The 60,948-nt window shown below is 38.4% G+C and overlaps 8 protein-coding genes across 11 annotated transcripts; 5 read left to right on the forward strand and 3 right to left on the reverse strand.

Annotated features, from left to right (window-relative positions):
* Nucleotides 1-8,130: 8,130 nt before the first annotated feature.
* Nucleotides 8,131-26,596, forward strand: LOC137955930 (kinesin-like protein KIN-7K, chloroplastic). Of its 2 annotated transcripts, none has more exons than XM_068803157.1 (23): nt 8,131-8,878; nt 8,967-9,064; nt 11,647-11,736; nt 13,904-13,956; nt 14,680-14,745; nt 14,826-14,879; nt 15,185-15,244; nt 15,493-15,571; nt 17,331-17,398; nt 19,203-19,265; nt 19,454-19,558; nt 20,459-20,563; nt 20,649-20,756; nt 20,826-20,972; nt 21,173-21,355; nt 21,564-21,722; nt 24,228-24,443; nt 24,667-24,807; nt 24,904-25,020; nt 25,139-25,189; nt 25,523-25,570; nt 25,662-25,841; nt 25,981-26,596. In XM_068803157.1, the coding sequence occupies exons 1-23, from the start codon at nt 8,625-8,627 to the stop codon at nt 26,521-26,523; spliced, it is 2,988 nt and encodes a 995-aa protein (XP_068659258.1). In that variant the 5' UTR covers nt 8,131-8,624; the 3' UTR covers nt 26,524-26,596. The 2 variants fall into 2 exon arrangements, with proteins under 2 accessions (XP_068659258.1, XP_068659259.1); XM_068803158.1 differs by having other exon boundaries at nt 8,791-8,878; nt 11,588-11,736.
* A 1,237-nt stretch (nt 26,597-27,833) lies between these two features.
* On the forward strand, nt 27,834-28,464 carry LOC137955932 (uncharacterized). The gene has a single exon (XM_068803160.1). The coding sequence runs from the start codon at nt 27,890-27,892 to the stop codon at nt 28,259-28,261; it is 372 nt and encodes a 123-aa protein (XP_068659261.1). The 5' UTR covers nt 27,834-27,889; the 3' UTR covers nt 28,262-28,464.
* Nucleotides 28,465-30,143: 1,679 nt separating this feature from the next.
* On the forward strand, nt 30,144-30,503 carry LOC137956422 (uncharacterized). The gene has a single exon (XM_068803910.1). It carries the CDS (start codon nt 30,144-30,146, stop codon nt 30,501-30,503), a length of 360 nt encoding a protein of 119 aa, XP_068660011.1.
* Nucleotides 30,504-31,978: 1,475 nt separating this feature from the next.
* Nucleotides 31,979-33,855, reverse strand: LOC137955931 (AAA-ATPase At4g25835-like). Its single transcript, XM_068803159.1, has one exon. It carries the CDS (start codon nt 33,679-33,681, stop codon nt 32,161-32,163), a length of 1,521 nt encoding a protein of 506 aa, XP_068659260.1. The 5' UTR covers nt 33,682-33,855; the 3' UTR covers nt 31,979-32,160.
* A 1,571-nt stretch (nt 33,856-35,426) lies between these two features.
* Nucleotides 35,427-36,196, forward strand: LOC137957164 (uncharacterized). Its single transcript, XM_068804897.1, has 2 exons — nt 35,427-35,794; nt 35,926-36,196. The coding sequence occupies exons 1-2, from the start codon at nt 35,675-35,677 to the stop codon at nt 36,013-36,015; spliced, it is 210 nt and encodes a 69-aa protein (XP_068660998.1). The 5' UTR covers nt 35,427-35,674; the 3' UTR covers nt 36,016-36,196.
* Nucleotides 36,197-37,170: 974 nt separating this feature from the next.
* On the forward strand, nt 37,171-37,813 carry LOC137957060 (uncharacterized). Its single transcript, XM_068804760.1, has one exon. The coding sequence runs from the start codon at nt 37,247-37,249 to the stop codon at nt 37,664-37,666; it is 420 nt and encodes a 139-aa protein (XP_068660861.1). The 5' UTR covers nt 37,171-37,246; the 3' UTR covers nt 37,667-37,813.
* A 617-nt stretch (nt 37,814-38,430) lies between these two features.
* LOC137955541 (DNA (cytosine-5)-methyltransferase CMT3-like) lies at nt 38,431-50,086 on the reverse strand. Its single transcript, XM_068802532.1, has 21 exons — nt 49,730-50,086; nt 49,592-49,614; nt 49,398-49,494; nt 47,751-47,858; nt 47,550-47,666; nt 47,376-47,475; nt 47,069-47,289; nt 45,748-45,813; nt 45,407-45,649; nt 43,636-43,694; nt 43,457-43,523; nt 42,982-43,311; nt 42,421-42,489; nt 42,261-42,347; nt 40,901-40,988; nt 40,630-40,751; nt 40,430-40,534; nt 40,302-40,345; nt 39,653-39,722; nt 39,470-39,573; nt 38,431-38,795 (listed from the first exon to the last, which is right to left on the reverse strand). Exons 1-21 carry the CDS (start codon nt 49,985-49,987, stop codon nt 38,612-38,614), a joined length of 2,562 nt encoding a protein of 853 aa, XP_068658633.1. The 5' UTR covers nt 49,988-50,086; the 3' UTR covers nt 38,431-38,611.
* Nucleotides 50,087-50,738: 652 nt separating this feature from the next.
* On the reverse strand, nt 50,739-60,456 carry LOC137955859 (uncharacterized). Of its 3 annotated transcripts, none has more exons than XM_068803036.1 (9): nt 60,002-60,456; nt 59,111-59,276; nt 58,908-59,032; nt 58,555-58,814; nt 56,278-56,419; nt 55,175-55,546; nt 54,948-55,079; nt 53,377-53,505; nt 50,739-53,281 (listed from the first exon to the last, which is right to left on the reverse strand). In XM_068803036.1, exons 1-9 carry the CDS (start codon nt 60,131-60,133, stop codon nt 50,990-50,992), a joined length of 3,750 nt encoding a protein of 1,249 aa, XP_068659137.1. In that variant the 5' UTR covers nt 60,134-60,456; the 3' UTR covers nt 50,739-50,989. The 3 variants fall into 3 exon arrangements, with proteins under 3 accessions (XP_068659137.1, XP_068659138.1, XP_068659136.1); XM_068803037.1 differs by having other exon boundaries at nt 50,739-51,489; nt 51,853-53,281; nt 58,908-59,276; XM_068803035.1 differs by having other exon boundaries at nt 58,908-59,276.
* Nucleotides 60,457-60,948: the final 492 nt, after the last annotated feature.

Here is a 60,948-nt window from a genome sequence, read left to right on the forward strand (position 1 = left end):
TGGATATTTGTGCTGAGATATTGTTTGGTGATGCCATGAGAACAAGGTTCTAAGGCGGTTCGAAGAAAAGATTAACAACAAGTAACGAGAAAATTCAAAACAAGTTCTTTTTTGTAGAATGAGCGAGTTAAGGAGATTCACTATTTGATCCAAATAACTAGCCTTTCATATGTGCCATTATAAATATACAATGGGGAGATTTCAGACCGTAATAAATAAAAGCAACGACAATGGGTCTCTTAGTCTAATTCCTCTTGAACTTTTGAAGCATCCTTTGGCTACCCTATTAATAAGAACGGAAAAATAAGATGAAGAAAGTCTGCTATGAATCCAATGATACCATCTAGTACCAAATCCTATTTTAGCATTACTTCATCTAAGAAAACCCAAATACCTTTATCAAATGCTTTCTCTAAATCCAATTTAAAAATGAGCTTTCACACTCTAGACTTATAAAATTATGAACTTCACGTTTGTTGATTGTCAGGGCTCCATGGATTTTGCTCATGGAGAAAAAGAAAGAGGGACTCATTGGGAGAAAATAGGAGGAAAAAGAATTTATGGACTTATGTCCTAACCCTCCCCCTGAAGCCCAATTTATAGATTGATAAAACTACAATATTACAATCATGTTCCTAGAACTTAAACTAATTACATCAATGTCATTTCTATGAGACGACTCTTTATTTACCATCCTGCCATCACTATATGGGCCTTCTCCTTGATATGTGGGCCTTGAACTCATTTTCCACATCTCTTGGATGTGTAGGCCTTCCTTGATCTTATGAGCTTGAGCACATCTTCTAACACACTTGGATGTGTGGGTCTTCCTTGGTTATGCGGGCTTGGGCCCATCTTCCAATACTCCCCCTCAAGCTGGGGGTGAGAGACCATCATGAATATCCAACTTTCTGCAAATGGTGTATAGGATCTTCCTATATACATTGGTAGTCCACCATGTCTTCCAACACTCCCCCTCAAGCTGGTGGTCTCTTCCAAGAGGCTTAACTGGCATAATGTAAGTGAGAGTGAAATTACTCCTAACCGTAAAACATCATACTCTAGTCAAATAACTCATGCTGGATGTTGGGCACACTCCTATGTTTTATAGGTAGTGGATCTATAGGCATTGCTCAAAAGTGTATTAAAACCCCTTCATCACCGTTTCCCTCCATTGGACATCAACTTTCAAATGGTATGAGTAATAAATGCCAATTACGGGGGATAATGGGTAATTACCCGAAAGATAATATTCGGGGGCCACAATGTGTTTTCTTCTTCATCAAAATAACCAATGGTGACAATAATATGCAACCGAGAAGTCTTTCTTCAATGATAATGTCTCGGCCAAAGAGACATAATAGCAACTACTAAAATGGGCCTGGGCCCATATAACACAAATCAAATAATCCTTAAAAATGACCCATAAGATAATCCATTACGAATCCATCACTAATTAAGGAAGCTGCACTAAATAATATGCTGGAACCAAGTAATAAGCTGCCAATACCTCAAAATAATAATCTAGCCGGAGACAAGGAACCGAGTTGAGTCGAGTCAAATAGTAGACCAACATAGTCTAGTCAGCGGAAGAAATATGTATAGAACTCGGGACCTGAACCTATATAACCGAGGTATAAAACAAGTGGGCTGAGTCAAGTTGACTCGGACCGAGTTGGCCCGGGCTAACTTTGCAAAATAAAAACAATTAACCCTAGAGAGAGCTCAAGTTAATCCGAGTGGAACCAAAACACTCAAGTCCAAGTCCACTCTGCAGAGGCCGGTCTAAGACTCAGGCAAAACCTGCACTAATTAAAATCAATTGCTTCCTAACTTATGAAGGTCTTTTAATTGAGAAAAATACCATCGTCTTTCCCGCGGTCGAATAGAGTGGGACAACAGAAAAAAACCAAGGAGAGCGGAAACATAACCTTGACAGAACGAATTCTCAGCATAAACAGAACCTCGGCAAGCAATTGGCAACAATAGTGGAGAAAAGATCTCACTACGTTGGAAATATGACGAACTAGACTGGAAATACTATGTTGTTTAATTAGAAAGACGAGAAAGGAATGACGAGATCTTTAAACATCAATGCAACAACAACAACGAAGATCAATCCGAGGAAGCTAGTGAAGGCAATTTTGAAATCAGAAAGTCGTCGTCCTCCCGAAGTAGCAACCAAGCTGGCTTTGAGATAGATTTTTCGAAAAACAAAGATCATGGAGAAGTAAAAAAAATTGCCGGATTACTTGCAATCACCTAGATACAACAACAACGGAGTTGTATGCTCAAAGCCTTTTTTGTAATGCCGTCGAAGTTCGACCCCTCTCTGGTCATTGATGAATTCGTTTGCGTCCCACCCTTCTCAGCATTTCATCTCCATTGATCCTTAACCAGTGGAGTTGGTAGTCATACACCTCTGTTTGTTAATCTTTGTCAACATCTAGTCAAACCGCAACATTCGCAACCAACCCAGTTGAGGAAGACGAGATTCGTTCCGTATCAAAACTTTAAGTTCACAACAATGAAACATCGTTCCAATATTTTTGTCCGCAATCAGACACTTCCAGCCTAATAAGTTATTCAATATCCAATGACCCGACACAAGCCACGCCAAAACCGTTGTCACACTAAATAAAACCAGCATTCCACAAATCTGGGTGAAAGATTTAGAACAACAATGCGGCACAATAGGATCAACCAATCCAAATTGGGACTTAATGTAGGTGATGTACGGGGAGAGGCAGAAATAGAAAATGCAGCTGAAACAGTAATGATTGTTGTAACTAGTAGAGAGAAGGATGTGAACAGATAGAATATGATAAAAAAAAGAGCAAGAACTAATAATAGAGATCAATAGGGCACGAGAGCAGTCGATAGTGAGTGTTGCTAACGATAATTCCAGACTTCTTTCCTTTTCTTTTGCATAGTTAAGTGACATGATGGCCAAAAAATTGGTCACCAAGATGGCCATGACCATGAGAGCCAAGGAAGCAGGTTCAAGCAAGAACATGAGATTCTGTGCAGGCTCCATTACTTTTCAGTCGCTGATCTTGGATGTGAGAAGACCAAGCTATAAGGGCGATAAGAACAACAACCTTTTGAACTAAGGAAAGATGGGTACCTCAATCTATCATCCACGAATCGATTGAGAGATGTTTGAAATCGGGGAGAAAAGACTAAGATCCTTAAGCGTTTCTATGAAAAATGTAGGGCTTGAATAAAACTATTTAGGACTCAAACGAAGGAGACTTTTCTCTCTCTTCCACCGCCAAATAAACAACACTGTGTAATGCTAGGCAGTGGGAGAAAATGAGCAACAAAATTAAAAAACGAAGTACAAAACTATGAAAAAAAGAAAGCATCAATATGAGAAAAGAAAAATAATGGCTTTTTTGAATCTTGAAAACCATAGTTGTGAGTCCTGAAGTCAACGCTTTGATACCATGTTGATATTTTCGGACTCCATGGATTTAGCTCATGGAGAAAAAGAAAGAAGGACTCATTGGGAGAAAACAAGAGGAAAAAGAGGTTATGGACTTACATCCTAATCCTCCCCTTGAACCTTAATTTATAAATTGATAAAACTACGATATTATAATATGCCCCTAGAATTTAAACTAATTACATCAATGTCAATCTCTATGAGATGACTATTTATTTACCATCTTACCATCACTATATGGGTATATGGGCCTTCTCCCTGATCGATGGGCCTTGAGCCCATCTTCCACATCTCTTGGATGTGTGAGTCTTCCTTGGTCTTGTGGGCTTGAGCCCATCTTCTAACACACTTGGATGTGTGGCCCTTCCTTAGTCGTGTGAACTTGGGCCCATCTTCCAACAATGTCCCTTTATAAAAGCACTTTGATGTGTGTAGATGGTAGTTCCCAAAAAAATTCTTTTTGAGACAATAGGGCAAAAGCCATGCAATAATTTTGTTAGGACTAGATAGTAAACCAATGGACTAAATTCTCTAGGGGTGGTTGCCCCATCTTTCTTAGAAATTAAAATATTGAATGTGACTCCTATAGCCTTACTTGTTATCTTATTATCATAGAAATCATAAAACATTTGGATTATAAATGCCTAGCTTTATCTATAGAATTCCGCAACAAAACCATCAGGGGCCTCTTATCACCTAGGAAGTGATGTGCATAACCCATGTATTACACCACTTTTCGTTGGTGAAACTTGGACTCGATACCCTATTAGAAACCCACTCGTTTGGCCACTGATCCAAATACACAATCAACGACCTTCAGTACTATATCAAATAAATATATAATTTGAATTATCGTATTGAAATTATTTTATTATATTTTTTTTATATATATAAGATTTTAGAACAAAGATTTATATACTTTTAGGTTTCACAGTTAGTGTGACAACTAGGATGCTTATGTGATTAAAAAAACATGGTATTAATATAGATAATCAATATTAAATCCGGAATTTTTCTCATTTACAAGAAGTATCATTTGTGAAGATTTGTAACTAGCCAAGGTGAAGTGTGTTAATAATTAGGACAGCTATCATAGTTGAAAATCATTATTGTAATAATAATACATATAGCTTCCATGTCACTTATTCTTATCATAATCGATTGATTCCACACTCCTCTCACTCTTGGCCTATCTTTATTGCTCCAACAAGGACCATCTACCAATTCTAATCAATTGCTTTAGGGTCATGGAACTATGTTAATTTATTAAGGCTATCCTTGGAATAGGATACCCTATCCTCAACAACAATAATGATTTATTAAAATGTCCGTCCACCTTATCAACTGCTATACATTGATGATGATTTCGAACATATAAATAGTTGATCAATTAGATTTTGTGTCACTTCCTTCGAAAAATATTTTTGACCAATTTGAAACCATTGTTGGATATAATTTATGTTATGAATTATCTTTTATTTAGATAAATTTTATCAATATGATCCTACTTTAACTTGCTTTTATTTCTTTTCGATCTTTCTCCGACAGTTGAATTTGATTCACTTATTCTAGTTTATACCAAATTTAACAAACTTTTTTTACAAAGCTTAATTGAATTTGAAAGAAAGACGTCTTAGATTCCGACGTATGTAGGGAATCATATTATTATATTTTAAAATACATCTATATTGGTATTATATTCTTGTGTTTGTGATTGATTGGAGATGTGTATGGGATTAGGTTTAACTGATAAGCTACTAGTTATCCATTAGCTTATTTGAATTTATTACTCAACACCTTATATTAAATTTAATTTGATACATTTTGATTTTGATACATTACCTAAGTGAAAAAGATCTTTAGTATTATATGAGATACTTGAAATAAATAATTCAAGGTTGGGTGGCACATCTCAACTATGTTGTAAATTGCCAAATAACCCACTATTTAGCCAGGTGGACCAGGGTTTAAGTGTGGGTGGGTGAAAGAGTAGGATCAAACTTGCCCCAATTTGATTACTTCTCCCCAAACTCAACCCAAATTTGGGTTCCAAACATGGGAAACTGGACCCAACTTGGTTGCCAAGTCAATTACTAGTATACTTGTATACTTGTTCTCACATTATTACAAAACAAGAATACAAACTTACCACTGAAAAAAAAAAAAACTTAATTTATAAAGTATTCCTAACAAATGTATCTTGTATGTAATTCCAATAAATACTCGATACAAAATTGGGATAGAGACCGTTCGATCAAGCGAAAACGTTGATCAATTGTCCCCTTTTAATTTCAGGGTTTAGGTATTTTTGATCCTCTTTCACTTTTCATCACTTCCTCCGTCATCAAGAAAATAATTGATTAGTTAAGACAAGAATAATGTGTTTAGGGTTTAAAATTTAGGGTTCAAATGAAAATAATGCAAATAAACTCACTTGAGTTGGGTGGAGACCTGATTCTCTTGAAAGGTGAGTGGAGTCGAGTGTAGACAAACATTCTTTTCTCTCTCCTTGGTATTTGCAGGAGAGGGGCATCTCTCATGGAAGAAGACTTTGGACTTTGCTTTGTTTTCTTATATGTTTTTAGGCACCAAAAGGACATAGGATTCCAAAATGTGAGAGGACAAGAAGAATCCAAGACAGTTAGTTGAGTGGTTAGGAGGGACCTCCTCTTTTTTAATGGATTGGATATAAAACATTAAATATAGATGCTTTTATCACCCATAGCTTTTGGCAATGCCTTGTTAACCATGATTTTTCTTTGGTGTTTTGTTTAATCTCTCTCTCTCTCTCTCTCCAGATTCATATAAAATTGTTACATGTGGTTCATAAGTTGTCGTGACATACTTTGTTGGATAGATAATGATGCATAACTTTTACAAATTTGGCATGTACAACTTGCCATTAATGATATGTCACTAGTGGCACATGAAATGTTACTAGCTAGTACAACTACAAATGGTAATAGGTTAAATTTAGAATAAATTATTAAATTTTAAAACTCTAACCGGTTAATGGATAAATCGGTTTGAGTTTAGTGTGGGTTAGCTAAACAAGATGACTTAAATTAGATTCACAAATTGGGTTATTTTCTATAATTTCAATAAAACAAAACTTTTCAATTAATTAACTTCAAATACACTGACCACTTCTAAAACAAAACTTTTCGATTAATTAAATTATGACTTTGGAATTCAATGTTTTACTTTGTGAAGTTTGCTTTGGGTTAAATGAATCAAATTTGAATATTATTTTCAATCAATTATTTTCAACCTAATTCTTAAAAAACTCTTAACTTAATAAACTATACTTAAGGGTAGTTCTAATATAATTGAATCATATTGACAAAAACATTCATTTTATTTTATTTTTTTATTTTTTAAACATAGGAATCTGACTATAGTATTTTGAGAATCTAATTAGTATATTCTACTAGATATTGGCCAAGTGTCACTTTTACTCTAATTGATGATCATTTGCTTCCATACACATTGGATTCCTCTCCACCCTAACCAAAAGGGGCCCCAAGTCCCAATCAAAGGACTAAATAAAAATAAAAAAACAATTAGATAAATTATTTTATTTCTATAACTTACCGTAATTAACGTGACACCCCGCCTAAAATTATAAGGTGGCTTAGGTGGTTCATGGTGTACTAAGCTAGTTGAGACGTTTCATTTTAATCAGATAAATAAAATGAACCATAATAAAAATACTTAAAAATTAAAAGTATTTTTATAGAATATAATTATATAAAAATATTACAACAATATCACTTTAATGTATAAAAAAACCATTGGAAAATATTCTAGAATTAAATAAATACAACATACGCTAAAAAAATTAAACTGGGTAGGTAATTGCTATTTGGGTATAAAATCATCTTTATTTGTTTTATTTTTAATAAATAATAAATGAGTAATCATGTAAATATGCCCAAATACCTAATTGGATAAATCATATGTTTTTTTTATATTTAATAAACTTTAAATGAAAATCTATAAGTAAAAATTAGTGGCCCTAAAAAGGTCCTCCAACACATTCCTATAGAGCATTTCATCAACTTTATTCTGTCTATGCAACTTTGTCATTCATTGCATGCAAAAAACCGTTTTTGTTCCAGCGCAGTTTGATGATTTACCCATGTCTGGCCCTGGAACCCGTGAACGGTTAAGCCAGGTAGTTTGCGTGTTCTCTATACTCGCTGATCAGTACCACTATCTTACCCTCGGCAAGAAAAAACACGGCATCAACAGGTTTTAGGGGATGGGGACGAGGTTACAAATATAACCATGTGACAGGTTTTATAAGAACGGGTTCTTAGAGCAGGTTTGTGGGATGGGTCGGTTTCTTTTTACTTGACCCGATATAACCCGACCAAACAGGGTTAATTTTTTTTAATTTTGTTGTTATTATTTTTTTTGGAATATCTTGAAGAAGCCGCGGAGCATTAAATTTCGTCCTATTCGGTATCTCCAACGTCAAACGCGTTAACTGGAATAACGTAATTTCCTGTACACGTGTCGATCTTTTATTTGTTCAGTGATACTGGTTATCGTGACGTCATAAGGCCACTTCTGCGCGCCAAACGCGAAAATGATAAAACTAAAAAACAATTAAAATAAAAAATAAAAAAACTGAAGAGCAGAGGTCAGAGGCTAATTTTCAGAAGCCAGGTATTAGACTCGTTTTCTCTTCCTCTGAAAATGGACTAAAAATGCAGCTCACTTTTCGGTCTGGCATTTCTTCCAAGACACGGCTAAAACCCTAAAAGCTCGCCTTCTGTCCAGATTTCGCTTTTTGATGATGTCTTACGTTGATGCTCCTTAAAAGCACGGAATTCTCAACGGTGCTGCCGCAAATCTCCGACACGCATTTTGGGAATGCGATTAGGGGATGCTCGGTTTGGCGAAAGGATTTCTGGACGTTTGGTTTTTTCGTTTTTTTTTTTTTCGGTGAATTTCAGTTCTTGTGAAGTTCTGCATGCCATGAATTGTACTTCGGACGATGATTTTTGTTTTGTACGTGTTTCTGATGTTATGGTCATGTTCTTCTGAATTGTCTCGCGGTCATTTTGAGCTTGGTTTCTGGTTGGAATAATTAAGCTTCTGAGAAGCCTCGGTGAAATTGTTTGTGAAGATTCCGAAATTTCGTGTCGAGAAGTAGAAACTATCTTCCATGGCCATGAGAATTACTCCGAAGTCTAAGAAGTTGTCTTCACCTGGCACGAAGCCTCTCAATTCTCCTTCTTCATCCAATACGTCCTCATCAAGGTCGAGACAGTTCCCCGAGGCCGCAATTGATATTCCTAACTCGCCGGCTTCTTCGTCGACCAAAAGCAGACCTCAGTATTTTCCGTTCGACAATGCGTCATTGGATTGCGAAAGGTTTAAGGAGAATGTCACGGTTACCGTTCGATTCCGTCCTCTCAGGTTTGGTTCTGCATCATTATTATCAATATATCTTTGAGTAATACGTTTAATTAGCGTCTAGATCTGACTTTTGTGGCTTAACCAACAGTCCACGTGAAATCCGGCAAGGAGATGAAGTTGCATGGTATGCAGACGGGGATACTATTGTAAGGAACGAACACAATCAGTCAATCGCATATGCTTACGGTATGTGGTGACGATATTTCACATTTTATTTGTTTATTTGTTTGTTTGTTTTACTTTACATATAGGATAATATATTTCATATGCTCTGTCTCTCTCATTTCTAACTCATCCACGAACGTGATAATTTCATTATAGTCGGTTATATGCTACTGAATTTTATGAATGTATCAATTCATCATTTAGTCGACAAAGTGATGATGCCATTCTCTAAAAGTTGTTTTACACAAGGAAACGGCTGCCTGGGGAGAGGGGAGGCAGAGGTCCAAATATTTTGTAGAAATAACTTATACTGGCTGAAGCATTTTTTTTCCTCTCGAGTGTCGAGAATTGCATTTTCATTTTATTTTGAATCTGAAGCCTGTATCTAGCTTGCACATGCATGTCAATAAGGAGCTTCTGGCAATGTATCTGCTAAAATAACAATACATCTTGCCCTTTGGAGATTATTTGTCTAGTTGAATGCTGATTCAAGCTGTTGCGAAGTTCTGAGTTTAGTTGTTTTTTTATTGCAAAAGTTTTGAGACTTCAATGTTACTTTACCACTATATACTATGCCTTTCTCATGAACAGGTTAGCTTTTCTCTGAGAGTATTTGTTATGTGTACTTATATTGTTTTAAACACAATGAATTCATTCAGGTGGTTACTTAGGTATGTCATCAGTCCCTTCCTATTTGGCACGGCCTTAAATAATCAACAGAATGCAGGGCCCCCTTTTGTTTGTTTGTTGTTTTGTTTTGGGTGATACATAAAATACTAATTTATGGAAGTGCAGAGTTTATTGGATTTAGTTGGCAGGTAACAGTCCAAAAAGGAAAATTTTTTAACACAATAGGCTTGTTCTTGTGGTGCAATTATTTTTTACTCCTGGAATTAAGAAGGTTTATTCTTTTTATTCCTGCTCGGGCATTGACTTCTTCACTTTCCATGCACTATTTCTTAAATATATCTTGTAAATGATGAAAATGCTTTAATAAAACTCCATCGAACCCCAATGGACTTGGATTACCAATAGATGAAACATTGAAATTTAGCTTGATGATACTGGGATCCGGGGGACACCAGGCCTCAATACCTCGGGGAGGGGGTGGGGGGGTGGGTGTTGAAGTGGGAGAGGCACGAGACTTGGTATCAGCAGCATCTGACAAAGTTGGCTCCAATATCTTGGAAGAGAGGAAGAGAACCAAGCCAAGCAACCACTTGTGAGAGAGCATTTCCCGCGACCTTCTACCAAGGGGAAGAAGATGTCTAGAAAATCCTTTGGTTTCTCTCGTTCCAGATAATCAGGGAACAATGACAAGGCAAGACTGGGACATGATTCAGCCAAAGGTGGGGAGCTTGAGACCGACCCCAACTTGCATGAGCCTTGTGAAGTTTCTAGGCAAACAATTGAGATCTCAAACTGGCCGAGGAAGAAGCACCAAATGTGCCAAGAAAAATGGCAATGGACCAGGAGGTGGTCAATTAATTCATCCGAGCAACAGCAGAGCGGGCGGGTGCTGCAAGGGGTATAGGAGCCATGGCGAATGAGGTTGTCTCTCATGAGAATTTTTCCTTAGAGAGCGCTCCAAAGAAAAAATTTAGCTTTAGGCGGACCTCATAGCTTCCACAAAATTGTAACCAATGGATTTGAAGTGGTGAGATCAACTGAGTTGCAGAGCACGAAGAGACAGTGAACATCTCATGGGCATCAGGGCACCAGATGATTCTATCAGCATGGTAAGGCCTGATGCTTTCAGTGCTTAGAAGGCCATTAAGTTGCTTGCTTCAATAGCCTCCAGGTTGTTAAGGTCTTGCCGGAAATAATGGCTCCAGTCAATCCATGAAGAAAGCCATTTGAGATAAATTGAGATAGTGGCACATTTTAAAGTCTGGCAAGGTTTAAGAGGAGTGAGTGGTGGTCCTTGAGAGGAGTGTTTAGAGACCATGTGCCAATCCGGGAGCATATTTTCGAGCCATCCCCAGGGAAGCATCTGATGCGAGAGGAGAAATGAGAGGACCTTTTGTAATGTTTTTCCATATGGGTGTTAGGTGAGTTGGAATTAGTAATTTTGTATTGATCCAAGGTAATTTTTTTAGTCCCTGTTTTCTCTTCGTTTTGAAAAAGCCAATTCTATGTTTGTACAAAACTATCTTTTCATATGTTATAGAGAGGAAACGGTGGTTCCTTGACAATCTTTCATATGTTACAAAGAGGAAACAGTGGTTCTTTGACAAACATCATCATGGACCAAAAGATTGCAGTTTCCTAATTCCAAGACTGAAGTAAAACCTTTAGTTTTGGAGTGCTGAAATAAAATCTAGCTGTTATGCAGAACAGCTTTGAAAAAAATCAGGGATTAGTTAAAATTATTCAAAATTGGTCTGACCCAAAGTAGATTACTGGATCTGTACTGTAGGCTATGCAGCATGCCACTGCCCCTCTGCTGATGGTTGTTTTATTGTTGTGCACCTGTTCAATCATACTCATTCTTCATATACTTTTTTCCTCTAATGAAAGCTATTCTTTATCATTCTCCTTCAGCAGGAAATTGGCTTTTGCAGTTTCAGTTCTGATTATATTTTGGCCTATGATGCTTATAGATCGAGTTTTTGGCCCAACAACCACAACGCGTCATGTATATGATGTAGCTGCTCAGCATGTTGTTAGTGGTGCAATGGAGGGAATCAATGGTAATGTCTTTTGGTCTTCTTCTTCTTCTTCTTATTTTTTAATTGGTGTCATTAGCAGTTATAATAGAAGCATGTGGTCATAATTGAGTTTTTCAAGAAAAAAACTATTTTGAATAGAGAATTTTGGGAATGATTTATGCTCTATAGTAAATGAAATCGGTGAACTAAGCTTCACTTGCTTAATTGTTATGGACATGTTGCAACTTTGTCCACTCTTCATTGTTGTTTGTGGTTCAACTCCTTGGCCTTCCAAAATTAAAAGTGTGAAAGGCATAAAGATAGAGGATCTCTTTTATTTTATATATATTTCTTGTTGAGAAAATATATCTCATTTTTTCTAATATTGTTCTAGTTAAAACCAAAAATTTTCTGTAACGTTAGCTTCTTATCAATCAGCATTACAGCCAGGCGCATTTCTCCTCTTTCAGTAGAGGATATAGCAATTTCCCTTGGATTTATCAGTCTAAGCAGGAAACAATATACCTTAACCTTATTGATTATTCTTTGATTCAGAGGTTCATCCCATCTCAATTGAAAAATCATATACTTTTTCAGGAGAAAATCAAGTTCTGCCTCCTTGCTTTTAGATTTCCTTTTCTTTTTGTGTTTTTCATTTTTTATGAGTGTTTCGGCTTCCGCATTACTGTTTGAAGAGAGTGAGACGGCACAAGGATAAAAAGACAGCAGTTGACAGAGTCTAGGTACTGCAGGTCCTTGGATTATTCACCCCTGTTCCATTAGAATAATGTTTTTTATTGAAGAGAAAGGGGAAATGAAAGCTTTCAAAGGGAAGAAAAAGGGGAGAAACATGAGGTAGCAATGCAATGTATCTAGGAATTATGTATATCTATTGCAGTTTGTGTTTTGCACTTTTTGTGTCTCATGTAGATTATCTGGTCTGATGTCATTTCAAGGAGAAAAAGAAAGGTGCATTTCTTTCAGAATGGTTTTCATACTTCAAAGAATGAGCAATACTCATGTGGGAATCAAGAGGATGTGCTTATTGCAGTGTGCACTTTGTTGCTTTGGTAAAGGGACATGAGGATGGATGAGGAGACTAGAATGTATAAGATAGCTGCAAGAATCTATCCTATTATTTTAACAAAAAGAACCTACCATTAATTTTTTTTTTTGAGGGCAATGAAAATGGGAACCCACCGCTATTGCTGTGAGGGAAGTTCATATATTCTGTAGTGGAGCACGAGAACCATTCTGGTATATGCTGAAATCTTAAACAAGCCTTTTGTGGTACATCTGAGTGATTGCTTTGTTGTGTGATTAGATATGCTGTCCTTTAAAACTGATTAGAATAAGAAGTACTACAAGAACTCTTCAGAGAAAAAGAAAAGAGGCACTACAAGTAAAGGTGCACATGTTATGCCAAATTAACCACAAAAATCAATGTTTTCTAAATTGGACAGGTCAATGGACTCGAAAAATGGCTGGTTCTGGTAGAATCAGTTTAACCAGTGGTTGAATTGGTGATGGCATAAATCATATTTAAACTGTATTATAATTTTATGTATTACCATTTCTAAAAAATGATTTGGATGTCTTATATTGAAAACATAAAACCAATAAAAGTAGACAGCTGTACCTCCGCTTGTCTGGATAGAGGGGAGGGAGGAGAAGGGTGTTGCCCCTCTCGTCTACCTGTATTTGCGTAGGTGAAGGAGGCTCCCCCCTTTCCCCAGTAGTGTTGAATCGGGAGGGTGGGACCCTCTCTCCTTTGTATGGAAAGAAGAGGGAAGAGAGGGTCCCTTTCCCTCTATTTGCTGTTGGAAAACGGACAGAAAGCCCCTCTCCTCCTTGTCAAAAACAGTGGGGAGAGGGATACCACCCATTTGACCCCCTCTACTTCTTCATGGGCCTGGGGATCTCTCACCTCCCTTGCACAGAATGACGGGGGAAGGGCAAGTTTGACTGACTAGGCTAATTTGGAGGTTCAGTGGGTGAACCGTTTAATGCCGGTCAGGGTTCCTGTAGAACCAGTTCAATTGCCTGGCCTAGTATGGTTTTGACAACATTGTTATAAGTGTAAGGTAGTTTCTTCTATTTTTAAGAGATAAAAGTATTTGTTTTTTTGCTTATGCCAGTTACACAAAGCACTTTATTTTGAAGAAAGGATGTGTGTTTTTCTTAAATGTTCATTTGAAATTTTCCACAGGCACAATATTTGCTTATGGTGTGACTAGCAGTGGAAAGACACATACCATGCACGTGAGTTTTCTTACTCAATACTCATATTCTTTTTTTGCTTGCATTAGAAAAAAGAGTTTTATCTAATGAAGTGTGTTATTCAATTCTAATTGTACTTCATTGCTCTCTAAAAAACTCTTTATCTACCATTTAAAAGAATTTTCGGGAAAATGACTCAATCTACCTTGTTGAGTCTTCAATTCTTCCTGGCAGCCTTTTCTCCATGTTTCCTTCATTCCAAATTCTCATATACTCAGTCCACTTTTGAGACTCTTTTAAAATACACATTGTTGTCCATATTTTGACTGTATTCGATTTTTCATTCTACTGGTGTTCTTTATTTTTTGTTTTTGGTTGGTTAGTGTTCCTTGATATGTATCCAAGGTCAATTGAGGCTGCATTTGGTTCTTTGTCTGCCTTTTTTTTTTTTATGAAGAGCAAGCATATTCCTTTTTTTTGAAATGTCAGTATCTTGCATATTCCTGTGAATGGAAGACTACTCCTTCAGGTCTTCATGCAAAACAGGTCTTATTGGGACTTGTAAATGGCTTCTGTGCTAGCAAGTGCTAACCTCCAAATGCAAGTGAAATCATCTCATGGGCAGATTTATGATTCTGCTCTATTGTCTAAATTCCTGTGTATGTAACAAAGTAATGTGCATAATTCTGTTAAACCTTTACAGTGTCCCTGGACATGATTGATAATTTTGTTTTTGTATAGTAACTTGCATTTTACAAATGGCAGGGGGATCAGAGATCACCAGGGATTATACCCTTGGCTGTGAAGGATGCATTCTGTATTATACAGGAGGTAGAGTGGGTGAATATGTTAGTTTTTTATTATTTTTGTATTTTCCACATATCCTGATAACTGAAAATATGATGCTTCAGACACCAAGTCGTGAGTTTCTTCTTCGAGTATCATATTTAGAGATATATAATGAGGTTAGTTTCTCCTTTTCATTCTCAAATAATCATTTGTTAAGTCAAACATTGTTTTTGTTTCTGAATTCTGATCACATGTGTACCCGTAACCTTGACATGTATATATCATAGCATTATTCACAGATTTCACATAAAATCAATTTGCAGTTTATTTTTTTTGCTGAACTTTCTATCTTTGTTGGGCATGAAAGCCACCTGACTTTAGTCATCATCATGTTTTTTGCTTGTGTCTTAGATTTCCTTGTGAATGCCTTTATTCGTAATTGTATCCTTCTTATTATCTTTTTACTTCAATATTGTTTCAGGTTGTGAATGATTTGCTTAATCCTACTGGCCAGAATCTAAGAATTAGAGAGGATAATCAGGTACTCATGTTACATTTGCTAAAACCTTAATGCATTTGAATATAAACTCTTTTCTGTTAAGAATGATATAGCTCAATTGTTTACTTATTTTATACTTAATTTATGTAATAAATTCCTCTTTGAATTAGTTCTTGAGTTAGGGCATGTCGCATATTGTGGTTTTTTTTCTTTTGTGGGATTTCTCGTTGTCTTCCTTTGCCTAAATAGGGGAGAATCATCTATGTTCTAACTATTATAGTTGTTGGTAGGGAACATTTGTTGAAGGCATAAAGGAGGAGATTGTGTTGTCTCCTGCCCATGCTTTATCCCTGATTGCAGCTGGTGAAGGTACAATTATGAACAATTTTTTATTTTTTCCTCTGTGTATCCTCAATGAAGTGTTCTCTGTAATTCTCATTTTGGAATTAATATCCCATTTGGACATTCCAAGATCAGCCTATATTTAACTGATTCTAAAGGTACTCTCATGCCAACACTTTGCAGTGCGAAACTCCATTTCTGATTCTGTTCGGACTCTTTTTTGTTTTTCAGTGGTCCTTCCCTGTCTGTTGTCTTCTGTTTCCTTTATTGAAATCCCGTTGAGTAAAAAAAAGTAGAAAATCTTGCATGATGTCTCATCATTGAAGAAGTGTTCCCAACATCTTGTTAGAGGTGAACCAGAAAGGTTGATATCTTCTGTTTAACCAATTTGTTTTCCTACTACTCTCCTTTGTATTCTTTGTCCTTTTCTTTGGAAAGCTTTGTATTCTTTACCCTTTTTCTTGATATATTCATAGTTTTTCAATAGCATATGAAATTATTCTCTGTATATCTTTTGACTGTATTGGTGAAGTTCTAGAGTCAAAATAGGATAAGAGGTTTGAGACCCTAATGATATCAAACGATCTTACTGTTTTTTGGAAGTTAATAAGTAAATGACTTTAAAGAAGTCTTTTAACTCCTCTTTGAATATATTAAGTAATGTTTCACGAAATGATAGGGAAAAAGATTATATTTACCTTTTCAAAAAAATGTATTAAGAGAGAATTCTCAGAGGAGAAAAGGTAAAATAAAACAAAAAAAGGTACAACCAGTCGAATATAGCCAATGGAATGTCAATACCAAATTTTCTACTATAAAAAGTTCAATTTTTTCAGCACAAATGAAGGAGATATTATCATACTAATGGAGGTCTCTTTGTCTTTTTATATGTCAAAGTTAGATTAACTTACAGAATTAGCAGTAGAGGCATGTAGGTTTTGGTGATATTACTGGGAATGTAGGTATTAGTTGAAGCCCAGGTCTGTTGAAAACTATGGTATGTTATTGGGGTATGTGCACAATTAACTATGGGGGTAATAAGCACTGTATGTGCATTGTGCACTTAGAGTATGGTTTTTTAGTTTGGTGCACTAAATTACTGATCTTTTCAATTTGGTATGTTATGTAAATAATGGTGTTTCATTAATAATTACTCTGGGGATTGGGCCTTTGGTTCAAAACCAGCATGGGGGCTTTCTAGTGCATCGTCTTGGGTTCAAGTTGCACAAGGGTGAGGGGTTCAATTTTTTTATTTTTTTTTAATAGAGATAACTCTACTAATCGAAGGGGGATTTTTGGTTAATTACATAGAAATGAATATTTATTTCTCTTATCTTTGTCCCTTTTGTATTTTCTTGAACATGTTTGCATTTTTTGTCATCATGGTCTTTTTTTGTTATCAAGTATTGTATTGGTATACCTTTGAAATCTGATACAATGTGCTCAATATGCAACATGTGTCGGGTTGTACCTGGCTGTATCATCTTTCAAGGCTGTATCGACACCTTTGAAATCTGACACTATCATCTGACGCACAATATGTGTCAGTGGTGCGGGGTGCCCTGTTTTGTATTCATGAATGTATGGAGTGGATTAAAGGTCTTTGGTCATTTCGGAATGACTGTGCATGTAATTGTTTTTTGTATTTGTGTCTTTTGTTCTAGAGATATGAATGGTAAAGGACTCATTCACTGATGATCTCACCTGTTTAATTCATTTGAGTCATTACAAAGTGATCAATCATAAATGAGTAGCCTCTGACATAGGAACTTTCACCTGATTACAGCGCACCGACATGTGGGCTCCAACAATTTCAATTTGACGAGCAGCAGAAGCCACACAATATTCACTTTGGTATTTGTTTCTGCTAGTTTTTTTTTTTTTTTTTAACAATGGATTCTGTGTATGCTGTCTGTGAGTGTTCTCACATATCATTTTTAAGGGAATACTACAAGTAAAAGATGGACACATTTGAGGTGCTCGCACATGCATGCTTGCATGTAGCTGAACCGTTTGTGTTCTTTCTTTTGCAGGGGTCATGGTTTTAAATATTAAAGTCTTAAGCAATAAAGTTCTAATTTTCTAACAAGAATTTTGTTGCTTCTCATTCCAATATTGAAAAAAAAAAAAAAAAGAATATGCAAACTACACTTGTTCATTGCCAAGTGTAATCTTGGACTTGATGTGTCAATTTTTTTTATTGGAAGCCCTCTCTCTCTGCTTTTTTGTATGTCCAATATCTCTTCTTCTATTTCCACTCTTTTGATGTGATATCCTGCCAACCAATTATTGTCAGACCATGCAAGTAAAATATTTTAGTTGCTGGTACATGTTTCGTTGGAAAAGCTTTTTTTTTTTTTTTTTTTTTTTGGGATTCTTTCTCTCCCTGCAACTTTCTTCTCCTATTTCTACACTGATGTGATATCCTGGCAATCAATTATTGTCAAACCATGCAAGTAAACTATTTTAGTTACTGGTACATGTTTAGTTGGTAATGCTCAAAAAAGAGTTTATTGTTGAATAGGTTCAATGGATTTTTTATGCGGGACGAGGTGTGATTTGAATTGTCGTATGGAAATATCAGTTAATTGCTGGAATTAGAAAGAGAAAGGAAGAAAATAGAGAGAAAGAAAGAAGAATTGGGAATGAGAAATAGGAGAATTGAGAAGAAGAATTTAGAAGAAGAAGAATAGAGAAAAATAGAGAAGAAAGAAGAAGGGGAAGAAGAAGAAGAAAGGGGAAGGAGAGAGGGACAGACCAGAAACAGGGAGATTTTAATAATTCAACATCTTGTTACAATATATAACGGAAGTTTAATTTTAAAATTCAAAATAGATAAGACCACTATCTGATCAAATCTAATAAAATAAGGAAAGAGAAACTAAAAATAAAAACGAATTATAAAAATAATTTGAACCATAATTGGTGGGTGGCATACTGATGTCCCCACCAGTTTTTATGAAGCAATCTTCAACCATACTTACATAAGCAAGAACTTATCTTGTCAGAGCCGAATTCCCCTTCCAATGTTTTTATCAGCCTTTCTGTTACATATATATATTTAATATATCTTACGTCAATTATTCTCTCTGGCTTAGTTTCATGTATTTTTTATTTTTTGAATTTTTGCGTAATTTGAAACACTATATCAAAAGGTTCAGGTATGAGACTGCACTGGTGACATCACATCAAAGGCTCAGCTTCATTCTAAAGTTTCAAAAGCAATTATTCAACCTCCCTATCAATCTGAGATATTTTCTTGTGCCCCAGCTCTCCTCCCTTCACAAGCAATTTTTGTTTCTCAAAACAAATCTTGAAAAAAAAAGTACTTGCAAAGGTGCCTAGTCCTCTAAGATTGGGTCCCCTTGTTGGGGTGACCAAAGTTTGTAATATACTCTCATTTGCAAGGAAAGAATGTCAAATTTATAGTGCTGAGGCCAGCACCTTTTTCTCTGTTGAATCAGGCATTGTCAGGCTTCTGTTTTGAAAGCTTTCCTATTGTTATATTTTTGTTCAATTACATGTTCCAGTTTATTTCTTTTTGAAAAGCTACATGTTTTAACTTTAAACCAGAATATTCCAATCTATGTCGACATCTTACTGCTTTTTGATAATTTAGTGATGACTTTGTACTTTTCTCTTGAACTCCATATGGCAGACTATTGAGAGCAGTCCTTGTGGTGAGAACAGTGAAGGGGAGGCCGTGAGCTTGTCACAGCTGGTAAATCCTTGTCACATATGGTTTCTATTCTTGAAACTTGATCTTCTCTACATGCTTTTCTTCTCTGGCTTTCCTTCTCTCTCTCTCTCTCTCTCTCTCCCTCTCTCTTTCCCCCTCTCTTTTTCACCATTTTCATCATATGAAAAATTGGTTTCTTATATGTTTTGGTATTTTACTTATATCTGCAGAACCTCATCGATCTGGCAGGTTCTGAGAGCTCAAAAGCTGAAACAACTGGTGTACGGAGAAAAGAGGGATCTTACATAAATAAAAGTCTACTAACACTAGGGACGGTAAGGCCTAGAAAAAATTTAGCCAATATCTGAAACTGTTTCCAGCAATAGATTAGATACTATTTTTTTCTTGAGCTATATTTGCATTGTGGCTTCATCATATACTAATCCTTTCACATCTGGTCATGGGCCTTGATTTGGTGATCTCATGTGGTGTTTTTGACATGGAAATCTTAAAGTTCAAGCTTCATCAATGCCTGTAACAAGAAGTGGTAACACAGACCTTATAAATCTGTACAGGGTGTTTTTGGAATTGAAGTTCCTGGAACTCTATTTTCTGCAAATCAGGAAGTCCTGCTTAGGCAACATGCAATTGCGCTCTCAAAGTTATTTTCCTCCCAATCAATTCCCCCATGCAACAAATGTCTTCAAAAGTCTTATAGAAAAGAATGCTCTTTCTTTATTATTAAAAATTATCTTTTTTTCTTCCTCCCTTTTCTCTTTCGCTGCAAGTGTCTTCGCCAATGTCTATCCCCATGGCTCCGTCTGGATGTAGAGGCATCATGTCCATATGTCTGTGTGTCTGTCTGTCTGTCTTTCTGTCTCTCTGTCTCTCTCAAGACTTGCTATAGAATTCCTTATTTTGGAAACTCTTCATCTGGTTGCCTATATTCTACTAACAGCAAGCTATTCAGAACTCTTAAACTTTAGGGATCTGGGTTGGTGATCATGGTCCATTTATAGCCTACACCTGGTGCAGGCCATTATCCTGTTGGTACTGCCATCTAATATTGATGGTTATTACTCCTTTTCTAATGTTTCTATCTACCTTAATTGTCTGAATGTATATGTCCAAAAATTCTTTCATTTTCTTTGTTGTCTGGAAATATATTTTGGTACTTTTGAAGCAGTTCTTGTTTGAATGCTTCACTCATTCTTTTGTGCCACCTGTTTGGTTAGGTTATTTCAAAACTAACTGATGGAAAAGCTGCACATGTACCGTATAGAGATTCAAAACTTACCAGACTTCTTCAATCTTCTTTAAGTGGTCATGGGCGTGTATCTGTAAGCTTCGCTTCATATTTCCACATTTTGGAAAGCAGTTTTCATTTGTTGCTCATTCGTGTACTTCTTACATGTTCTGTTACAGCTAATTTGCACGGTAACTCCTTCCTCGAGCAACTCAGAGGAGACACATAACACATTAAAGTTTGCTCATCGTGCTAAACAAATCGAGATTCAAGCATCCCAAAACAAGGTATTCCCTTCTTAAGCTTTCTGTCATGATGAACATGTGACTAACATCAGTAGGGCACCTCTTCTGCAGATAATAGATGAGAAATCTCTCATCAAGAAATATCAGCATGAGATCCGAATGTTAAAGGAAGAGCTAGATCATTTAAAGAAAGGTATTGTTGCCATCCCTCCACGGAAAGATGTTGGTGAAGATAATATTGACCTCATAAGACAAAAGGTATTTTTTGCTTCTTCTCTCTTTTTTTTAATAATTTATAGGAAAAAATATGGTTTAGAAGCCGTTTATCTGTCCGTGTTATACCATAAAAATGTCTTGTTATAGTATTGTAACATTTATAAGCGTTCTGTTTCTCAGTTAGATCAGTAAATTTTGTTAATTGGGTTACTCCGATGAAATTGTGCATGTAAAATGAAAAGCTAGAAGATGGCCAATTTAAGCTCCAGTCACGGCTGGAAGAAGAGGAGGACGCTAAAGCTGTTTTACTGGAAAGGATACAGCGATTGACCAAACTTATTTTGGTTTCAACTAAAGCTTCACAATCATCGAGATTTCCTCAACGACCATTTTCAAGGAGAAGGCACTCCTTTGGAGAAGAAGAGGTTAGCTGTACATCGCCTTTCAAAATTGTGGTTTAAAGGGACTGAATATAACTTGACACAATATGTGGTCCTAACCTTTTCTTGACCTTTTGGAATTACTTTTGAAATTTCCATGGAACTGTTGAAACTATTCCGTAATTTAGTGCTACTTTCCCACTGGTTGAACTGCCTTTAGTTCATCTGATTGCTACCACCCTTGATGTTACAGCTAGCATACCTACCTTACAGAAGGCGAGACTTGATTTTGGATGAGGAGAACATTGATGAATCTACTCCTTCTGAAAGTGGAGGTGGATCCCTAGATGATGTCAATAAAGATGAGAAGAAAAACAGGAAGCAGGGTCTCCTGAATTGGTTCAAACTACGGGTATGCTTCAGTTACATCAATTAAAAATTATGCCGATCTTTTATGGATTATAAAGAAATACCAGGGATGGGGGCATATATGTAGAACAAATAAATGTTTTCTATTCTTTTTGCAGATTTTGAAAGAAAACATATGCTGTAGAAAGTTCTTAAAAGTCAAAAATCTGTCTGGCGCTTTAGTTCCTTTTGCTGAATGATTGATCACATAATTCTGTAAAGTTTATAAAGAAGTTTTACTATCACAGGGGCCTTTTGCAACTGAGCAATAACTTAGAAACTGTAAAAGAGACAGTTTATTATTTCAGTTTGATCACCTGCTGGGGATGAATGGAATGGAGAGACCAATACAGTGAGCAAAATTGCTAGGATAAGCTATTATGTGACTAGTTAAAAATTTGAGAAATCAAAGGTATATGTGAATCTAAGAAAAAAAAAAAAGTAGCTGAGAAAATAGAAGCATCTGAGAGCAAAGCTATAGGCTTTGGAGTGGGGATAGTATAATCAGCCTAGTGCATGAAATATCTTTGCTGTTGTTAAGAATAGTCCCACATGAATCCAACATTAGAAAAATCCTATGCTTATACTTGGGAAGAAGCCTCCTAACTGTGGCTAGTCACTGGGGTGGACCCTGATTCAACTTATGTAAACCTCTACCCAAATTTTGTCCACGTGTAGGAGCCATAAAGAGTGATCTGCATGTGAGGAAGAATATTTAGAATAGTCTCACATGGATCCAGGATGAGCAAGATCTTGTCTTTATTACTAGGGATGGCTAGTCATTTTGGGATGCACTTGGACCCAATTTTTACGGCTCTGTTATAGTCAATGAGATGGTTATTGCAGGAGAGTATTGGGCTTCATATTTTTATTTTTTTCAAATTTTCAAAAATAAAACAAATAATAAGATAAGCATGAGAGGACTTTCAATTTTATTTTTTTATGTCTCTCTTGTTTGTTTCAATTCTTGGTAACTACTGAAAAGGATGGAATTTTTGCGATTATGTATTGATATTAGTGGAACAATGGTTTTTATATCAAATGCAGGATATGGCTAGCCATTTTCCATTTTTTTATAACAAAAATACCCCCACTTTTGCTTCAGCCCAAGCCAAACTAATACAACAAATAAAACCCAAGCCAATCTCCAATGCCAAAATGGGACAGACCCTTTTTCTATTCAAACCAACTCTGTTGCTTTGCTTAACGCTACACTATGTTGAAGGATAACATAACATCCTTATTTTATAAAAAAAATACATAACACTCTTATTGACATCAAATGCAAGTTTATAACTTCTAATGTGGGAGTAGGTTGAAGACTAACACCAGACTATCATTAAAGACTAACATAACATTGTTGACAGTAGACAGGAAAGTTCATTGCATTACATACGCAAAGTTAAGACTGATGCTATACTAGGTCAATGACTAACACAACACTATGTTGACAGTAGATAGGGAAAAGTTCATTACATTACGTATACACTACATTGAAGGCTAACGTGACACTAGGTTAAAGATTAATGTAATGATGGCAGTAGATTGGAAAAGTTCCATGGTATTATTATTTAAACAAGGTTGAAGGCTAGCATGACACTAAGTTAAAGACTACAATATACTAGGTTAAAAATTAACATCAAACTAGAAACTGAGAGCTATTGGGTTGGTTTTTTACTAGAAAAGGTTGGATGAAGCAAAACGGTATTTGTTATAAATGGAAAATGGATACAGGGATGGTTGTCTACTTTTTTTTTTTTTTTTTTTTTTTTTTTTTATGAAAGTGCGTATTGATAAACAAGGGGAGGAAAATACAAACCTAGCTTTGGGGGCCTGACTCCACAACAAAGTGTTGGAGAGACACACCCACCTTAGCCTGAGAGTTTGTCTACCTAATTTTGGTATATCAATCTTGAATTTGATAAAAGTGGATAGGTAATCGCTAAAAATTCAAAAAAGGATTTGGCCATGCCTCTGGTCCTTTATCAATGAACCTCAATAAATGTGGTATTGAAGGTTTGTTTAACTGAGATTTTAATGTTGTTAATTTGTACAAGAATCACAGATTTCTGAACTCGAGAAGTACATATAACTAATATATCCTGTTAGTCTTGACAGTTGTAATTAGAAAGTCATTATGCTGTGGCTCTTGTGGTATAGAATCTTTGAGCATTTTTGCAAGCAATTTGTCCATGATTTGGTTGCCTTTGCTCTAATGTAGACAACGTCAAGTCTACCTTTAGATAGTTTTGCCAATTAGGTTCATTTCTTGATTATTTCTCCGGTATGGTTGCTATTATTTACATATCAAGTGTTTCATGAAATGTTCTCATCCACTTTGCCTGAGCTTCAAGTACCTATTTTGTTATTCACATTTCAAGTGTTATGAAATGTAAATTTCCACTTTAACTGAGCTTCAAGCGCCTACTTCTCTTTTGCTTGTAAATAGTATGTGTGAATCTGTTCTTTTTCAATAGATGATTTTGTAATTTTAGTATTTCATTTCCAGAAACGAGAGAATGGGTCCTCAGATGGTGATGCATCAAGTAGGCCAAAATCAGTTACCTCACCTTCTACTCATACAGAAGACGTGGCATGTCACACAGATCCCATAATTTCTGACTCTTTAAATACTGAAAGTGACCCTTCTACAGATCTCCTGTTAGAGGTGGTGCATGATGGAGATGTTCTAGAGAGCAACTTTTGTGAACAAGAGACACCTTCGGTATGTGGTTTGAGTTTCATAACTGTCAATCTAAAAGCTACTTTTAAGTTTGTTTTCTCTTCTTATATATCAACATAGGAGATTTTTTTTTCTTCTTGATGGCATAACCATACTGCATCTTTTAATGGTTATTATCATACTTATGTTCTCTGTTGGAGATTTTTGGCGTCCATGATTAAATACAATCTGCACAACCATTACTTACTTTTTTGGTCTAATACAGACTAGCTTAAAGACTGTCGACCACATTGACTTGTTAAAGGAGCAGATCAAAATTTTATTTGGTGAAGTTGCTCTCCAATCAAGTGCTTTAAAGCGTCTCTCCGAAGAAGCAACGAATAACCCCCGTAAACAACAGATTCAGGTATTTTTTTATTAAATTTATTGACTTTGTTCAGTTAAATGCTTCTAAATATATCAAAAAGAAACTTATGCTTGATATGTTTGCTCGGTATTGAAGATGGAGATTGCAAATCTAAATGATGAAATAAAAGTGAAAAACCAACAGATTGCATCCCTAGAAAAGCAGATGACCGCTTCCATCTGGTCAGCTCAGAACAGAGTAGATGGAGTGGAGGTAGCTCAGTTAAAGCCACCTTGTTATATTTTTGAGTTGGAAGTTTGAAATTTAAATGTTGTATTGGTAGTTAAGAGTTTAAATCCATTGACTCATGCAATCTTGTTTTATTGTGCAGTCTTATGCTGAACTGCTGGCACAATTGAACGAGAAATCTTTTGAACTCGAGGTCATTCTATTGCTTCTAAATGCTTGACTTCATCTTATCTACCATGATGATTCATAGCTGTACATAGTTAGTGCTTAAACCATATCTAAACATGTGGTTGATAACCCTTGGCTTGGCGAAGCTTTATATGGATGCATGGGTCAGGTTGGTTGGTATAATGTCAACTTATGTACCATGCATTCATTTAGCTGAATCTAGTTGTGGATTTTACATCTCAATCATGGAAATTCTAAGTATGGGCGGGCTGTGATGTAACCATCAGAACATTAATTTCAGTGGTGCTCTAGTTTTAGGCCAGCTTATTCTTCCTAAAGTCATCTTAATTTTTTTCAGGTGACAGCTGCTGACAATAGAATAATCCAGGAACAACTGCAACAAAAGGTAAGCAATCTGCATCAATATTTCGACCTGCACATTAACCTAACTTGATTGGTCATTCCTGCTAATCACTTGGAGCTTTTACTTTTGCCAGATCCATGAATGTGAAGAAATGAAGGAAACCGTTGCGTCCTTGAAAGAACAGCTTTCTGAAGCTCTTGAGTTCCGGCATTCAAACTTAGTTGAAAGATCAGATTATCAAATAGACTTAAGCAATGACAAAGGGCACAAATTCACAGGGGATTTTGCTGAAGACATGACACCACGTCTGCAGGTAGGTAGTTGGGTAAACGAACTTGTTTGTTTATGTTTCAGTTTTTTGAGCCAACATACATCCTTCGATTTAGAAGTTCAACTCATGCAAAAAGATAAGAAATTGAGGTTCATATGGTTTTCTTTCATCACTCAATTAGGCAACCGAGGTCCAAGAATTGAAGCAGAAAATAAGTGAACTGATAGAAGAAAAACTGCAACTGGAAGCTCGGAGCCAGAAGCTGGCGGAGGAGAGCTCATATGCTAAAGGCTTGGCCTCTGCAGCAGCAGTTGAGTTGAAGGCATTATCAGAGGAAGTTGCGAAACTCATTGGCAGAAATGATGCACTGACTGCTGAACTGGCAGCGGTGAGGAACTCGAATCAACGGAAAGTTGGTGGTGGCTTGAGAAATGGAAGAAGGGAAATTCCCACCAAACGGCAAAATCAAGTGGCATCTATGGCTGACATGAAAAGGGAGCTTGGTTTGAGTCGTGAGAGAGAGCTATCATATGAAGCTGCACTAGTGGAAAAAGAGCAAAGAGAGACTGAGCTTCATCAGAAGGTGGAGGAATCCAAGCAAAGGGAAGCTTATCTGGAGAACGAACTGGCTAACATGTGGGTTATTGTTGCACAGCTGAAGAAATCTAAAGGAGCCGAGGTTGATAAGACCCAACTGATGAAAGGAGCAATTGGAGGAGAATAATAAAAGCTTTACGCCAGTTGATCAGTGAAGATGGAGAATTTCGAGTGGGATGAGCTTAATCTGAATGGAGGATTGTTGAAGCCATAATTATGCCAATTGAAATGGGAAGATCAACAAGTCTGGTCGGTATTGGGTAATTCGAATGGATGATATATGAATCGAGTTGGGAGGTGCGGATAGGGAAGTCTGATTTGATTTGATTGATGTTGTTGGGTTTGTAACGAAAGCAGTAGTATAGTTATTTGTATTCCTGTCCTAGTACAAGTCAATTTGATGATTTTTTCGTTTCTAAGCCTATCTTTCCCTGAATCACCGCCCAAAAAAAAAAAAAACAAAGAAGTATGATACAAACGAGTGTCTCAACGGAAATTGTATCATATAAAAAAGTATAGTTTTGGACACGTATGATACAAATGTAACACCCGTGTAAACAAAGCTGCACACTAATCTATAACAATATATAAAAAGCAAAAGCATCTTTGAAGGAGTGAAGATGCCCCACATGTCTACAACCTCGTAACGGAGAGCCCTCCCCTCGAGAAAGTAATCGAGGGGGATATGTCTTTGGAGGGGCTTCTGTGTCTGAACAAGCAATTGACTCCGCAAAATCGGTTCTGCAGCTCCGATAAGAAGTTGTGTAACTTTTTTACTGAACAAATTTCCGATCAATCAACAGTTCCTGCGAACCTGTGTAGCTAAAAGATCAATAATGAAGCTTTCTTTTTAGAAGATTCGACTGCCTAACAAATGAGCAGATGCAAGAATTCTCTCCAACATTCCCCCCAGCTCTCAAACGAAACCAACCAAGGCAGGTCCACCAGGCCGTCACCTTGATTCTCCCTCTTTTCAAAGCAAATGGAATCCATGAATGACTGTCTCGAAAGCAGACTGGACCATTTGGTGACTCAAAAGTGGAGCTTTAGTTAAAACCATGGAGCAGAACATAACAGAAAGTCCTAGAAACCTGATTACCCCAAAAAACGGGGAGAGATAAACGGGCTCCGAGTTCCAAAGAATCTACCTTAACTCTGAAGTCTTCCGTCTCCCATGACTTTTGCCTACCCTTTTCTTTTATTCATCCCTCCCAAAGCACACTAAAGCCAAATGGTCGGTCGTACGTGGCTTTTCTCCATTGGCAAATCTGTCCATACCATGAATCCCAGCCATGAATCCACTCACCGCCCATTTAACCATCTTTTTCGCCGTCAAAAGCAAGTAAAGCTACACTCCCGTTTCTTTAGTTCATTCTTTTCAACCCAGCTCTATATAAGAGCCCCCACTCCCCCTTCTCTCCTCCTCGATTCATTACTCAGCCAGCTCTGCAGACGACAGAAAGAAAGATTTTTAAGTTTCAGTTACATTTAAGATGGACCGGCCTTACTCTTCTTCTTACTCATATCAGTCTCCTCCGTTGCACCTCTGTTTCTTCCTCTCGATATTGTTTCTCTTCTTGGGCCTGTCGTGGTACTTGAACTACGAGTCGGTTTTGGAGGATCTGATGGATCAGATGAAGCTCGTCTTCATGCTCTCGCCTCTGGTTCTGCTTTTGGCCGTCCACTGGTTATCGACCGATGAGACGAGGCGGGTCCCGTTTCTGGTTCCTCTTCCGGAGAGAGAGTCGTTTCACCGAGCCGGGAGCTCGCCATGGGGTGTCGGAGCTGTTCTGGTTCTGCTCATGTTCATGATCTCCTACCAGTCTTACTTCCATGAACGGTGGTTTCCGCTTCTGAGCAGATGATGATATTGCTAATGGCGCCCACGATCGTGCAGCAAAGACCGGAGATGATCAGTACCGATGTAATTACATGTACTTGGAGGGTACCATAACCTCCTTCTTGGCTTCTTAGTTTCCTTTTCTCTTTCTTTCTCCATTTTCCCAGTTTTTGTATGCAAAAGCTGCAATGGAAGCACCAGTTTTGAAGGTGGAATTCAGTTGAGGAACCCGCTATCTTCTTCCTCCAGTTAGTGCGTTTTATCTTTTGCTTATTCAAATTGGGTGTTTCGAAATACTAGGGATTATAACAGATCATGAAGAATAAATGCAGATAAAAGGTAATCGGAGAAGAGAAAGATGGAAAACAGTGAAACAGAAACCAAGTATATAAGATTTTATCCTGCTTAGATTGGTGTACGCAACAGCTAAACAATTCTGTAGAACTGCATCTTGTCTTTGCATTAATCTCAGTGGTTCTATACTTAATGGCAAAAGGAGACCATGTACAGAATAAAAAAAAAACACAAATACTAAAAAGTAGAAAAGAATGGCAGTGCCAGTGAAGTGTGCTTCAGTTTGGAGCTGCTGCATGTATTTAGTTTAACCAGAACAGAAACTAAGGAGCAAATAAATGATACCATAATGGTTCGGCCAAAGAAAGGAAATAAAAGGACCCTAGGGTTTACCTGTGAAAAGACATTTCCACCTTCTCTCTTAGCTCCAATCCATTTGATAGGGGTGGGTATCTGACGTCCCCCCTTGAAATTTTGGGGTATTTTGGTAATTTCGACCTTCACTTGTATGTGAGAAATAATGGGAAAGAAGCTGTCAACTGTCATGCTCATGCTCTCGTCTTCACCAGATGCTACTATCAAATTCCGGATAGCTATCAAAGAGGTCAGTAGAGGACACGAGAGCGACAGAGAGATTCCCTCTTCTTAGGCCAGATTTTCCGTTAAAAAGTCTACTAGATTATGACATGGATCTAATCTTTTGCAACATAGTGATGGAAAAGAAAAAAAAAAGAAGCATCCGATGTTATTCATGATTTTGAAATGTAATCTAGGAAGATGACCTACCTGACGCATTAGCAAATAAAAAATTTTCAGAACCTTTTAACCAAGATGAAAACACATGCTTCTGGTCATTTATTTGACGGGGACTCGTATTCAGACATATGAAAATCCGGGTCTGTTCGACCAAGTTGAATCGATGGAGTCGGGACTTCATGAAAAAAACAATCACGATTTGCAGAGTTGCAGAGAGGCATCTTCAATCCATGAAAACAAATGAGCACTCTCTCTCTCTGTTTCTCTCGGAATCTCGGTCTGAAAGATATTAAAATTTCAGGGGAGGATTCGAAGTGGGGAAGAGGGTTGGTGACGAGCAACGAATCGAAGGATTGTCTCAAAACGTACTGCGTTATTTTCGGAATTTATTTAGATTGCTGAAAAGGAGTTGCTTGAAAGATTGCCGCAGAAAATTCTGTGTTGTTTGGAGAAATTTTCCCAGGATGGTGAAGGGGAGACGACCATGATCTCTACAGCACGTTCTGTAGTTACACTAAATCTCAGACGAATTTCATTTCGGGTCCAATTTAGTCTGAGAAGCGTCCGTGGCTGGTGAAAGTCGATTTGTTACACGAATCCGCCCCAGTATAAGCGTCAATGAGCCCCCACGTGTCATCGACAAGACGATGCTGCTTAATGGAAAAGTCGTTTTTTTATTTTACCAAAAACTGAAAAAAATCCACTCGTACTCATGCACGTACAATAATAATTTCATTTTCCGTCTCAAACGCATACCCTCTTAAGAATTCGAGTTGCATACAGCCAGAGACACTTCAATTCAGTTTTCTTCAGAATCCATCATCTCCTTCTTCCTTCTTCCCCTCTAGGATTTCGCCATGGCAGACGAGCACAAGCCCTACGTCGCTTCGAACTTCGGAGGGTACTCGGAGCAGCGCCTCCTGGCCGTCGCCACCCTCGCCCTCGTCTGCTACTTCCTCTTGTCCATCGTCTACGAGGCGATTATGGTGGCAGCCGCCGAGCATTTCAAGCGCCTCCTGGTGGTGTCGCCGCTGTTGATAGTGGTGGTGGTTTACTGGCTCTCCCCCGTGCCGCCGTCGTCTCGGTATAGCTTCGCCGTGCAGGATTACGAACCGGGTGCAATCCATCAAGCCGGGGGGTCTTCCTGGAGCGTCGCTCTCGTGCTCCTCTTGCTCTTCTTTCTCATCTCCTACCAGCCTTCCTTCCAGCGCGCTTAAGATTTAGGTAGGTTTCATGTACTACTATCTGCATTTCGTCTGCTGATTATATAAAACATGTAAGTAGAATTACAAAGACGCTTTTTGCGAGTAAGTTTAGCAGCTTCCTGTTCTGCAAGTAATTAACTTCCTTTCTTCCCAGACTCTCATCAGTTATCTTTTCTTGCGTCATTTCGATCGGATTTCGTTGTGCTTCAGTGAAAACGAGTTGCTGAATGTCTCAAGGCGGAAACATGGATTAGTTCAATGAAGCATTTATTAGGCAGTTAGAGTAGATTTTAATTAAATTAAATTTATATCGTCCGAGTCTGTACGTACCACATTTTCTGGGCCCGGAACGGCTCGATGGGCAGACTAGAATGAAGCGAACTTCGAGATTCTGCTGGAGTGATGGGGACGGAGGAGGAAAGAGGCGAAGAGAGGCAGCGGAGAGAGAACGAGCGTAACGCGTATAACTGACAGACCGTATCTTACACTAAACAAGCAGTGGGCCCAACACGACAGAGTACTCGTAGTCGGGTTGTGAGGTCTTTCAGTGTAGACTTAAGATAGGGGGCCCATTCGAGTTCTTGCTCTCCTTCCATAGGAGATTTTGACTGCATCAAATACCACTCCGAATTAGGCTTAAAGTTATCCCCTCGATACATAATTGTATGTTTACGGCTGATCTAATACAAAAAACCATTTGGTACAAAATGGATAGCCTCGTATGCTATTAAAATCATTTGCTCTAAAAGATCAACTTTTTTAGAGAAGGCACAACCCACTCGTGCGACACCCACAACACGGGGCAACCCCCACAAACCGGTGTTAGAGTGGTTCCATCCACTCTTGTTAAAATTTGTGGACGACAGCGGTTAGCCCATATAACCCAACAGACTGATCTGTTAGGTGAGGAAAGTTACCGCCTACAAGAGTAGACGGAACCACTCTGACACCCACCCCGCCCATTCTTGACCACCTCTCACGGGATTCGAACACGGGCCGTGGCGTGTCCAGCTCTGATACCATGACAGCGGCTAGCTAATACAATTCAACAGACCGATCTGTTAGGTGCGAAAAGCTACCGCCTACAAGAGTGGACGGAACCACTCTAACAACCGGGGGACCAAATTTGTCAATACAAATATTGGGGGCAGCGGGATTCGAACACACGACCAATCCGCTTTGATGCCATATTGAAACCATTTGCTCTAAAAGATCGATTTTTTTAGAGAAGGCGCTAGAGCCAATTCCAACATATGCTATACTAAAAATAAATTTTATAAAAAGAAACTCAATTACTCTTTTGCTCATATTTTTAAATTGAGTAAGAGTTACATCCTAATATTTTTAGGAGAATGTTGTTAGGAAAATTCTAATTGCCTCTAATTTTATTATCGATTCGTAGATAGATGGAAGACAACAAGCCACTAGAAGTCGGATGGGGCGCATTGATAACAGAAAAATATTCAAGACGTTATTCAAATCCTCCGTAAGCCCATTATTTATTTCACTGTAGTTAACGATCACCTTAACATGTACCAGTCACAAAAGAAGAAGAAAAAAAGGAGGCGAGTGTAATGCGCACCCCCTTGCTACCGTTGTGCACAGTTCTAATCTGTCAAAAACTCTTAAGTCAAACCAGCCGAAGGATAACTACGCTGATGCCATTAACCTATACCCCTCTCTTCCCTGAATCGGATTTCGTCAGACCCTTGAGCTTCGCCAGGAACCTCACCTTCCTCTCCCAGCTCGACCCCACTTTCCGGCGCTTACCGCCGATCCGTACACTCCCTGACGGGTCTTCCAACAACAACTCCTCCAAGTCCGACACCGACCTTCCCGTGTCGTCCGATTCCGTCGCCGTCGCTGTCAGCCTCTCCTCTCTCACGATGTTTCCTTGCAGCGCCGCGACCACTTCTCTCATGGCGGTGTCCGTGTCCTGGCGGTTCCTCAATAAGATCTCGCCGATCTCAGCTGGGGTCAGGGCTCCGCCTGCTCTGATGCAGCTCTCCACCACGTGGTGGAGTACGTGCTCCTCCGACTCCGCCAATCCCAGGTAGTTTCTGGCCAGTATTTTGAAGGCCTCGTAGCCGCAGGTGCCCAGCTGGACGTGCACATCCATCCTCCCGTGGCGGATCAGCGCCGGATCGACGTTGTCGATGTGGTTGGTCGTGAAGACAATGATTCTCTCCTCCCCACAGCAGGACCAGAGCCCGTCGGTGAAGTTCAACAGCCCCGACAGCGTCACTCGTCCGTCTTCCCCATCGTCCGCACCGAAGGAACTCCTCTGCTCCGACCGTTTCGTCTTCAGCATATGTCTGTCCCCCGTCAAGTCGAGGGAGCAGTCAATGTCCTCGATGACGATAATGGAGCGGTTGGTCGTCTGGATCAGAAGCTCCCGCAGCTCCGAATTGTCAGAAACCTTCGTCAACTCCAGGTCGTAGACGTCGTACCGGAGATAGTTAGCAATGGCGGCGATCAAGCTGGATTTCCCAGACCCAGGAGGACCATAGAGTAAATATCCTCTCTTCCAAGCACGGCCGACTCGTCTGTAAAACTCCTGTCCGTCGACGAAGGCCGTCAAATCCCTCTTCATCTCCTCCTTTAGCTCCGGCTCCAGCGCAAGCGTCTCGAAGGTGGAAGGGTGGCAGAAGGGAACTGAAGCCCACCCATGATCGCGAGCGTTCGTATAAAGCAGCCGCTCCCTCGAAACTCGCTCAAACTCCATCGCCCTCGCAGCAACCGCAGCGAGGTACTTGGGCAGAAGGCTCTTCCTTTGGCGCTTGGGGAGCTTGAGGGAGAAGCTCCGCTTCTCCTCGAGCGAGTCCTGGACAGTCTCGACATGGTGCGTCCACCAAAGAGCGTGTCCCTCGAAGCTGTCCTGGAGGGTGTGATTGGGCGAGACGGTATAGGAAATCCGGGTGGAGTTCTTCGGCCGCGTGAGCGTCAGCCGCGGGCAACTCGCAGTGGGATCCAACGAGTTGAGGTAGAGGTGCACCATTCTGTAAAGATCGTTAACATCGACCCCAGAGTAGCCATTGAACTCCGGTATCTCGAAGTAAGAGCAAGGACTGAGAGCGTCCTGAACAGACTGCCAGAGCGAGTGCAGCAGGGACAGAAGCTGCGAAGGCAAGACATTCTGAAGCACGGTGAGCAGACCGAGAAAAGACCACATCTGGGATAAAATCTCCATTGTTCGTTTTTTTTTCCCGAACTTGAGCTTCCTCTGCCGCCAAATTATCCTTTAAGAGCACCACTGATCAGATGACCTGTATATGACAGAGAAGAGAGAACCGAAGAGAGAGGCGATCGACATGGAGGCCAGCGAATTCAGATTTTAAAGGGGGCAGAAGATAAAGGAGCATGGTCGTCTGGTGAAAGATAAAGCGAAAGGCGAAGCGACGTTTCTTTTTGTGCTTTATATGTCTGTGGAATTTTGCTCTGGAGGGGATTATTCTAAAGGCAGAATAGATCTCGTCTCGGTGAGGAAGACGAAGGGCCCGTTTATCCTCTCGGCCGCACGCATGCATGCATGCACGCGAGGGTCCGTAACGTTCCTTTCTCTCTCTCTCTCTCTCTCTTTATTTTACGTCTATTCACAGAGGAGAATAGAACAGTGGTCAGCCTTGCGAAAAAGCTAAATTTTAAAAGGAATCAAAGAATAAAGCTGGGAAAAAAGAAAGGAAAAATCACTTATAGCAGAATGTCAACATCCAACGGTCCAGATTCCAGATTGATGCTCAGCTACCTCAAAAAGTCATAAATCGATTCGATCTTGATTAATAATAAATCAATATGAACTGGTTTGGAATCCTATGTGACACTCTGAGTAGTACAAACAGTTCAGTTAATTTCTCAACCCAGAAAACAAACTGCTCTGATTCATAATCAATCTGAGATGACGAGGATTTTTTAGAAAACGAAAATGTAAGAAAACTGAGTGGGAATGTTTCAAATTTTAATGCCGGTTTCTGTTCCCACTTTGCCGAGAACGAAATCCTCAAATCTTGTTCAAACTTGAAAAGACAGCCTGGTAGAGAATTAAAGTAACTGATTAACAGAACCATGTGCGGATCCATCGACAACCCTTCTAGAATTCTTGCTTGGACTCTTACTGGATTGACATTTACAGACGTGAAAGATGAGAGACGGGAAGAAAGTGTTGTGTTTGTGTCGTTCATCTCAGAAACGATGTGATTTGGTGAATCGGGTGACTGGAGGAACACCGACGGAAAAGCAAAAGCCAATTGGGTTTACGGAGGTCAGAAGAATCTTTAATTATTTGCTTTTATCTGGAGACGATGCGAAGGAGAGAGAAGACACTGGGACAGACAAGAGGAGGAGGACGGAGGCGATTTGTTGCTTTGCTTTAGATAGAAACAGAGAGAGATACGATGCCAAAACTGTGGCATCTCTTTGCCTTTTCCTCCTCGGCTTCCGTCCTTTCCGACTAAAGTCTAAAGCAGTAAAGCTCTCCGTCTGTTATCGTCTTTTCATGGCCGCTTTGTCTGGCTATATGCGAATCACCGCCATGACAGCGCTCACGAGGGAAGAACTGAGCACTGGTGCTGTGTTTGGTTGTCTACTGTGTGTTCAATTTCATTGGCCGAGCTGGCCACGGATCAAACAGTGAAAGATCTGATGATTGATATGGGAATCTAAATAAAGATGAAATAAACAATCCGATCCATGTTCTTTATAGAACTAGTTTTAGATTTAAATTTTATTCAATTTTATAATAATTAAACTAATAATCCATCAATATCAATTAAATTGATCTGAAACAAACCAAAAAAATAAAAAAATTATTTATCTTATTTAAATTATCTTTTTAATCTTGAGAGGTCTAACCAGCATTGTCGGTGTCTTGACTGTAAATTAGTATGGGATAGATCGTTGAAACGTAGGTATTAAATAATATGGTATGAGATTGGATGCTGTAACTCAGAAATTGATTAATGGTGTCTGAGAGGAAGATGATGATTTAGAAAACGCTTCGTCCAACTCGACAACCAGTTCCTGCGTTATCAGCTGCTCGTTCTTGTTGTGGGCTAGAAACAGAAGCGCCCAACAACAAGCCCAACTGATCGGAAATTCATCAAAAGCATCGGAAAAGATTGAAACCAGAATCCCCGAAAGGAGCGCTGCAGCGAGAGGAGCCCCAGAGTGAAAGAGAGAGCGAGATAATGACGAGAAGTCCGTCGAAAACTACCAAAGAGGAGGAGAAATCCCGCGGGAGAACCGGGAAGCAAAAGCCCCCTTTCAGGCTCACCGAAGACGACACCAAACCTGTTCTTCGAGACCCTGTAATCTTCTTCTCTCTGAACCTTTTATTTTTTATGCATTTTCATCTTCTCATTTCTGGGTTATATGCAATTGTGTTCGTATCTTGAAGTGACTGAAAACAAAATATTAAAAAAACTGATGTTATCGACAGATTCTGCGATCTGACCCTATCGAGAGCGAGCAGACCGTCCTTCGACTGCCGCCTTTCTCAACCACGGCTCCGAAGCCTCATCCTGGATGATGAAGAAGTAATAACGCTTTATAGGTGAATCACTTAAACCGATTGTAAACATTTCTGAATCCATAGCCATGGAAGGGGCTCGCCTAAACTCATGTGAAATGCTTGTTCCAGAGCATATGCAACAGCTCATTTTCTTATAAATTTCGATTTGGCAATACAAGAGGTCGAGGATTCTACTTTCTTTACTGATCAAATAGACACTGTGGATTCTGGTTTGAGTTTGCTTCCTAAAGCTTGTTTTCTTGGAGTCGAATTTTTCTACCATCTGAACTAGTCGATAAGAGATTGTAGATTCTGCAATTCCCTCGTTTATTGATGGCTGGTTCCTTCACCTGAGGGTGGTGATGGGTTCAAGAAGGAACTCGACTCGAACATCCCAAAACCCAAGGGCGAGGCTGTAAACCACGGTTTTTAGAAACCGAATCCACCGGCAGTGGTTTGGAGAAACCAATTCCAGTAGTCAACGAATCAATGACAGCCACGTAAACCAGATACTTTATCCTGTTCTGCCACGTGAATATCGCTGGGAGGATCACCGACCACCTTCCGAAGCAGCTACCCGGTTTGATATTTTGTTTTAAGCTCGTACGTGCATTCTCCAAATATCGCCACCTGTAAAAATGACGTGTATTGTTTTATATACGCTTATTCACTAAGCAATCACACATATATAGTGGAGGAAAGAATCGATGCTGCTCATTAAAAAATCTTTCCGTGTACGAAAATGCCCTTCTCTCTGTCATAGTTCTCACCACCGTTCCGGTCCGGTTCATAACAGAACCGAGTAAGTCAATTGAACCATTGAACATTCCAACCCAATTCGACCTATCTCACCCCCCACCCTCGTAAATTTGACCCATTTTAACCATGTTTTATAACTCTATTCCATATGTGGATTGGTTTTAGGTTAGATTTTGAAAAACTCATATGTGACTCGTGGGGTAAAATTAGAAATCCGAACTCATATTTTTTAGATCAGATTGGGTCAGGTTCTTTATAAAACCCGACCCAATGTCCACCTCTCTCATCCAAGTATCCAACCCGGTTTAAGTTAAAAACCTTTTTCGAGTAGACCACCGGTATACGAACCGTAATTTCCACATAACTGCGATCCTCGTTCCGGTGTTTTGCCGCTCTTAAATATCCCATCTTAGTCAACTCGTCATCACCCTCATACTCCCTTCCTCAAACAATCAAGACTCACCTTGCATCAGACGAGAGACAGAAAGAAATGGGCGTTATCATCATAGACGGATCGACGGTGCGAGCTTTCGTCGACGACGAGGCGGTGTTCCGGAAAAACGTGAACGAGAGTTTCACCGCTCTGGACCTTAACAGCGACGGCGTACTTTCCCGCTCCGAGCTCCGCAAAGCTTTTGAGTCTCTGCGTCTCATTGAGACTCACTTCGGCGCCGATGTCGCCACGCCGCCGGAGCAATTGAGTGCTCTCTACGACTCGATCTTCGACAAATTCGACTATGACCACAGCGGGACCGTCGATCTCGAGGAGTTCAGGTCGGAGATGAAGAAAATCATGCTCGCGATAGCCGATGGTCTCGGCTCGTCTCCTATTCAGCTCGCAATCGATGATGGGAACAGCCTTCTGCAGAAGGCCGCCGATCTCGAGGAGCAGAAAATTGCTGCTGGTTGATGGAATTAATTTCGGTATGTTTTGAGCGACTTGTAGTTGCGGGAGGTTTTACTGTGTCTACAAGTAAAACGCTGGAAGTGGAAGCATAGATACTTGAATTGTCTCCTTTCTATTACTGAATATGAGCTGGGTTTTCTTTTTTTCTTACCTGGAAACTAGTTTTTGCCTCACGAAAAGAAAAACGACGGAAAATCATCACCAATTTCATGTTTCAAAATTAATTCTTCTGCTTTAAGCTGCAATGGGCATATACAACGCGTAGCAGATGTTAAATGAAACAATTACATTTGAAATTATGGACAATTCCGATTCAGATGTTCAGAAAATACTCCCAACCCAGCTGTAAAAACTTATTCGATTTCTCAGATTGATACGTTACTCATTTAGACCGAAGGACGCGATCGAAATTCATGTTTAAGAAATCATTCCATTAAAGTTCTAAAAGAGTTTCCATATTCAATTTCGTAATGCCCCAAAACTAGACACCCAACGAGAACAATAATGCCTCGCAGATATAGACCGTCAAAACGGGCATAACAAGCGTGGCTTGAACACAACAGAATCATGTCAAATAACAGATGGCCAAAGCAGAAGTACCATATGAAGGTGAGCCTGCAATGGACCAGAATCCTTCACAACTTCTTGCGTTTGATCTATGCAGAAAAGCAAGACAATACGAAGAAAGTGAGCCTGCAATACGATCCCTTCCACTGTTAAGGATTACAAGACAAGAAACCAAAAATTATGACGGCATGAGAATATACTTACCAAGGATAAATGGTTGTAACAGAAGCAACCAGAGGCAATCAATTCTTGACGATAACAGTATATGAAAGGTGCCTTGTGGCAGTTTTGATACGTTACAGCGCAATAGTTGAGAGCCAGGATTGGGGAATCAAAGAAAAAGAAAAAAGATTAAACAAATAGACTAAGATAAGAGACAGCTCAAGTACTTCCATTATCAAAAACTTCAATTGTTTCTGCAGAAACCGGATGAAGAGCACGGGGAAATTTCTTCGGAAGTGTCATGAGAGGTTTGTCATCAACAATTCCTTGAATTGCTAACCCCAATGCATATCCCAAGGCTCCAGCGACTGGCACTGCTACAGCATTACCCACTTGAATGTACCTAAAGTGAAAAATACGAATTAGAAATTAAGCAAATACAAAATTCAATTTTCTTAAAAGTATTGATTGCATATTTTTTAGTAAAGAACCTTATCAATACTCATTCCAAAATAGAAGATCAATCCACTGGTAGCAAAAAATTGGATGCTATGATGATGTACTGAGGCAAATTTATACTAATTGATGGGCATAAAAACAAATTGTTTAGAGAATCCATGAAGATAAGACAACTCATTGCCCATCTAAAAAGAGAAGCAATGGGGTTTAATCGCTAGGATCAAATTCAAGGAGTATCTTTTGCTCTTATGCTACTAAATAACACACAAAAGCCTAAAAACAAATACACCCTAAGGAAAAAAAATTAGAAATAGTTTTAGGGCCATAACGACCCTGAACAGAAACAAGTTGAACTGCTACCCTTTCAAGGGAGGGATGGCATTTTCCCGCATGTTCAAATAAACTGGACTTTACAATACCCAAACATATAATGTATCACTAAACCCACTTAAACAAAACAAATTGAACATACAACCACAGATTCAAAAAATACTAATTTAGCTCAGCAGCAAAAATTATGCGGGTCATTCAAGATATAACATGTGAATAAACCTGTGAAATGTCTTTGAAGCATGAAAACATCAAAAACTACACTTTAAAAAAAAAGGATTAATTTACCTTTCTTTTACGGGCCCAACAAGCTTGTAGTAATCTGGAAATCCTTGAAGTCTCGCATTCTCTCGGATAGAGAGAACCCTGTCCTGTTCTGGGTGCAATATTATCTGCCAAAAAGTTTTAAAGAAATGATAAGCCAGAATGTTCTACGATGCATAGGCAATTTCATCTCAAGTAATAGAGAACCTGATTATGAGGCTCCGCTCGAGTTACCACTGTTGACACAATTTCATCCCACCATAACCGACCAAAAGGCCTGTGCATACAACACACTATTACAAATGATTAACTAGTAAACAAACTATAATCGGAGGAAATACATAGAAATGCCACTCTCAAAGATCTTATTTTCAGAATCTCACTTGATTAGCTGGCTTCCCAACAAACACTACCGCTATGGTGACTTCAGGCAATTTTTATGAAATTTTAAAATTAAGCTTCTCTTCTCAGGTTATTGGCAGCACATTCCCAATGACGCCATATCCATCTTTACCTCACCAGCCAAAGATGTGCTTTCCCTTTGATATTGTTGTGGGATCCTCATTGCACTTGGAGGCTTGAGGGTTCCTCGTCTTTGTTCAATGGAAATTTCACCAGTTGAGGAAAATTATAGTTTTAAATAAAAGATAATATTTTACTCTCCATTAGTTCATAGTGCTGTATATTTAAATAGTAATGACAAAACAATTACCACTCTTTACAGGCAAATGTACGCTTTGATAATGCTTATCCCAGACATCACCTTTACAAAACTATACTAGCCAATAGAAAATCGTTGTTCAAAGAACAATTTGGTTTACTTTAAAAGAACAAGGAGAAAGAAAAACTTCCTTACTTTGTGGACTTTCCTTTTACGAAACTCATTGCATAATCTGGTACCTAGGCGGAAAACATTGGCTTATATTAGTGAATACTCAATCTCAAGCGAATAAGTAGTCATTCAGAAAATAAATTAATAAATACCAAAGGTTTTCCAGATGGCAAAACAACTCTTTCAACTGTAGGATCCCACTCCACAACTTTGTCTGGGCCAACCAAAACACCAGGCAAATTTCTAAAATTTGCACCCTAATAAAAAAACTCAATAACCAGTCAATCAGAAATATTTAAGCTTAAATTCAACCAACATATCAAAACAAGGCAACAACAAGTGAAATAGATACCTTTTGCTTAGGAATGTGACACACACGTTGGTAATCATCTTCATTAAGTTGAAGAGATCGATGATCAAAAAGGGTACCCTTTCCAGATGTTTTCCGCCCAACACTTGAGCTGCCACCCACCTCTATGCATTACAAGAATGCGAGACCCAGTGAAAATGATCAGAGTATATAAAAATGCTGATATTACAGGCTAGTACAAGCTATCCAAATAAGAATAACTTGTAACCAATCTCATATGTTTGCAAGATTTTTAATAAAAAATTTTACTCACCAAGCTTGTTTGATCTAATAAGTCGTTGAAACTCTGTTTTTGGAGGATCTTTATAGGGCATCTCATCCCGATTCTCATAATTTGTTATCTGAAAAGCGTATAAGCACAAATATATAAGACATGCATTTTTTCAATGTTTCCATATGCAATTGAAATTCCACAATATCACCAATACCATCATCTTTTTCACCATCATAGTTATATAGAAAACATACTGAGGTGTTTCTATAGAAAGTATTGAAGTTTAAAAAACTGAATAGGCCATAAAAAACTGGCAGGGACCTAGCCCACATGCATGAAGATGGGGCAAAGGAAAAGCTAGAGACATTTCTAACATGCTTAAAAAGGGTGGGGGGTGGCCTAACTCCTCTCCACCTTTCCCCCATGATAAAAAACAAAGAGAAAGAATAGAAGGGGGCAACACCCCTCCCTCTTTCTACACCCAAGGGGAAGGACCACGCTCTCCCTCTATCTCACATAAAAGGGGAGGGACCCGTACCAGTTGTATAGACATTGGTTCAGCAATTACACCAAACAGTATGATTAGCCAATTGCCCTTCCTTCAGGGTGGGGGAGGGCCAAACTCCTTTCCACCCTTCCTCCGTGATAAAAAAACAAAGAGAGAATAGAAGGGAGCAACTCCCCTCCCTCTTTCTACACCCAAGGGGAAGGACCACTCCCTCCCTCTGTCTCACATAAAACGGAGGGACCAGTTCAATTGAGTAGACATTGATTCAGCAATTACACCAAACAGCAGGATTAGCCGATTGCCCTTCCTTCAGTTTTAATAATTTCAAAAGTAGTTTGGGGTAGGATGAAACCAGGTTGCGTTTAGAGCTAGGTATGAAATCCAACCTTGTCTACTTCCAGCCAAATCATCACAACCCCACCCAAATTGTCTCACAGCATATAATAAAGTGATGCTTATGAAACCCCACAAATGAGGGCTGAAGAAAATGTGTCTGCTCCTTGAACCTGCAGGACTTTTCCCTTCAAGATCATTCCATCCTTCTATGGGAAGAGCTTGCCCCAACCCATCACCGCAAGTCAGGTTGAGCAGTTTTCTTTGCTCAATATGCTTTTTATCCCTAGTAAAGGGACAGGTTCCAACTGAACCAATTAATCAAGGATCCATTACAAAAATCAATAATTAGAGTAAACTAGAAATTCTAATCTAAACAAGCTATCAAGCTTAAGTTCATGTAGTGAGGCTTGGGCAAGCCAAATACTTGGGACTACCAGATACGTCAGCATGAAGATAAAGCAATTCAGGTGCATTTGACTCACTTGCAGGTGATTAAATCAAATAAACAACAATAATGCAATCAATCTTCATGATTCCATAATACAATTGACGTACAGGAGGAAGGTCTGATATTGCATCACCAAGGACTAAAGCCTTTTCCAACTCACAATACTGACTTTCGTCATAGGCAACCACATTTTGCTGTTATGAAAAGAAAAATCATTTAGTTAGATGCTACGTCAAAACTAACAAGAAACTAAGCAACTAAACATACCTCAAATTCAACAGGAGGCCCACCACGCACAACTACATCATGCGTTGGCAGAGGATACTGAGGCAATTTCTACAAAAGAAAATAATATATAAAATGATCAAGAATATTGCTTATAAATTGATTACATACAAAGCCTAAGGTACAAAAGAAAACTAAACACTCTGACTCTAATTAAGGAGATCCTATCTGCAGACAAGATGCAAAAGGGAGTTCTATTTTGAGTACATACTACGAACAACTTTTTCCAAAATCTGGATGACCGCTTGTCTAAATGACAATTGTGATTCAATTATAAACATCAAATTAAAGACAAAATTGTTGGAGAGATAATAGGTTTGACGATAGAATGATCAAGATAAAAAGCTATCTTTACCTAACACTTTAACAGTTTCCATTGAATGTAAACAATGGAAGTATCCAACATATTACCCATATTAATCACTATTGTACGAAGGGGAATGTATGCCCTCCAGTTATATTTAAGTTATTTTAAATGATTACATATTAAGATAATTCATAAACATGCACATGAACAAATTCACACGAGATGCATTCACAAACCTCAGTAGGATGGGCACCCCAAATAAAGACACGCATGCGAAATTGAGGTAAACCATAACACCCAGCTACCATCATCCCTAATCTTGCTTGGTAGTTCATCTGAACTAGACGACCCAATGCATATCTCCCAAGAAAACCTCCCGCAAATTTTAATATGTCAACAACGTTTTCCATCAAAATATACTTTGGTTTGAGGTACTCAACTACATCCATGAAAACAACCATCTGTCGATTTTTTGGATCTTCCAATGGAGCACTATAGTTCCTAAAACGATTGAATCCACTAATTCCTTGGCAAGGAGGCCCTCCACATATTACATCAACATCACCCTACAAAAAATCAATATGTATCATATTGAGAAATGTATTAGAATGCAATTAACAAAATAAACCACTAACAGATTTCCATTCATGCAACAACCATGAGAGAAATAACTCAATTTATGTACACATCTGAAGCAAGGGGAAAACTTACAGGAAGAGGTAAAATGCCTGATTTGTACCCATTTCTTACTAAATCTTCAATTCTTTCCTGGCATTTACTATTGCAGAAATGCAATCCTTGTGGTAAATATCATATAGAAAAAGACAAAAAATTAAAATAACAATGATTAACAAGACATCATAATGAAAAAATCAAAAGCATTTTAGTACCTTAACCCATCAATAGGCTCCCATGTATCATCACTAGGACCGTAGCCCTTCCAACGCACCTACATCAATGAGATATGACTACACAGACTTTGTTAACATGCTAGACAAAATAGTAGGTGAGGCAAGGAAGGTGATGCAATACATCATGTTGTTGAAGAATTAGCTCCAAACAAAGATCACCCACAGGTCACTCACATTTATGAATGCATCAAAGTTTTTGAATGTTGATTATACATAGATACACTTTAAAGCATCTAGACAGCAAGTTATAGTTGCATTAAAAAGTTTCAAATATTGGGGCCTTTGCTTCTAAATTTATGAAGCCTTAAGTTAGTAATTCTACAAGTTTGAAGTTATTTCCTTTCCCCTTGAATGTGAAAAGAAATAAATTTTATGTTTTGATGATTTGCAATGTATTATCTTTAGTTTGTCAAATCATATTTTGGTTTTTGTTCTCTATTAAATAAAATTACCAATAAGTTATTGCTCTATTTGCTACTTTTTTTAATAGCTGCAAAAACCCTGCTTATTGTCATTCAAATTTATTTATGAAACTTGAATTCAAAATATAGTCTTTTAAGTTGTTTGCTGAAATATACGTTATTCACACTAGAGAAGATTGTTTCAACTTTAGTATTCCTGGAATCCAAAACACCATACTGCCTTAGAAAACCAAAGGAAGAACTTATCCAAAGCCACCGTGTGAGGCCCTTTTATTTAAACACATATTAAGAATAAACTATTGTTGAAAAATAAGTACAAGGGCATTTTGATCATTTTATCTTATCTTTATTTGTGACTTGATGTAATCTTGTTTTGTACGACCAACAATGTCTATGGACCAAGTTTCATGTAAAGAAGATACGTAGAATAGGAGATATAGAAAGATTAGTGTATACACTTATGTAAGGGCATTTTTGTAAATTAAACCCAACTCTTATTATAAATAGAGGTTGGGAACTTCACTTTTTTCAACTACATAAAGTGTTCAAATAGACTTAAAAGGAAGAAAATTCCCATTGGCTAAGTTTGTGCTTTGAAACAGGAATGAAAAGTGAGGTCAAATTCCATGATTTTGTAGTATACTCTATTTTTTCTCGTTACAAAAATGTTTAACACACACTTCACTTTTGAAAAGACTTCTGACACAAATGCTCAAGCTTAGATTGCATTCGACTCAAAAGATCAAGCTTAATAAGGAGACCCAAACAAAGTTTTCATACTATGTGCGTCCTTGCATAGTAGCTCCAACTAGGACAAAATGGAATGGTCACATATAAAGAGCAAGAGGGTAAGGAGTAACTAAAGGCCCAACTTTATAAAATTATCAAATGTGTATTTTCTTTTGTTTAAAATGGTGATTCATTAATAAGGAGAAAGATACAAAAAAAAGGAGAGGAATGTGTCTGTTGTTTTTTATTTTTTGCAAACCATAATTTAAAATTTTGACTAAAAAGAATGTCCCCAATAAATAATATTTGTTTGTATGATGTTAAACGCTTTGTGTAAGAAATTAAAACCAACCAAGAACATCCAACTTCAGAAAAAGCATAGATGTGCTAATACAATCACCATATCAACACATGCACCCTAGTAAACAAGTCTTTTTTAGTCTGCTCAAAGAGGTTCAAAATCAACACATCTCAGTACACAAAATTCAATAGAAACAACTCATCCAAGGCTCTGCTCATTTTTTAGTGAGTACAATGAAATGTGGGCTATGACATGAATCTAAATAAATTAAAGGTCAAAATTGCAAAAACATAAGTACCTTGAATTTAAGACCACGCTTCTTGCTATCAGGAAAGTCACCGTAACAAATTCCCACAAACTTTGCAACTTCAAACTCCTTAGAAGAATCCAGACAAGAATCTTCATTGTCTTTGACTTCTTCCTCCTCAAGCTTCAAATTGCCCAATTGTGACTTCTCAGTCCCTATCAATGAGTAACGCTCACAAAGTTGTTTCCATTCCTTGAGCAAGGCTAGAAAATCTTCAACTGATTCATTTCTCACCTACAAAAAGCATTCATTTGTGAAATGTTCCAAAAAGAAAAGAAACATAAAATTGATATCACAAATTATAAAAAAAAAAAAAAAGAATAAAGATCTACCTCAGTCTCTGGGTGGTTTATCTTTAGGCTTTTGCATGCATCTGGATTTAAGTCAACCGCCCACCTCTACATAAGTAGGCACAAAACATTATTTTATGCAAGTGCACAAAAATTCAAGAAAACTTAATGCTTTGAAAATTAAATTTTGGAAATATGCAATTCAAAAAAAAAAAAAAACTATGTCAATGTGCTCTTAGGATTATTGTTCAGAGAGAGAGAGAGAGAGAGAGAGAGAGAGAGAGAGAGAGAGAGAGAGAGAGAGAGAGAGAGGTTAGAAACATAACCAATGAATTTGGTAGGTATTAAAATTGAATCAGTTTATCCCAACGTGACTAGGCAAAGTTAAGTTACTTCTCAACTAACATATGAATGAATTTTTTAAGCCCAAACCAAGTGAGAAACTATTTTCCTATATACAACTTCCATTCTCAGCAATTAGCCTAAGACATGGAGCACATATCCAACCATAGGTAGTTAGACTTTTCACCCACCCATAATCGGCAACAATAACAATGGCAACTTCACTACCAGCATGCATGAGCAAGAGGGGTGCAAAACAAAGAGATAGAAGAGGAAGAACCACCATCAACACCCCAATCACCAACAGATTTGACTAAAAAAAGGGCAATAATAAATGTGCCTACATAATACTCGTGACAAAAGCGAGAAGAACAAAGACTTCCACCTTATACAAGAATTTGTGGAACAAAATTTGAATTCCAAAGCCACAAGAAAATGAGTTCCTTTTAGATCAAGGATAACAATAATTACCCAATACCTAACGCTAACTCGGTTGAAACAAAATTCTATGGAACCCAATTCAAGACACAATCATCTCCTACTAGAGGTGGGAACTAGGTCGGGTTTTACAAGGAACCCAACCCAACCTGATATGGCCCGACCCAATAACCTCGGGTTCAGGTTTCACTTCGAGGGTCAGGGATGGGGTGGGAAAAAAAAGCCAAAGGGTTTTAGGTTGGGGATGGGTTTCCCCAAACCCAATCCGCATGGACAAGGCAGGGATATGAAACGGGGTGAGGACAAATCGGGGATAGGTCGGGTTTATAGGGACGAGGCAAGGATGGGTTAGGTTTACAGAGATGGAGTGGAGATGTGTCGGGCTTATGGGGATGGGACTAGGATGGGGTTGCTAGGGTGATGATTTTGTCGTGGTCAGGTTTTGAGGTATCAGGTTTTTTTTCAAAAAAAATTGGGTTCGAGTTTTGGGGTCAGGTTTAAAGTCATGTTCAGGTTTCAAACCCGTCCCCTGACCACCCATACCTCCTACATGCAACAGTATACAAGTGACTAATGGACTTACAGTAACAAGTTGGACCCCCGAGAGATTAGCACCCATACATAATCCTGTAGACATCCCACCACAGCCAGAGTAAAGATCTAAACATGTTAATTCAGATCTTTTAAATTTGCCATCCGAAGAATTTTTTCTTGATTCAGATGATCTTGAACTATCAACTGCACCATCAACAACAACTTCAGTTGAAATTGTTGAGGATGAGTCACTACCAGCTCTTGAATATTCTGAAAGGAACATAGATATGATAAAAGTTATTATCACTATTAGAGAACAGGGAAAGATTAGTTATAACAGCAGTGTTTCAATTTACCTGTTGGTAAAGACAAGAAGGAACTATAAGGCAAGGAATAGTACATATCATAGTAATAGTCACAATGACGGATTTTCTTTTGCTTCACAAACTTATCAACCTGGAAAAAAACATCCACTTAAAAAAACTTCAAGTTGATTTGGTGTAAGTTCAGAGAAAAGGGCAAAAACATACATCAAGAGATACTTCTACAATTTTAGTCTTAGAAACTATGCAATCAAGTGAATTGGTGTCTTGGAGACTAGAAATGAAAATCCGCCTCTTATCAAGTGAGCTGGCTCCTTTAATGACCTGAGGACAATATAAATCAAACGATTTAAAGCCACACATAAAGAAAACGAAGAAATTTTCAAGGAAAAACGAAAATGAACTTACAGTGTCTTGGGGTTTAAAAAACCATCGTGCCATAAAGTACTCCTTGTCATCAGTACCTAGAAAGAATTCTGTTATTCTGCCAATATAGTCAGGTTCTCCATCTCCAGCCTGCAAAAGGACAGGAGAGAGAGAGAGAGAGAAAGAGAGATTAGAAGTCATTGTGGTAATAGTAAAAACTCTGTTTCCTCTGTCAAGTAGATGAGAGGTCAAAACATGTGCCAGGTATTTTGAGATGAGCACATCTTTTGTATACCCAACTATGTTAACTATGCATCATTATGTCCCCACAGCCATCACAATGTCAAGTAAGACACATGATCTACATATGGGGATTCAAAGATTTAAGTGCTAAAAAGAAATTCTAGTACAAATCTACATTTCATTTTAACACTACCTTCATAATCCTAAAAGAATCCCGGTCTATACACGTAGGAAGAATGATAGGCAAATAGAACACAATCTATCATCTCTCTAATTTTCCAAGGCTTTCTCATTCTCTACCTCTCTTTAGTCTCTTCCAAGAACTTTTTTCCGCCAAGTTAAAAGTACTCGCCAGAAAATATGTTTTTGATCTTTCAAATTTTTCTTGTTAGAAAACTTGCTTTTTAGGGTTACCTTGTCCATTTTTCTAAAAGAAAATAATGAGCAACCAATTATGCTCTTGCCTACCCCAACAGCATTCTTATTTCACTTCTTGCAGAGTGTACAACAGGCCATTGTATCATCGGAAAAGAAATACTAAATTTCATGACAAAAGGTGATTTCTCCCTTGGAATTCATATACAACAGCCGCTTCATAAAGTCTAAAATATATAAAAGAATAAAAGTGTCCTTAAACTTGGAGATGACTACCAATTGCTCATGATCAATTTTGAGAATATTGACACTAGATCCTTTCGCCAATACAACTGTAGCAGAGAGCAATTAATATAAAAAAAGCAGGTTTACTAAAATGTGCTTACCACAGTTATAACTTGAAAGAAGATAATTCTTCCAAGAAAAAGAAAGGAAAAAATGAGCCACAAAAAGGAAAGAGAGAAGACAATTTGAGTTCTTTTGCCCCTCCTAATTTCCTCAAATCATAGGCAAACAACACTTTTAAGATTGCACCCAAATCAAATAAAATTTTTTAAGGGTTGAGATTTAAGGCGAGATGCTTCTGCAACACTTGACCACAAAATCACATAACCATTTCAAGAATAGCCATTGATTAAAAAAAAAATGAAATCAACAATTTTCATCAGTAGGAACGCCAAAATAAAAACAAATGAACGAGCAACGGACGTTCTTACTTCTAGACAAAAATAACAGTAACATGCCATAAATAGAGGTATTCTATGTCAGCATTCCACAAACTGGACACCAGTTTCAAACTTGGCAAAGAAACCGCTCAAATAAGCTAGTCATATCATTTAATAAATAACTACATGCCTTATTTCCTGTACTGAGTAAAAAACCTTCCTCTGTCGCTGCAAATAATTTGAGGGGTTTTGTGGCAGTGAGTATGACGGGGCAAAATTGACATTTACACAATTTAGAAAACAGGTGATTAATCAATTGAAATATACATCACGAGCATAAAACTCACTGAACTAAAAATTAGCCAAATTGTGGATAACGAACCGATGAGCTCATGAAGCTACTTACTTTGACACAGGCGTCGTCACACAAATTATAGATGCAACCGTCAACTTCCGCTTGTGTATAATGGCATTTTGCGTATACGTGTTCTTCGCTATCGTCACTGCATCAGTCATTTAATCAGAAAGACCGAAATTTTACACTTCAGATAGAGCAAATGAAACTTTTCTTTCGCAGCTGAAACCACCCTCTCCGCATACCTTTTAGACGTTTTGCTACTTTTCTGGCACGAAATGAAACAGAACAAAGCAAAAGCAAACATATTAGCAGAGGATAAACAGTAACAACAGCGTTAAATCAAAAGATAAAGCAGCAGGAACATCTTCGTCAATCCAAACCTTCTTATTGTATCTCTGAGGCCACCTCACTCTGGCCTCGCTGTTCGGCAACGCTTCACCAATCAACCGACATTCTGCATTCGCATCCGTCTTATTCGATTTCTTCGACGACGCCTTCGACGACCTCGGTTGGGCCTTCCTCACCTTCTTCGCAGACGAAACTCTCGAATTTTCCCCTTCTTCCTCCTCATCGACAACCGTCACTCTCTCCTCCTCCGCTTGAGCGCTTTGATGCTCACGTCGCTTTCTCGATGGCATTGCTGCAGAGCTCCGAAAGTCAACAAAAAAACCAATTAAGACGACGGTTAAGGAGCGGCGGAGGGAGTGAAGAGGGGCGCCAGCAACGGAATAGCGCGGGTGAGGGACAACGCAGCGAGAAGGCGGTAGGAAATAGAGTGAGCTGCAATATGCTCTCCGACAGTAGAGACGCGGGAGTACAGGGCGGGAAAATGAATTTCGGATTCATTTCGTGTTGCCCGAATTACCCCTCGTCGACGCTCGGGAACGGAAGAGTTGGAAAGGTTATTTGAGGGTAAAAGAGTCAAAAGTGAATTATTTAGTGTATGCAATGAAAAGTATAGAGCTGAAGATATATGCTGGCAGCATTGTAAATATTCGTCTCATCAAAGAGTCCTTCACCTTCCCACTGGACATTGAGTTTGAACTTGGCCACGCCCCAGCATCGTAATCCAAATGCACCCTTTTTCTCAATTGTTGGGTGACAGTAGAAGAGCCCCATTCGCCCTTTGTCATAAAGAAGAGCATCGTTTGTACAAAATATAATTAACCTAGACCTTTAAATGAAAGATGGTTACAACACTGATACACCACCCAGTTGATGCATTAATGTTAAAGACCTCTGGTCACTAATTAAAGAGGCCCTGACAAATAACAGCTTACCAAATGCTCTGCTGAATATAGCAATCCTTTCTGACAGTCAGTGAAGCGCCAATGCTACTAACAAAGAGAAGCACTGTATAATAAAAATCATTGCCATTAACATCGTTAGTATCAAAAAAACTTTCCTCTTATTAAATTTTTTTAAACATTGCATCACTCTCGCAGTATTTCTTTTCTCTACACTCGCAAAAAGATGAATGGGATTCACAATCAATCAAGGGTGACTATTAGCTAAATTGAAATTCTCAAAGAACGCAATCGTCTAACAGATTACAAGCTCTCAAACTTTCTCTCAACTGCAGCAGGTAACAGGGAAGAAAACACTCTCCAGAAATCTTCTGCACCATATTCAATAGCGTGTCAGAAGAATGGGAACTTCGAACCGTTGCTTGCAGCAAACAAGCTATATTCTTCAACAGATGTCTCTTTTTCAGAGCAAGAACGATCTACCTGAACAGAAGCTGCTGCTAGTTTTGAAAGTTCTGGTATAGAATCATCTTTCACAGGCGTAGCAACTGGGCCTCCGAAATGGAACAATGAAAAGTTTGAACATTCATCACGGGATTTAGCAGTTGTTCCTTCTTTCCCATTGTTGCGGATAAGTTGATCATCAGGGAGTGGTCCTTTGAGAGGGCACTCACAGATTGCTGTAGCAGCAACACTGCTAGCCACTTGGTCTCCACCTGACGTAGAACGCTCTGTTTGATCTTTACAGTTCACACCATTGGCCTTTTTGGCCATCGGATAGAGTGGTATGCGGCCAACAGTAAGCACAGGAGTTGCCACTGGTTGCGTAGTTGTACCATACTGCAAAGAGAAATGAGATGACCTGTTCGTAGATGGACCGTAGCCAAGGGAACCTGCAAAAAGATAGCGATTAGGCTGGGAAAACTGCAGCAGTCCACTAGTAGGACCCGTTGTCCATGATGCAGGAGTCTGATGATAATAACCCCTTGCCGAATGCAGAGGAAGAGGTGGCAAGGTTACACTTTGATTGTGCATCTGTAGCATGTGTAGTTGTTGTAAACCCATGTCAATCACAACTCTACCATTATCGGACCTGTGGCCATTTTTAAGAGGCTGGTCTTCGTTATAGCTGGCTTCTTTGTAGTAAGTAGCACCATTGGTAAAAGACTCCTGTTCATTTCCTTTAATTTTACCATCTACACTATCATTGAGGCAATTGCGACATGGATCCTTAGTACATGTAGAAGTTTCTCTACCTTCTGATTGCTGGCTTGTATCTTCAGAGTCTGAAGTACATGAAGATTCAGCATTTTGAGCACCCGATGATCCGGTTGTGCTGTCTCCCTCACTAAGGCATGATGAGCAGTTATCTGAACTAGAAGAACTCAATACAGGATCAGAAGAAGAGAGAGCATGCAGCCCGACTTCTTCACTTGCCCCATTTTTCAAGTAATATCTTGACTCTGCAGTCGAGCCAAATCCATTCTCACAGCCATCTTGTAAGCTTAGAGTAGAAATTTTGGTTGATTTCTTGTCACCATCATCATTTTGACCATTTTTTAAAGTATCAGAAATTATGTAGCTGCAATTATCCTCAACTGACTTTTGGATGTCAGCTGGTTGTCTAAAAGGGTTCTCATTCCCATCAGATGACCTCAATGTAACATCAGGGGATGAGTTACTTCGGGGGCATCTTTTTCGTGATTCTGTTGGTTCCCATACCTTCTTGGAGTGAAGTATCTCACCTCTACCTGGAGGAATGCTGCCATTTGTGATCTTAGCCTTAGAAGTTGCACAACTATCAGGTACATACCCATGGTTGAATTTACTATTACGATAGAAGGGCCTAGTTGACAAATCTGATCCTGAATCCAACTTATTGGCATTTTTGAAATCCCTTGATGATCTGGTTATAGGAACATAAGGTCCGTCCTTAGGTCTGTAACCATTATGTTGGTTACAACTGCAGGAACGAGATTCATATCTGTCACGTGTCCTGTTGCCAGTACAGTGGAACTTTTCCCCATACTTGAGTCCACAAATTCGGGGATTGGACTTCATGGTGTTGCTTCTTATAGGCCTATGCATCCCATTGCTGCTTCTTGAAGAAGCCAGCATGTGACCATAAGACCTTGTCACTGAGTCATATGCATACACATTGCCCTCACCAACCGAAAAGGACCGCCTCCTATCACACCATCTAGAAGTCAAGTCCGTTGAATCTTTCCTGAATCTCAATTTCCGTCGAGAGGATTTGGACTGCTCCATCATGAATGAATCATTACTATCCCTTAGATTGAGGTCATCGTCAACATTGTATGGATGATAATGTAGATTATCATCTTCATCTTCTAGTAGTTCTTCTTTCAGATCAATAAATGCATTGGATGATTGTGCATCCACATTATCTGATGAAACAGGGCTGGACAGTGTATTCTCTCCTGTTTCACTGATTGAATCCCCAGAGTTGGAAATGTTGTTTTGCTCCTCATGAGCACTCAAGCAGGATTCTTTTCCTGACAAGTCTGAAGCACTTGAGACTTGCTTTGGATCTGCACATTTTCTGTCTTTTCCCTTTAGCCTTTCCTTTCTTCTGAGCTTCTTCTCTCTTTCCTTTGTTCTTCTCCGCTCTTTGCGCTCTTCTTCCTCTCGCTTTTCTTTCTCTTCTTCTTCAAGAAGCTTGATCTGTATGAAGTAAATGTTAAATAATTGATATCCATCAAACAGGAATTTTGAGTTCATTTTCATAGATACCCTTAACCTGAAAATTTCTGCACTACCTGCTTTTCTAAAGTAATGATTTCCTTGCATGCAACATGAACACGCTCTTCCAGCAACTTTAGGGCCAAACATACAAATATGCTATGTGCATTTTGCCGAGCCGTCCCCTCTCTGAAAGCCTTTTCAACCTGAGTGGTAGAACCATATAAGACCTTAGAAATGAGTATCCGTATGGGATATCAATAACATCAACAAAGAAATGGTTAACAATTCCATGAGAAAGATTAAATTCAAAATTATCCATGCATTGCCCAGACAAGACAATAAGTAATAGTCTTGGATCCTGCCTAGACTATACAACAAATTTATATCCAAATAAAAATGTGAGAATGAGAAAGAATCACTGTGTCAAACCCTACATTATTTTTAGATTTCCAAACAAAAACCTACTTCAGCTGTTTTTTGTGTATGCAAGTAGCAACTTTCAGAAAAAAGATCACTTTAGGACATCTTTGGGTGCACAAGTGTAACTTTTAGAGCTTTGCCTTTCTAAGAAGTGAATCTTCTAAAACCTAACACTTTCCAGTTCCATTACGCTTTCAACAGCCTTAATAGAGGAAAGATGAGACCCAGAACTTGGTCTATGCTTAAAAGTTAGAGATTTGTATCGTCATATTTTACCCTCAAAACTCCATAATAGTTCGCAAAGCTTTAAAATAAAAGGCCTTTACTTTCACTTGGAATTTTCATTATAATAGTTTCATACCCACCTAACAATAATTCCAGTTTAAATTAGTGAGAAATTGCACCCCGCACCCCCATTGAGATTTGAAAGCCAAGATCTCACAGTAGAAACTAGAAACACCCAGTTGCCATTGAGCCAAAGGCCCAATCCACATTACAATAACTTGAAAGCAACTTTATTTTTTCTATACTTGCAGAATTCCATTGTATTTGTAAGAGAAAGTAAACAAAGTTCCAGTTCTCACAAAGTAAGTAATTCCAAGAGCAAAGAGATGTTGACATAACCACAAAAACAAAACAAAAAAGAGGAGCACAGTAATATTTAGGTCTATATTTGTCCCAAAAAACATATTTCATATTTTATATCCCTTTCTTTTTCTTCTTCTTTTTTTTTTTTTTTTTTTTTTTTTTTTTGTTGGTGTGCAAGTGGGGAAGACCAGACCCAAAATCTACATTTTGGTAATAAAAATACAAAAGATATATAGCCTCAACATGCAAACACAAATGCACTGACTAGGGATGGGCATTAGGTTGGGTTTTGCGGGGAACCTCAGTGACCTGTCCTGAAAAACCCGGGGATGGGGTGGGAAAAATACCCAACGGATTTCAGATTGGGGACAGGTTTCTCCAAACCCAACTCGTAAGGCAAGTCGGGGATATAGAGATGCATCAGAAAAGAAGGAGGGATACAGGGATGGGTAGGAGTCGTGGTTGATGGAAAGGGGAACAGGGTGGGATGAGGTTGGTTTTTGAACCCTATTTTGTTTTTTTGGGGTCGGGATTCCAGGTTCGGATTCTGGGTCACCCCTACCACTAACTCCCTGAGCTTCCTAAGATGGACGGTATTAACTGATGGCCGAAAGTAACTCAAGTAAACAAAACAAACCTGATCTTTGAAAATAACAGTTGCAGCATCTAAGAGAAATTCCCGAGCAAGTTCAGGACTCTTTGCATGCTTTTGAGGACGTGAGCTGTCTCCATCAGGATCATTCCCATCTTTGTCCATGGAATCATCATCCTACGTGTCATACAAGATATTTTCATTTAAAAAAGAAAACAACCAACATTGCATCTAAAAGAACACAAGCTATAGGATATCAAACCATTGATTACCTCTTCTTCTTCAGCTTCTTCAGCATGTTCAAAAAACCTCCGGATACTATCCCCCTTTATTATTGTGACAAAACCATCACCAACAATCAGTCTACGATGAACACATGGTTGGCCTTTCAAAGCATGTGCTTTCACAGAAAGTTCAGTGCATCGACCATCAAGCCTCCAAGCTCTCAGTGTGATAAAGCATGAACTCAGACCACCAAGGTCAAGACCGTTCACTTGAACATAACCATTCATCCCAACATTTTCAAACTCCAAAATGTCAGATTTTCCTTCTCCTGTTCCAACTGCCCATTCAAAGTGATGATAAGTTCCTATTGTATCAGTGAAGGATTGGTGCCAATCAACTTGGACTGTATCAATAGACACCTGAAAGAATAACATTATAGGAAAATCAGCTCATTGCTTTTAGAACACCTACAGAGATCTTACCTGCAATCAACTGACAAACCTAGAATTTTAAGGACAAGGATTCTCACTAATGTTAAAGATAATAGACATGCAAATTGGAAATATCAATTGTGGAAGATGCTGTTGGTTGCTGCCCCTTTGCTGAGTACTGTCCCATGACAGATGGACCATACGATCAAATCAATGAATCATCCAAAATCTCGATTAAAAAGCTTCATTGTAATTGGATCATATTCTAGACATCCCCTTTTGAAGTCTACTCCTCACAAAATCTTAACGGACATTCCCAATAAAAAAATATATTCCTATAATTCAATTGAATCCATCCAACTGGAAATGCTTTTACAAATATTTCACATCCTTGCTGGCGGGTATTAAATCCTGCCTGAGTTCTAGCAGTTAGTGCACAAACTCTGAATTTACATACACTTTCTCTACCACAAGATTTCTCTTAATAAAACCCCTTTTCTCAACATAATCCAAAAAAAGAACTGTACATTTTCATCTCCTACACAAGTACTAGCTGTAAAAGGTTATCAGAACTGATACTGCGAGATGATACACCGGTAGTGTTGAAATTTTAAAACAAACATGATTTGATAGGCAACTTGATGATATATTTAAAGATGAAAGAAACTAAGAAGTTCAACAACTGAAGTGCCCTTACAAGACAGGTAGCAATTATATACCTCATACTGAAAGGCAGTATCTGCAACACAAAACCAATTAGTGCAACGAGGTTCCTGGTGCATGCGCTTCAATTCCTTGAGCTCCTTGAATTCACGAATTACATTCCTTCTGCAATCTCTGCAAAATCTCTTGCTGTCAAACCTGTGGACACAAAGACAAACGCTCAAGACTGACAACAATCTAAAATTAAATACACATCAGGAACATCAGCCGGTCCAGTCATGGATGCCAAGGCTACTAAAGGTGTGAGGAGCCTATCGACTAACTCAGATGACCTACTATGTTAGGGTGTAATCCAACTTGTCTATATCTTTGGTGAGAGGAGTGTCTCTTTTGAGAAGAAATTGGGACACTGAAACTGAGTCTTTCATTCATCTAGAAGCAATGGATAGGTTGGTAAAATCTGGATGGAACTTGCCATGACTGCATACAGCATTGTTGTTTGATTTAGTTTAATCATAAGATCCAGTTGAAAGTTACCACAAAGTTTATATAAACAAAGGAGAAGTAAAAAAAATTAATACAAAATGCAAGATCACCTCAAGGAACTATTATTTTTTAGGAAAAGTTGTGAATTTTATGCAAATAAAAGGTAAGAAAATACAACCTAGCATGGCGACCCAACCTCAAGGAACTATTAGGATGTTAGATTGCTCAAATGCTAAACATCCTCCAGAAATAATAAGTACGATCATCTCAATTGCCAACATCAGTTCAGCCTCAAGTGATGACAATTGATGGATATAGCAACTAACACACAAGCTAGACGAATACGAAGCCACATTTTTAGTCGCTAGTCAACATAATTGGGAAGAGCATTTTTTTTTCTTTTTTGAATGTTGATTACTCTAACTTGATGATGACAATCATGGCTACTTAGCTCAGCACCCCCTCCATTTACTCTAACAGGAACCTTTTTATCCCTCCACCATATGGAAAAATAGCTTTAGGGATATATCTTAGTATATGCTCTAATTTGTAACTTTACAAAAAAAAAAAAAATTCAGTGACTGTAACCTTTAGTCTTATTTCCACAGAACTGCAGTAACTTTTTCAGTGACTGTAACCTTTAGTCTTATTTCCACAGAACTGGAGTAACCTTTTCAGTGACTGTAACCTTTAGTCTTATTTCCATAGAACTGGAGTAACCAAAACATTACTCCTACTAACAAAAATGTCACATGAAATATTCATTGTTCGTCTTATCATTGAATTGTTACTATGATTTCATCAAACTCTTTTCTTTTTCCAAAATTCAAGGAGTTGTAGTTGGTCTGTCCAACAAAAAATGACTTTTGTCAAAAACTGGCTAGTATATTCAACAAACAAGCATGGCAAGCTGGGTACTTATGTTTAGATAACCTAAAGAAATGCTTACATAGTTATAAACAAAAACCTAGAATAAATTGGATCTGAACTAATACAAAATAACTTATCCAATAATATGCTAAATGCTGCAACTTGGTTAAGAATCAAATTGGGGGGGAAATGGAGGAAGAAAAAGAAGAATAAACAACAGCAGCCGAGGTGGTTCAATAGAGTTATTTCACTTAAGTTACTCCATAAATAAGTTACATATATCCCTCAACAGTAAGAAGCTTCATATCAACTTAGCTGCACAGTGGTCTATTGCTCCATTTGATAGGGGAAGGGTGTGAATCTCTTAAAATATGTAGTACTGTACATTGATCAAAGTTAAGGTACAATTATTCTCTCAATGAAAATTAAGCTTAAGGTGGTCTAATGGAAGGAAATAATACAGGTATTTGAAGCCAAACTAACAACCAGGCTTAATGCACTACTTCAGGCTGGGCACGAGATAAGCTATCATGTTATATTAAGTACAGCTTGCATGATTCTCTGTTCGGTTATATTAATGATGATAGTTTCAATCTGAAACCATTGATTCAGAGAAATCCACTGCAACCACCCTCCCACCTCAAAACTTAAATGTTCCAGTAAGTTTTGCTTTTTATTTTTGAAAAGACACAGCTCAAGTTTGCCGTTAGAATTTAATTTCTTATAGAAATATTAAGTTACTCTCTGTGTCTGAAAAGACACAAATCAAGTGTGCAGTTATGATTAATCTTCTTATAGAAACATTAGTGATAACAGCACTTCAGGCCTGTAAATTATGTTTCTTCTCTTTTGCTACTAAAGACAAAGTAAACTTCAGCAACAACAATTCTGTTCCTTATGCAGAAGTTCACTCTAAATAGGTAGGTGAGGAGACCCAAAAGAAAGTAAGCACACTAATTGCAGATAATGTAACTCACCGATACATTAGCCTTTCAATAAAATCTTCCTCCTTCATTCTTAGAAGAGAATGTCGAGTTTCATCACCCAATGCTGACCAAAAATCCACCAGTGTATCACACGAAAGCCTTGCTGTGTGCAGAGCACAAGTTTCACGGGTTCCATGCCCTCTCCCATAGCTAGCCATTCCTTGACTTATCCAACCCCGACCTCCACCACCACATGCATCAGGGTACAACAATTCCCGTTCACGTTCTCTTGCACGTGCACTATCAAATACCTGTATTTGGAGTAATATAACTAAGGTTACAATAATATAACAAATAACTTCACTAGCGTTGTAAGTAACTCGTCAAGTTTACTCTTTACACACATTCTGAAGAGCCTTCAGTGATCTCCTGTCTATGAAGCAGTCTAAAAGAGTGAGTATCCCATCTCTGGTTGCAGCCAACCCTCCCCATGGATGCACTGATGGGTCTTGGACTTCATCTTGAGAGCCTAAACATGGAATACTGAATCCATTATCAATTTGCTTTGTAAAAATTCTTGGTTTGATAGACAGGAATGGATCCCCACCTTCCTGCTGTAAAGACTTTCCATACATTACAATTTGGGTGAAACGTTCAAGCAGTAAACCATTGCACCTAGAACAATAAAAGTTCTTCCGAGCCTGCTCAAACAGTGTTTGTTTATCGATTCTCAGGAGATCCTGCCGAGCTTGAGGTGACAGTTCACTCCAAAACTGAAAATGGAACAGCAAAACATTTAAGCCTCAAATGAGTTATGAGAAAACAGTGACAGGCCAATGATAATAAAAGAAAAATAAGAGAAATGTCACTTCAGGAATTATTCATTTCTACTCAAACTTTGCTGCTTCCTCAATAAATTCCCCGTCCACAGTGAAATTTTTCAATAGAAAATAAAACAAATCAGATAAGCTCTTTAAATTTAGTTCTCTGATGCTTCTTTATTTGCAAATAAAGGAAAAAAAATCCAATATTTTCCACCAATGTATATTTTTTGGCCTGACCCATTATCACTGTCTCTGGTGCAAATACAACGAAATTAGAGAATAGAAAAAACTGGATTCCTGCCTCTCTGATAAAAGCGCAACAGCTAGTACTTGATTATAAAGAAATTTCTCCAGATTAACTGCAACACTTCATCCAGACCAAGAACTCACAAGTAATAGAGAACACAAAACAGAAAAGCCAATGTACACAAACTGCAAAATAAAATAAAATCTGAACTGGATCTTATGAACCAGTAACCTGCATGAGTCAAATCCATGAATCAGTTGATCGTATTTGATAATCAGAACCATGCAATTCGAACTCGGCATAAATACGTCTAATCCGTCCTTCACAATTCACACACAGCACAAAAAAACTGAACATCGATTTTTCGAACAAATATCAAACGGACACCAATTTTCAGTCGTCCGCGACTCGGAGCAGAGAAAGGCACCTTCTGGAGCTGATCAAACGTGATGTCAGTCCGTTGCTTGGACCAGATTCCGTTCGCGGAGACTGATCCCCACGACGACAGATTTGTCGATGCATTTCCAATTGGAGCATTTTTCTGGACGAGGCCGGGCATTTTCTATTGCATTGAAGATCCCTCTCTATGGTTTTCCATATCTTATACAGTTACCGATACTCGATCCAATCGGTGGAAAACAACGTCAATACGGTAACGATTGTGCGATTGAATTCTCTACGATTCAATCAAGGTTTCTCCGATCGCGGAACCAGATCAAAACGAATACGTCAATGGCGATTGGCAGGGTCCTTTTTCCTGTTATTGCATCGTTTTCGATACGAAGCCTCCACGGATCGGCGTTTCGTAGAACCAGAGAGATGACATTCGATGCGATTTTAGGGGTTTTTGTATTTGACAGATAGAAAGATTTATTGTGCTGTTTTTTCAGCCTCAATACAGACGACCCCTATCGTGGGGGCTTTTGGGAGAGGAATACTTTTCGAAACTACCGTAAACACGTATAGAAAAACCGAAACTAACGAGCTTCGGACTTTAGGGTGAGATGCGTCTCGTGGAGACGATCACCGTCATTTTCGTTTCATCGTGACATAATAATGTCACCATGATGTGGAAGCCTTCACCTGGTGGGCCCCTCCCCGATATCTACCTGAGCGATTAATCCTTTAAAGGTTTCAGTTTGATAAAAAAACGTGACCGTCGTCGTTAATTTTGGATTTTAAAACCCTAAAATAAAACATTTGTCGTGGGCCCTATCTTGTATCGTGTGAATGAAAGGGCTCGTTGGGCATATCATGGACAACAAAATCTGATACGTATTGAATGCGTCGAATTGGATTTCATTCGTGCAACCAAACCCGGTACGAGATTCAGATCTGATCGTCTAAAATTCACCTCTCGCCACCTAACTATGA

The sequence above is a fragment of the Aristolochia californica genome, unplaced genomic scaffold, assembly GCF_029961685.1.
Source record: "Aristolochia californica isolate CCGP_79_NKW_82.1479 unplaced genomic scaffold, dmAriCali1.0.hap1 SCAF_2, whole genome shotgun sequence".
Taxonomy (NCBI): Eukaryota; Viridiplantae; Streptophyta; class Magnoliopsida; order Piperales; family Aristolochiaceae; genus Aristolochia; species Aristolochia californica.

What these genes read in the sequence shown, in the direction of transcription:
- LOC137955930 (XM_068803157.1), top strand. Translation starts at nt 8,625, where the DNA reads ATGGCCATGAGAATTACTCCGAAGTCTAAGAAGTTGTCTTCACCTGGC. An exon ending in ATTTAGAGATATATAATGAG is followed by an intron (nt 14,880 to 15,184) that starts GTTAGTTTCTCC and finishes ATATTGTTTCAG; the next exon opens with GTTGTGAATGATTTGCTTAA. An exon ending in GTGGTCATGGGCGTGTATCT is followed by an intron (nt 20,564 to 20,648) that starts GTAAGCTTCGCT and finishes GTTCTGTTACAG; the next exon opens with CTAATTTGCACGGTAACTCC.
- LOC137957164 (XM_068804897.1), top strand. Translation starts at nt 35,675, where the DNA reads ATGACGAGAAGTCCGTCGAAAACTACCAAAGAGGAGGAGAAATCCCGC. An exon ending in AACCTGTTCTTCGAGACCCT is followed by an intron (nt 35,795 to 35,925) that starts GTAATCTTCTTC and finishes TGTTATCGACAG; the next exon opens with ATTCTGCGATCTGACCCTAT.
- LOC137956422 (XM_068803910.1), top strand. Translation starts at nt 30,144, where the DNA reads ATGGCAGACGAGCACAAGCCCTACGTCGCTTCGAACTTCGGAGGGTAC.
- LOC137955932 (XM_068803160.1), top strand. Translation starts at nt 27,890, where the DNA reads ATGGACCGGCCTTACTCTTCTTCTTACTCATATCAGTCTCCTCCGTTG.
- LOC137955931 (XM_068803159.1), bottom strand. Translation starts at nt 33,681, where the DNA reads ATGGAGATTTTATCCCAGATGTGGTCTTTTCTCGGTCTGCTCACCGTG.
- LOC137955859 (XM_068803035.1), bottom strand. Translation starts at nt 60,133, where the DNA reads ATGCCCGGCCTCGTCCAGAAAAATGCTCCAATTGGAAATGCATCGACA. An exon ending in AAGAAGCTGAAGAAGAAGAG is followed by an intron (nt 55,080 to 55,174) that starts GTAATCAATGGT and finishes TATGACACGTAG; the next exon opens with GATGATGATTCCATGGACAA. An exon ending in CTGTTATTTTCAAAGATCAG is followed by an intron (nt 53,506 to 54,947) that starts GTTTGTTTTGTT and finishes TCTACCACTCAG; the next exon opens with GTTGAAAAGGCTTTCAGAGA.
- LOC137955541 (XM_068802532.1), bottom strand. Translation starts at nt 49,987, where the DNA reads ATGCCATCGAGAAAGCGACGTGAGCATCAAAGCGCTCAAGCGGAGGAG. An exon ending in CTCAGAGATACAATAAGAAG is followed by an intron (nt 49,615 to 49,729) that starts GTTTGGATTGAC and finishes ATTTCGTGCCAG; the next exon opens with AAAAGTAGCAAAACGTCTAA. An exon ending in GGCCTCCTGTTGAATTTGAG is followed by an intron (nt 42,348 to 42,420) that starts GTATGTTTAGTT and finishes TTTTCATAACAG; the next exon opens with CAAAATGTGGTTGCCTATGA.
- LOC137957060 (XM_068804760.1), top strand. Translation starts at nt 37,247, where the DNA reads ATGGGCGTTATCATCATAGACGGATCGACGGTGCGAGCTTTCGTCGAC.